We start from the raw sequence: 72,089 nt of genomic DNA on the forward strand, positions 1-72,089 counted from the left end.
AAACGTCGGTAATTCTTTTCTAAGTAAAGTGTAAATTTACTCTCTACGTTAGTATATTGTTCATACCTATCTTCCGTTATATTATCGGGTTATATTTATTCTTATCATTAATTAAATTTTTTAAAAATACCCTCCACCTAACGGAAAGTCACCAGATTAAAAATAGACTTATTTTTTTGAACCCCTTAATAAATCCTTTTATTTAATGCACTTTTTCCTCACAGATTAGTCATCTCCTTCGTAGTCACTTATTGAACTCTAGAAGTGAAACATAAAAATCATAGACAATTATATATTCATTTCTATATTGAGTTCCAATTCTTTTAATATCCTTATTGTATGTTTATTATATTCTACTTTTTTCAAATTCTTTTTTCTTCTGGCTTCTCTCTTTGTTTCTTTCCACCATGTCGAACTGTACGAGTATTCACCAAAATTTTCTTTCTACCATGACTTGAATGTTTATAGCATCTTAATAGGTTGACAGCTCTGGAGTCTTAAGGCAGCTACCAAGGTATTTCTTCCTCCAACAGTGAGTCTTTGTTGATGAGTATTCACGCACCATGATTTTCTTATTCTGCTTTAAGCACTTGGGTAACGAGTAATTACCGTCAAATCACGCCTTAAGAACCAAAGTTAGATTCCAAGCTATGGGATGAGATACTCATAACTCTTAGTAACAACTAAATTTATAATGAACAAAATTTTAAAAAAATAATTAGAGGAGATTCAATTTAATATCAAGCTATAGTCTAAGTAGTTCATCAAAAATGAAAGAAAGTACACGAACAAGCTGGAAAGTAACTTAACAAAATAAGTACACTAACTTCATGTATTAACCAAATACAAGTATTGTTAAAGTACATATCAGTTGTTACTAATATACAAATAACTATCAAGTGTGCAATATATTAGACAAAGGGATGTCAAATTATAACCAAAAATAATATAACCGAAAGTGATAACATGACATCCTAATGCCACCATGAACAACTAAGAACCAAAAATATAAGTTCCTATTAATCTTACTGCCACCATCATTCTTGATCTCTCTCTAAATGAATAAAATGTGTTAAAACGTCTCAGAAATATAGGTTCCTCATTTTTATATGATGGGTTAAATGGATTATGGGTAATGAATTTTTTTAAAATGATTGTTTTTTTAATCTGGTGTTAGGTGGCTTTCTGTTAGGTGGAGAGTATTTTTAAAAAAATTTGTTATTAATAAGGGTAAATATGACCTGATAATATAACAGATGGTAGATATGGACAATATACGAAAGTAGAGGGTATATTTGACCCTTTTTCCTTCTTTTCTATGTTACTTTTGTTACCTTTCTTTTGTGTCCCAAATGAATTGTTTTGGTTTTTTTAACCATTGTTAACTTTCTTTCTCTTTTTTCTTAGTGCTACAAAGAAAAGTAGTAGAATTTTGTACCGACGTAATTGTTGTGCTTCTTTTCTCTCTCTTTTTATTTATTTATTTATTTCTGCACTTAGGCTTGTTGACAAACTTTTTGTCACGAAGAAGAAAATATCAAGCATAAATTGGACCAAATCCAAAGCTTTTCCGGTGACTCCTCATGTACCTTTATAAACCAAAAAAAAGAAAAAGAAAAAAAAGAGAAAATAAAAATCATAACTAGTCTTTAAATGGATTTTATACACTACATGGATATTTTCCTAGTTTTTGATACATGCATCAATGATTCTACACTTCTCTAGTACAACTATAAGATATCTATCGCAAATAATTATTTTTAACCAGAGGTTTAGGGTTCGAGTCCTGGATATAAAATGTTACACAATTGTAGGAGTTCAATGAACTTGAGGATCGCAGAGTTGATTCAGGAAGAAGCTTCGAGAATTCAACTGCATATGAGAATGTCAGAGAGATGAAGGAAGAAGAAGAGAGGAAGAGTAGGATAGAAGATTGTATTATTATTCATGATTGTAATTGTGTATCCATAGCTCTGTTATGTCATTTATGACTTGTGTGCAAAATTTGAGGTCAATCGGACTTGATTTGATAGATTTCAGCGTCGAATATAGAAGTTGAAATTTTTTAGTTTCACTAAGCTTGAATTGGGATATGATTCGTAGTTTTAGCATTGTTTGATGTGATTTGAGGTTTCGACTTAGTTCGTATGATGTGCTAGGACTTGTTGGTATATTTAGTTGGGGTCCCGGGGGTCTCGGGTGCGTTTCGGATCATTTTGGGCTACTTTGGATGCTGATTTTCTGATATCTGGTATTGTTCTTCGCGTTCGCGAGGAGCCTCTCGCGTTCACGAAGAAGGATTTGGCTTTTGGGATTTTGTTCTTCGTGTTCGCGAAGAAGGAATCTCTGCTGCACATGGCTGACTTTGAAATCTTATATCTCGCAATCTATAAGGAATTGGAAGATGAGTAACAAATGAAAGTTATAGCTCTTGGTGTCTAGTTTTCAGAAAGTTAAACCATTTGTTATTTGGATCTGTGTACAAAATGTTATGACTATTATACTACATACTGTCTGGGAAGAGTTTGGAAATCATGGTTGAGGAATTTGTTCATCGCGAATGCGAGGCGTGGGTCGCGAACGTGAAGAACAAACCCCTCGGCAGCAGAATAAAGTCCAAATTTGTCCCATTCTTCTATTTTGGACCAAGGAAGCTCGGGTGAGGCGATTTTTCAAAAGGTTTTCAAGAAAAATATTGGTGATAAGAATTCCTAACTCGATTTTGGTTAAAATACATGAATCTATTATTGTTTTTATCATGAAATTAGTGAATTGGGTTGAAAATGGTAGAAATTTTCTATTCCTTAAATTGAAGATTTGGAGGTCGATTCGTTCTCGGAATTTGGTAAAATTGGTATGGTTAGACTCGTGGTTGAATGAGCTTTCGGATTTTGTTGGAAAATTAGCATTTTCATATGGAATTAATTTCCATAATTTGTATTGACTGAATCAAATTAATGGTGGCTAGATACGAGGCTTTCGGAGACCAATTCGCGAGTCAAAGGTATAGCGGAGTAAAGAATTACACGGTTTGAGGTAACACTTCTATACTTGGTTCTGAGGGTATGAATCTCTGAAGTATGTGTTGTATGAATTGTTTGGAGATGACGCACATGCTAGGTGACGGCGTGCATCATAGGAATTGTGAGTTAATTGATTCTGTGGAGTTGCATAATTAAATAAATGTCATTATCCACATATCCTTCACGTGTTAGATAAATTGAGCTATATCAATTACATTGAATGAAGAATTACATTTCTCTGATAGATTCCCTTACTAACAGAAATTAGTTAGTTTTAACTAACTCCAACTAACTCTAACTACTTTTTGAATTCTCAACTAACTGTACCAACTAATTGTTTGCTTCCTTCACTAATATCTCGACTTCCTTCTTTAGTAATCGTGTATCATAAAATCCTCTTTGCTTGGGAGTGATTAACCCCTTATGTGAAATTTGTTGTACCAACCCCTCAATGATATCTTTTTTAACTAAAGAATACCTATAAGGTCGTTTATTCACAGGTTCAGTACAATCTTGCAACACAATCCTGTGATCAGACACACCTCTAGAAGGTGGTAATTCAGTAGGCTCTTCAAACAAATTGGAGTACTCAAACAACAGTTGCACTAATCTAGCATCTGTTTTTGGTTCTTCCTTAGCCTTTAATGCATGCCATTGTTCTTGAGTATTCCCCATTGGTACTACTTGAATCATACATAGTTGGGAAATGTTACCTGTGTACTTGGCCAATTTGTCAGCTTCTTGAACCTTAATCTGGCTGCCAACACATCTAAGAAGGTGTTTCCTTCCCCGGTACCAAAATTCCATAGTCAACTTCCTGAAGTTCATCTCGATGTCTCCAAGTGTTAGCAACTATTGTACTCCCAGAACTACTCCACAAGAGCATAATGGCAGTAGCAAGAACTCTGCTAAAAACTCAGCACCTTATAGCAACTAAGTGATAGTACACATTTTGTCTACAATCATGTTTTCATTACCAGCAACTACCATTTGAGGGTGGGTAGACCTAATCTTACATCCCAGGTGTTTGACCAAGTCAGGATCTATGAAATTGTGTGAACTACCAATGTCAATCAGTATATTCAGGGCTTTCTTAGCATGATAACCAGTTGCTTTCAGAGTTCTATACCCCAAAGAGCCATTCAAAGTATGAATGGAAATCTCCATCTGTTCTACAAGTTGGGATGACTCTAGTGGACTGAAACTATCATCTTGCAACAGTAGTTCTTGTTCTTCACATGTATCTTGTATTACCTCTGTCTCCTCCAATTCTAATATGTATATCTGCTTGGAATTTTTACACTCATGCCCAGGTACATACTTCTCATTGTAGAAGTAACATAATCCATTTGCCTTTTTCTCATTCATCTCATCTGAACTCAATGTTCTCCTATTGACGCCTTTAGTATAAGATGAACTACTGAAGTTAGGAGTAGGCAACAAAGGTTTACCAGTAGTTCCTGGCCCAACATATCTCTTGATTAAGAGACCTGGTGCATAAGAAGATTGTTTGATTGCAGCTAGGTAAACCTCCTGCATTCTGGCTGTTCTATACACCTGTGACAATGTAGTTGGATAGGTGAACTTGACTGCAATGTTAAGTTGTGTTTTAACCCTCCAATAAAGCAGCTGATTGCATTTTCTATAGATAACTGTCACGTCCCAAACTACCCCCTGGACGTGACTAGCACCCAACTAACACCACCCGCCAGGCAAACAATACTTTCTTACCTTAGTCATTAATTTATAGTATTTGATTAATCACAAGAGTATCCCAATAATCTGACAACTAAATTACGAATAATTAATATCCCAAAATATTATACTGAAATTTCAGCCCAAATCCCACACTAGACTATGGAGCATCTAAGAGAATTGCAACAGACATCATATGAATAAATAATAAAGGCAGCCTCCACGAACAATGCAGCGGCTCACCTCAATAACTGAATCAACTCTAGCGAACTCGTCAGCTACTAGCTTCGTTTTCACCAATAGTATCTACATAGATATGCAGGTAAGGAATGAGTTATACGTAGATCCTTGACCCGCCACTCTGAATACCTCTGGAACAAGTGTTAGAAAATACAAACACACAACGACCATAGAAATAATATGCCAGAAATTCTTTCACCATATAATTACTTTATAAGGTCCAAATAATTATTCAACAATAATACTATATATATATCTCAACACAATCTACACTAAGGACTTGTCATTAACGGCAGTGCAAAAAATTAACCAAACACCCCAACGAGTCTACGACAGCATACACAATGCCCCAAATCTACCACGGCAGCATATACAATACCCCAAATTCACCAAGGTGGCATACACAATGCCCCAAATATATCATGACAGCGAAGAAATAATTTTTAACACCCTAACGCCATAGCACGAGGCTATGCCACACCACACCACAAATCACTTATTAAATAATTTCAACTTTTTACAAAATAATATATATTTATGGCTGGTCAAAGACCACCGATTCTGCCAAGCGCACGCTCGTCCCAACACATAGATCAGGCAGACAAAATATACTTTAAAAATAAATTTTGGAAAAGCAAGCATCAAAGCTTAAAGTCTCATTTTGTTGGAAAGCTAATTCAAAGTTGTAGTAGAAAATCTTAATCGTTCAGGATTTAACATTTTTTAGTTTATTTAATTTATGTCGAAATAGGATTTGTAGTCATAATTAATGTAGGAATATGCTTTCCTGTTTCTATTTGAAATAGGTTTCGTACTATTATAAATAGAGATATTAGTAGCTTATTTTAATGTGTGGAGATTTGTGAAGAGAATTATAGAGAGCTTTCAAAGAGTTATAATAAATTATTTTCCCATCATATTGGTGTCAAAACTTCTACGATCTTGGGAGAGAATCAAATAGTTTCCGCTGCCAGGGGGCGGCGCTAGCCAATATGTGCCGCCCGTCGGTGACAGGTGCATCAACAATTGGATATTGGTGACAGTGCATCAATGGGAGTTGAAGACAGTTGCTTCAACAAAATTGGTTGTTGGTGACAAAGTGCATCGACGGGAGTTGAAGACAGGTGCTTCAACAAAATTGAGTGTTGGTGACAAAGTGCATCAACGGAAGTTGAAGACAGGTGCTTCAACAAAATTTGATGTTGGTGATAAAGTGCATCAACGGGAGTTAAAGACACGTGTTTCAACAAAATTGAGTGTTGGTGACAAAGTGCATCAACGGGTTGAAGACAGGTACTTCAACAAAATTGTACGAAAAAATGTTAGAAAGCTAATTCAAAGTTGGGCAGCGTTACTGTGCGGTATCAACGTAGTAAAAATTGTGTTGCGTTTCTTTCTTCCAAAAATTGCCAAAAGATGGTTTCAAATTCAATTCATAAAGAATCAAGTAGAACCTCGTATGCCTCATTCGTATATACCACGGTAATGGTGGATTTAGCCTCCAATTATATATATTTTAATCTATTTTGTTTTGCAGCAAGCAAGGCCAAGAAACCAACTCTTCAATCTGTTATACGTACAACCTAAACAACAACATAATTTAGTTGACAAAACCATTTTTAATAGTATGCTGCCTAGAAGATCGTTTCTTTGTCCCTCTATTGAAATGCTGGAAAAACCTATTAATTGAGCCAAAATTGCATTTAATGTGATCAGATGTGACAAATTGAGAATGCAATGCATGGAAGACAACTAGTGTTGGCATGTAAGTCTTCTTTGAATAACATCTGTAAAAGGGTCTACGTAAAAGTGAATTTTTTAATATAAATATAGGATCTACGCAAAAGTTGTTGGGTTCCCGGGAACCCATAGCCAATGCTCTAGGTCCGCGGGACTGCCTGGTTTCTTAGGATTTTCACCCTGAAATGAGTTAAGATGTGAGGCTCTGAAAGACTGATGGACGTAGAAATTATACTCAGCAATTAGTAAGGAAGAAGACGAGCTTGTTATTAGAAAAATCAGAAAATTAGGTTAAAAGAATGATTACAGCACTTTTCCTATTTTCACAATGCCCAAACCACAAACAGGGCCAAAAGTTAATAGTACCAATTAACAAAACATCTTACTATGCAGGAGCTGACATACAATAATCATTTACAGCATGACAGGGCAAAGACCGGATGTAACACAGTACAATTTTTGGGCTGACTTCTATCTATTGGGATGTCAAAAGGGAAAAGTAGCAAAAATGACAACAAAGTTTGGTATTTTATTATTGTTTATATTTTATTCATGCTTCGCCAAGATATTGGTATTTTATTATTGTTTCTAAACCCAAATTCTGCTTATTTATTTTATTACTTGATTTAAAAAGAGTTATGAATTATCGATTGTTATGTTAATTTCCTTTGGCTTGCTTGACGGCAACGTTCGGCGACATCACAATCTATGATGAGAATTGAGATTTTTTGTATTATTAAACCGTAATTTTCCCTACAAATAAACAATCTATAAGGGCGTATATAAGAAATTGTTTACCCTAATACTTACAAATTATTTGCGAAATTCAAGTGCGATTATCTACTGATATTTCCTAGGGGAGAAGGACGTATTATCATTGGAATTAATCTTCAACTTGGCTAATTAAGAGAATTTTTCATCTTTAATCCACTTGGAAAACTAGGTTCAAAATCGGCGGTCTTTGATCGGCTAGGGCCTTTCAAGAAGAAAACAAAGTGTCAACGGAATAATAGAAGGATTGAAATGCTTCCTACTAACTCAATATATGTTGCAAAATGACGACATATTCAACTAACAAACAAAAGTCAAATGCGATTGAAATTGAATCTCAATTTCAAAATTATTGATGAATCTCAATTTGCTCCATTCAACATGTTTGTCCTTTTACTATATCTCTGGGGTTGACCATATTATTATAATGGAAATTTTGATGTCGTCAAAATTACCTTTTAGATAACTAGTCAACAAAATTACCAACTTTTAGGATTGCCGAATATGATCCTAATTCCTACCTCAATATCTTCCATCTTAACTTTAATAATTAATACTATTATATAACTCGAAGAACCATTAAGTTGAGAATTTAATTTTGTAAAAGGTCTACACCGAAATGAAATTAGATATCATCAATTGAATTTAAGACTAAATTTTTTAGAATTGTCTGGAAATCATATAATGTTGCTAAAAAGGAACATAATGATGTATTGAAGACTTTATTGAAGAAGATACTGCAGATTTTGCCACCAAAGCTAAATCAAGAAGCGCCACACAATTTTAGTTTTTATGTCAAGCACTTTTTCCAAAAGCACATCCATCCAGAGGGTAAAACAAGCTGAAACATGTGGTGCAGCTTAGTCCCTCTCCAAAAGATTAAAAACCAGGTATTTGCAGAAATAAGCACAATAGAGCAGCTGTGAAATGCCTATCAGAGAGACATTTGCAAAGAAATACAGAAGACTGACTGCCCCAAGGTACCAACAGTTATTATTTCATTTTCCTTGCAGCATTGAATACTTTTTATGTCTACTAGCAGTACAACAATGTGTCATCCAAAGTTCACTTGACAACAATCAACAATCATAAACAAATGCAAGGATTGACGTTTCTTGATCAGTAGACTTCAACATGCCATTGCTTGTTCTTTTTGAGTTGTGAAAGCTTCTGTTCCCAGCTCTCACCTCGCCTCTCAGCAACCCTCTTCAGCGTATCTTGGATTCCGGGCATCATCCCCTTCAACCCACAGAAATAGATGTGGGCCCCTTCATCCAGAAGTTTGAAGATCTCATCGCTGTATTCCTCTATTTTATCCTGAACATACATCTTCCCCCCTTTATTGTTCTTTTGTTCACGGCTAAGAGCACGGTCATATCTGAAATTGCCTGGGTAGTCATTGAGATACTTGGTGAACTCATCGTCATATAGAAGGCTGTCAGTGTTTGCAACCCCAAGGAAAAGCCAAGCAAGGCCATTAAACTTAGTTGGAACCGATTCCATGAACATACGGCGAAGGTAGCCTCGGAAGGGAGCCACACCAGTTCCAGTTCCAATCATGATGTGTGTGGCATTTGGATTCTCTTCTGGTAGAAGCATTATCTTACCAGAAGGACCTGGGAACATACAAAGGGCGGTCAATGACGGACAAAACTGAATATCAAGTATTTCACCATATATATGCAACCCACCAACAAATTATAAGAATCCAAGAGCCAAATGACAGACTATTAAGATGTGAAGTATCAACAGGAGTTTTAATTCTCAGCAGGGTATCTTATTTAGAAGCACATGGTTAGAGCGAAAGGTGACAGCGTAGGAACACCATTGAGTTAAGAAATTCTTTATAGGGAAGTTTGTAATTGTAAAAGGGTTAGTTATGCCAAAGCTAAATCAAGAAGCGCCACACAACAGACTTAAGGGAAGGGTCCTTTAATAATAGCTAGGAAATCACTAGTACAAAATAGGCATTTACGGATTCGTCATATGATCAGATAATCAAGTAAAAAATTCACGAGAGAGTGCCAGACAAAGCTGTGATGCATATTCGTAGGAGTCGTTTGGTTACCTGGATAAGGATACTAATTCCAAGATAGAATATGAGATTGTATTTATCTCATGTTTGGTTATGGGCATTAGTTAATGGTAGGATAAATTTTATACCAAAATGGTGGGATTATCTTATCCCATATAGAAGGTAGGATAGCTAATCCCATGGGATATCCTTGTCTATCCCACAATTGAACCAAACGACCCTTGGGAGAAAAAATATGCATAGCAGCTGGAATTTACAAGTACACAAGGAAAAGGCAGATATCTTCAATCTGTTATACGTACAACCTAAACAGTCTACTGAACAAAATAATTAGTTGACAAGACCATTTTTAATAGTATGCTGCCCAGAAGATCATTTCTTTGTCCCTCTTTTGAGATGTTGGAAAAACCTATTAATTGAGCCAAAATTGCACTTAATGTGATCAGATGTGACAAGTTGAGAATGCAATGCATGGAAGACGACTAGTGTTGGCATGTAAGTCTTCTTTGAATAACATCTGTAAAAGGACTATTTGGATTTAACCTGTGATCTTCACTTTGTCACCAGGCTTTGAGTCGCACAGGAAGTTGCTGCAAACACCATTTTTGGAAGGGTCTTCCTTTCCTGTCTCAGGATCATAGTAGACAGCTCGTCTGACACACAAGCTGGCCGTCTTCCCATCAAAAGAGTCCCCATATCTGGTGGATGCAATTGAATATAGACGAACATTGTGGGGATTGCCTGGTTTCTTAGGATTTTCACCCTGAAATGAGTTAAGATGTGAGGCTCTGAAAGACTGATGGACGTAGAAATTATACTCAGCTATTAGCAAGGAAGAAGACGAGTTTGTTATTAGAAAAATCAGAAAATTAGGTTAAAAGAATGATTACAGCACATTTCCTATTTTCACAATGCGAATGAAAAGCCCAAACCACAAACAGGTTCAGTTCTAATATTAACATGCATAAGCTTCATTTCACGTAGGCCAGAAGTTAATAGTACCAATTAACAAAGTATCTTACTATGCAGGAGCTGGCATACAATAATCATTTACAGCATGACAGGGCAAAGACTGGATGTAACACAGTACAATTTTTGGGCTGACTTCTATCTATTGGGATGTCAAAAGGGAAAAGTAGCAAAAATGACAACAAATTAATTGATGGAGTAGGAAATCTTTGAGACATGCCTGCAACTGTCTTTTTATTGCCATCAAACAAGAAATAAGCACTCATTCGAATAGACAATCAAGCAAATGAAAGAACATTACAGCCAACATATTAATGACAAATCACAAATGTATTGCTAGTAATGCATGTGGTTGTCCTTCAAAATGGAGTCCAACTAATGGAGATGTGTGTAAAGCAAGCAGGAAGAGAAGACATGGATTTCATTCAAAAAGTTATATGACTGATCATATATAGATTCAATCACGGCAAAACGAGAAAGCTTTTCAAAAGAATAATGGAAATATGCAGCCAGAACTTACAGGAGGAATGACACCATAACTTTGTCCTTCCCAGTAAGGAAGGTTTCCATCATGATCAATGACAATATGACAAGTCTCCCCAGGAGCTTTTGGGCCCACAAGCCTCTCAACAGAGACAATTGTCGCTGTGTATGGTTCCTTGGGCTTGTAAATATTCAATGGTGGTTCTTTTGCATCTTCAAGTGATAAAGGTGAAACTGAAACCTTGGCTTTGCTAGCTTGTTGCACCGACATGCAAACAATGTGTTGGTTTCTCGATGGTGCTGCTTTTAGATCGATAGGCGGCATAGAGATCCATGATGATCTATCACTAAATGTTATGCTTGTAGCCTGTAACAATGAAATGCATAATTGTACTCTTTAGTTAAGTCAAATCATTTTCAAACTGTTAGTGAACATATAAAACATGTGATTAAATAGATCAGGAAACACATACAAAACTAAATATGTGGATATCAACTGATGGAAGCAGCAACAGGAAGTGTATATGCGTTCCTACTTCATTTTTCTTTCCTCTTATGCCATAGGTAGGTCTTTCGACTCACATGATTTTTGTTCTTTATTCATTTTCTGGTTTAGTTTATCTCTTCTGTTTTTGTTCCTGTTCTTGTAGTACTTTGCAGCCCATGTACTTCTATGATTCACCTTGGTGCATGTTGCATTCTCCGTCAAATAATTATTTTACTGATAAAGAAGGAATACATGTTCTTGGATGCAGAAAGATATATGCACCAGAATTATGCAAGGAGAATCCAAACACTGTGTGGTCACCAATATAGGATACAATCATACTGATACATACACCAATACATATTTTCGCAACAAAAAGACCCAAAAATGAAGAGCAAATGTGCTCAATCGGAGGCGTCTAATTGACTTATGACCACAAAGCACCCAATGATGCATGAGTTACTTATAAAAAAGATATTTTAGGATACTTGCCTGTTTAGCAAACTTACAAATTAGGCTATGCAAACAAGTAGGCTTTAGCACATATATGTTGACCAAAGAAAGAGCATGCCGGATATAGAGAGAAAACAAGCTCCTCTCTCTACATTTTCTCAGCTGATTCTTGACTGAATAGCTTAGCGACAGGCTAAAAGTTATGTAACACATGACATCTGCATTTTTTCAGGAAAAAGGATATACAGAAGCCGATATCCATGAAATAATTGAGTGAATATGCAGGAATCGAGTTACTCCCTTCGAAATTGCCGATCATAATATTCTTCATACTAATGACTTAGACTCAAGAGGAATAAGTAAAAGGAACACTCAGATACAAAAGGAATTAGTCATGAAATTCTCGATTATTGGTTACGGGATGGAAAAGGTTAAAGGAAGCAAATCAATTGGGACTAATTAAGATTTTTAGCATACAACAACAACAAACCCAGTGTAATCCCACAAGTGGGGTTTGGGGAGGGTAGTGTGTACGCAGAACTTTAGCATGATAGAACCATTAAAGTTTTGTCTTCTGATCTAGATGAGCATGAAGATGGAGCAACATTAGTTGAGAGAAGATTGAGCAAGCCCCACTGTACAAGACACACATGTTGATGTAAAATATCATTTCATCAAATCTTCCAAAACTTAGCACATTGTTGAAAAGCCTATTTTAATGAAGATCAATTTCAGTTTGCATTGCAAGGAGGGAGGTAGATGGGAGAGGAATAAAAGATAAAACGGGAAAAAAGGGGAGGAAAAGGCACATTGACTGTCACATCCAACAATTGGACTACTCAACATGTAATTGAACCCATGTTACACATTCAGACACCTTAGCCCTACACCATACGATTGTCCATCAAACTTCTGATGTAAACAGTTTTCAACATCTCGAATTTAAATAACTCAAGCTAAGACAGCTGCTCCCTCTGTCTCATTTGATGAAGCACACTCTGCTTTTTAGGTTGTTCCAAAAAAGAATTTGACACTTTTTTTTGTATTTAGCTTCTCACTTTAGCTTAATAAAATGATTTACAGTCACACAAATGTCTATGATTTGACTCAGATCACAAGTTTGAAAAATCTTTCTTTTTTCATTAAATTCCATGTCTAGTCAATCACATAAATTGAGATGGAGGGAGTACTTTTTTGCTTCGTAAAAAGTAGTAAACGAAATTTTATTTTTATGAAAAAACAAATCAAACATATATCAAGCAAATCCAATTATTTGTAAAGTCAACGTACAGTTCCATCAAGTTTATATGTTAGGACATGGAAATAAATAACAATAAGTAGAGATTTTCAAGAACCTTAAAAGTAGATCTTCTAAAAGATGAATCCGTTTGCAGAGGAACAGCAACTGACACCTGCATGCATAAACGCAAAATCTAGTCAAAATCCAAAGTACCCTCTAAAAACCAATACAAAAACTAACAACTGACATAGGATGGATCCAGAATTTTAAGTCAAAAAATGTAGAGTGCCATTAACAGTGGGTACCAACTTAATAAAAATCGAATCTTTTTAAAAGAAAATGACCTGAGAGAGAGCTGAATGAGCCATTATGGGATCAAAAATGATTCTCTCCTTGTGGGTGTGATTCTATGTTTGTGGCTATGGAGAAAAACTCTGAAATGAGAAAGATGGAGAAGGGTTTATATAAATAGAGGGGTTTTTTTCTAGGAAGAAGAAAAGGGGGAAGTTGGCAAGCTACTAGGGGCTATATTAGCGAGGGATTGTAGTGATCCTTTGGAGTTTGGGAAAGGACAAGACTGTTTGGCTCTTCAGTGTTTGATATCAATTTTGTGAGCTTTTCTGCTGTTAGAACTTGGGATTATTAAATAACAATTGTATATTTTTAACTATATAAATAATAAGCAAAGGTTCTTGGGTACGACAAAGGGCATTATGGTAAATGTAATCCACTTTATGGGTAAATTGGTATTCCCTCTCTTCTTCCTCAACAGTCCTATCAATCAGCAATTTCTATATTCATATCTCTCTCCCACTCCTCTATATTTCTTTTTCCTCTATCTGATAATTGCTCATCGCTTCTGGGTATCATCCATTTTCGGTTTCTAATTTTCTAGCTTTTATTTCATTCGCTACTTCTGGTAAGTTTTTCCCTTTTTTTTTTCCCTTTCTTGCAGTAATTTCTGCCCATCACCGAAAGATTGTAGTAATTCAAAGTAATTTTTCCTTTGAAGGATTGTCTATTTTTGCTTCATTTTTAGTTTTCTTTCTCTTTCGCATAATTTCTAGCTAGATATTTTACATACATGTCAGTAAGTCTATCTGATCTGCACATGCATGTTTGAGATTGTACCTGGTGCATATAATTTATATTATTTTGGCTTACTCATTCGTCTTTTGGCACTAATTACTAACTGTAAATCGAAATGTCGATACAAAAATCTATTGTATTATGCTTTTTGTTGGAAGATTGGGTCTGTGCTACAGTACCAGAAATTTAATTGGTGATAGTATCGGTTTATTTGTAAACGTACTTTCATTGTGTTCTATATCTGTAAATCTTAATATATTTTATAGTTAGTAATACTTTCCATCTGAATGTTTTTAATTTTTTACTCTTCTTTTACTTTATTCTTTCGGTTATTTTTCAATTTTTATTCAAGATGATGAGATTTTAAACTCTGCAAACTGATGGACCCAAGGTGTTCGGCGCGATATGCCTGAAACAGCACAAAACTATTTGGTAAGAATTTCTTTTGTTTCTCTTTTGTATTATCGAGTAAATTATGACTACCTTCAACTATGCAAAGTTTTACATTCCTGTGAATTGGGAAACTTTTTCATAAAATTTATACAAATGTAGAAATACTTATAGAAGGCTAAAAGCAATAGTAGCTTTTTGCATTTTACTTGTTATTTCAGTTAGATGTGTCGCTATTTGGTAATTGGCCATGGTATTAAAGTTGAGATGGTCAAAAAGCTGTCATTGCTGATTCTTTTTTTGTCTACCTAATTTTTTCTTGGCCAAGTATAGGTGTACAAGTTATAATGTGAAAATAAATTTTATTTAAAGGACTTCTCTATGCAAGTAAAAGGTTACAGAAAGATAAAACTAAATCGCTGGACTTCTAGCTTCAGGCGACGATGAATTTTTTGAAGCTCTGGCAATGATGTTGATGTTGGTGACAAACAGATTGGAAAAAATGCCGGTGAATACTGCGTTGTATTTAAACCTTTCAATAGTCAGATCTTGGATGCAGTAGTTGCCATAATTCACAAAGTAAGTGTTGTATTTAAGATATGTACAATATTATTTTTTATTTTTCACTATCTATAGATATTTCATTCCCGCACAACTGGTGGACTATGTTATTTTCTGCTTATGCTTGTCTACTTCTGAATATTTTGTGTCAATTTGGTAGCAAAAACTGGCACTAAAAGGAACTCAATGAAAATAAAGAAAGGCTATACAACAACAACGATGACCAGTAAAATCCCGCAAATGGGGTCTGGGCAGGGTAGTGAGTACGCAGACCTTACCTCTACCCCGATGGGGCAGAGAGCCTGTTTTCGATAGACCCTCAGCTCAGGAAGGTGTAAAGTAAACGAGAATTTCTTTGAGTACACACAAACAGAATTGTGTGACATACCAATTTAAAATAAAGAAAGGCTATATGAACGAAATCCTGAAAGGTCAGTAATGCATGCATTTATGTTCTTTCAATAATTTCGGTTGCCTTTATCTTGCTTATTTTCAACATTGGTAGTAAAATAGCTCAAAACGTGCGAGGTACGAGAGTGTGGTTCAATAATAAGGGCCTTACTGTTAACCTGAAATCTAGGGAATAATCAATTTTCTTTTACCACAATGAGGCATTGTTGCTTCTTTCAAGGCATATCCCCACGTTGTGTTCTTGTTTCCTAAGAAAGATTCAGTTAGTGTTGTCTGCAATGTTGTTGGCGTGGACTAAGATAAGTAGATCTTGTTTGAAAAAGAATATGTATATGATGTTATTTAGACTGATTTTTGGCTTTACTGGGTTGAAGTTTATGGAAAGAGAGCTTGAAACCTTAGTAGCTTTTGGCTGAGTTTGAAGCGGTTCACCAAGATGAAAAGAAGTTCAACGATCATGCGTTTGAAGAATTCCTGAAATTTACTTAGGTAACTTTGCTAAATGTCACAGTTATGAGGTTAGACTTTTTTGCCACACATTTTGATTGGTTAAGGTGTATTATTAAATTGAATTTAGTTATATCCTCCTTAAACTTATTGTAGGATCTGCTGAATAAAATGATGTTGGGGGAGTGGTTCTCAGTTTTATATACATCTTTCTTTCTTTGAAGGTTGTATTAATTTAATTTGGATGTTTGTCAAGAAATATTCATTGTTAGATCAAATTAACTTGAATGTGCTTGTGTCACTTATAATACGAAAGGGTACTTAACTACCCAAGACAAATAATATATAACAAAGAAAAAGGGAAAAAATATACTTGACTAATGAAAGTAATGTGACATCAACATGACTAGTTACTTTAATGTAATTGGTATAGCAGTTGAATTATCTTTATAATAATCTCTAAATAATAAAGCATCTCATTTAAACTTTTTCTTTAGTGCAATTAATGGGAATATAACGTCGCAGGGGAATGGAAAAGGCGAGATAAAATCATATTAACCGATTGATACTGGCACTTACTCAATGGTAATAAATTGAGTAGTGAGCAGTAAAGTGCTTTGCTCCTGTGCTCCTGCTTACCTTCTGGCTTTGGGGAGTAAATGCTTAAGTTTCTAGCTAAATGATAGTTCACATATCCTTCTGAAGCTTGAAATTGAGGTTTTAAGAGGTGCCTCTTCTACTTTAATTGGATACTGATAAGGAATGAAGTAACACATTTCTATTTTGATGGTCAATTATGCTTTGTATTAGGAGTGGCAAACGGGCGGGTCGGGTTGGATATGGTTCGGGTCGAAAACGGGTAATGAAAAAGCGGATAAATTATCCGACCCGACCCATTTTTAATACGGATAAAAAACGGGTTAGCCGACGGATAATATATAGGTAACCATATTATCCATGACTTCTTGAATATGAACACTTTTGGGAGAATTCCTAGTCCCAAACTTGAGGAACCCCCAATTTGAGGCTTTACAAATGTAAAAATTAAACACATTAGTTATCCATTGGTTACCCATTGGTTATCCATTTTCTAAATGGATAATATGGTTCTTATCCACATTTGACCCATTTTTAAAAAGTTCATTATCCAACCCATTTTTTAGTGGATAATATGGGTGGTTAACTGTGTTCTTTTAACCATTTTGTCACCCCTACTTTGTATTATGTAAATTTATAGAGATGCAAAATTATAGAGATGCAAAAGCGCGAATGCTTGCTGTCAAAGCACTTGCATCAGTGTGTGAAATCTTATCCGTGCCAGAAAATCATTAAAAATACATATCTTAGTTTCTTTTCATTGACAATGAGGTTATGCAGACATCTTTTTAAGATTAGGATGGTTATTGGGAAAATAACTGAGATTCTCTGTTGGTTCTTGGGTTCGTGAAACAGTCATCGATGGTCTGAGCATGGGCGGATCCAGCCTATTACATGTGGGTTCCCGGGAACCCAGTAGCTTTTGTATATACCCTGTATATATATTACAAAATCTATTAAATATCCATAAATATTTGATTGTGAACTCATTTACTTATTGTATATTTATTTAAGGTCGCTATAGGAACCCATAAACTCTAAATTCTGGATCCGCCTCTGGGTCTGAGAGGCACACCTATATTCTATGCATGAGAGGACTCATGGGCTTTTCAAGGAAGTTGGAACAAATGGAACTTGCATCTATTTGAAAGTTTTCACTATTATTAAATAAGAAACAAGATAGTAATCAAGGTGTTCATCAAGCTGCAAATAGCTACACATTTCATTATCTAGAGTCATAGCTATTTTATCTGGAAGCAAAGATTTTCTTATCAATTATCTAGAAGCAAAGGATTTCTGTCTTCTATATCTTTTTGTTTTTGTTTTCTAAGAGTCCATTTCTACATCAATCATAGCTCACACTTGTGTTGTGTTACCTATAATTGCAGAATAGATATCTGAGTTTGAGAAGATGTCAGCCACGATGTCAATTAATAAGCACTATGTAACCTTGATGCTAAACTGCATAGTTTAGCTTCAGAACCTATACGTCATCTCTTATCCCCAATCCTGATTATTCTGGGATAAACTTGAAAGATTGCTCATCCTCTCGAATATGTTCGTTGGTTGATATATGTGCCATCACTTGTGAGGTGCTTGTGTGAGAGTTTACTTTAAAGTTACCGCATAATTTAGCTTGCTTATATAAAAGTCATGCCTTATGTATGCGTTCAAACAATTTAGTGAATGCTATTTTAAGCCATGTTAAATTTTTACACTGTTATAGAAAGTGAACAAGCAATTGTTAACTATATAGTTTAGTGAATTAGGGTTGAAGTTATTTATTTTTGCAGCTAAACCCCTCCATTAGCGGAAAAGAAGTGACTTGAAGGTGCTAAAAGAAGCTCTTGACATAAATTGGGTAAGATTTTCATTTCTTTTTCTCCCAGCCGTGTGTCTGCAAAACTTTCACGCCTCTTCGAGAGAGTGAAATCATCAGTGTGCGCAACAACATTATGAAAAGCACCCCCAGAATCTCGATTTATCTTACTGATGGCATTTTCTTCTAGATTCAGAAATTATATTGCATTTGGTTTAGTTATTACTTGAATCCATTAATGTTCTGTGTTCATACATACTTTAGAATGATGTCACTACAGCTAGATAGCTATTAAATTAATGTAAAATTTGGTAGTTAAATGTCGATACAAAGAGCTATTTAGATGATAAACATACACAAACACGCATATATATAGTTTGAGCTGATGATGAACTTTATTCTCAGTTATGGCTCAGCTACCTAATCAGATGCACTTTTACATTTCATTGGTTGGCTAGATATTTTTGTAAAAGATGCAGTAAATGTTCAAGGGGAAAACATAAGAACTTTTGTTGCCATATGCTTGCGGAGTGGAAGCCCGGCCCCCTCTTTCTCTCTAATTTAATTGCATTTATAACTGTTATGGTGCAATGAAGATTTAGTAAAACCTAAATTTGTTTTTCGATCATTAATTTTTATCTGTGGAACCTGTTTGATATGGAGCAAATTTCAATTTTCAAAAAAACAGGTTGATTCGAATAGGTCGTGTACAGTGCACTGTGAAACTAAATCTCCATTTTAATAGTACGTATAACTTGTAGTTCACTCTAATGATGGAATAAAGCTGGGCTAAATTGACTTGACATGGTTGAAAGTGATAAACTTGCTATATATAATAGCCTCCGACTTGTGCCATACAATTTAGATTGAAAATGTGCAAATATGTTGCAGCTTTTCGTGTGTTAATACATTTCATTAGACAAAATGCATTCAGAGCATGAAGATCAACAATTGAGACCAAATTACTTCTCAACTAAGGCGGTATGGTGTAACCTATTTCACTGAAACTTGTACCAGTAGAAGTTCCACCAGATCATCCCTTAAGGTCAGTAGGTATTTTGTTGTTGAAAATTTCAGAAGTTATTTGCTACTGTTTTTTGTGTCTTATGAATGGTGTGGATACATGCTGTCAAACACGTGAGAGCTTAAAGGAAGACACTGGGGTACTGCCGGTTCGTTGTGGTATACCAAAGGGGATGCTAACACTTTATGCACTCTCCAATAAGAAGTATGTGTCAATAGATTCGCCTATCCAAAAAATTAGAAACGATGTTCCAGAGCTGATCTATTTCATTTGTGCACAATTTATGAGCATTCCCCCGCAAAATTGTTGAAGAAAGTTGACATTGTCTATGCCTTAATTGAATAATTACTTGATTAAAACATATTATGTGACGCATGAAGCCATTAGTTGTAACTACTTAAATAACCTAAGTATTGATGGAATTTGTGGTCGGTAGTAGCTTCATATAAAAGAACAAGAACATTTTATCTAAATATTAAACATGACCTTTAGGGAGGCTTTGTCTAATAGAGACAAGTCTGATAGAACTTCAGGTAGAGTTTGTCTAATAGACAAAGGAAAATTTAGGACTGATGAATGATATTCTAGGATAGGATCTCAACTTTATAGGTAATACCAGTTGCGAAAAGAGAAGCGGGACAAGTTTCCACTGATGCAAAATGCCCGTTGACCCGCATTCCAGAGAAAAGTTCTTCCCATACTCTGTTAGTAATGATTCCTATAATTTTATCTTCCCAGCAAAGTTTCAATTGTTGCTTTTTTTTTATTTGGGGGAGGGGGTTCCTGCATTATTTTTTTCTGTTTTCTACACTATTTTCAGTTTCTACTCCATATTTGTGCAGTATGCACTTGCTTTTCAGTTTCTGCACCATATTCTTCTATATTTTGTATATTTTCCTGCATTTTGCACTTATTTTTGCGCTCTGCGTTTTCATTCGTGCATTCTGCACTTGCTTTACATGTTTTGCTCTTTTTGGGGTGCATTTACCTGCAATTTGCACATGCCTTTTTGCAGTTCGACTAATATTTTTTGCATCTGGGATAGAGTTCACTCAAATTTGTATATTCAACTTTTAGCAAAATACTAAAGGTATGGTCACCCGCTCTACACGTAGGTTTAACATCTTTTTCTCTTCTTTTCTCCCGGGGAATCTAAAATCTTGGAATTAGACATGCGGCTGGTTCTAATACTTTCATCAAATACTATTGCAAAAAGAAGGCTTATAGCAATCAAGGTCTATTGTATAACATAGTTACTGAAATGAATGTACATCGTATGGAGCTATTATGTAAATATCTATTCAGCATGATCATATGTTTCCTCTATATGTAAATGGTTATTATGCTAAACAATTGAAATAAGCAGGAACCTTTTTGGTACAACAATGCCGAGGTACAATAATGTCGGGCTTATGCCCGTGCACAGCACGGGCACGGGCCATCTAGTAGTTTAATACTCAAAAGTATCGACACTATCTATATGCCTTATCCTACACCTTGTAGGATTACAACGTACAACAAATTTTTATACCAACCAACACTTAAAAATGGTCCTAAAAGTGACTTTACAAGTGATTGGTAGCATCAGAAGCCCATAAATCAAAAAGGGCAGAAGCAGTTCATATTCAACAACAAACCCATATGACATAGATGGTAATCAGACTAATTAGACCAACCAGAATATCAAGAATATACAAAACTCAGATAATCTCCAAGAATCAACAAATCCTAAATACAAAGATATAATCTTCATAAAAGAATGTTACTATAAAATACCCGGATCATCAAATAATGATTGCATTGAAATAAACATTAAGAAGAGGGAAAATAACTGATATATTCAGCTGAAAAAAATAAAACATCACCTAATTTGAGGTAATTATAATATTGATTGATCTTACTTTGGAATCTGAGATTATGCTTCAACGGGGAGAGATTGATATGCCGAAGAGAAATGCGAAGTTTTACATCTCATAAAGGGCAGTTAAGTTAGTAGTTAGTACTATATTAAAACGTAACGATTAGACATTAAAAGTTCATTACTCTGATGATCACTCAACTATCAAAGTCATTTTTCTTTCGTTTGTAACAACAAAGTCACTTAACTATACTTATAGCACTCAGAAGGTCACTCAACTAGATTTCTCAAACTTTTTGATCGCCAAATACCTATTTTACCCTCTAAATTATTAACTTTTATTTTCTTTTTCTTTTTCTTTTTCTTATTTTTTTAATATATTATATACTTACCTTAGAATAAATAAATTTTATTTATAAATTAAAAAATAAAAAAGGTATTTAAGCTAATGTTGGAATAACAAAATATTGAGCATAGTAGAAAGTTAATTAGAACAATTTGTTCGTAATAATAATTTTGATAATAACAACAAAAACTCAAAAATTTATTTACACAATTGAGATAAAAGAAAATAAAAGTGTTAAAATATATATTCCATGTACGTATTATAGAATATAATTATTTAAAATAAAGATATTTTTATAATATACATTATATATTCTTAAAAATTATGCTCAATTATGTTATTATTCCAACATTATATATGCTAGAAAAATAACTTTTTATTTTTAAATAAAATTTATTTTTTCTATAGGTAAGTCCATAATGTTGATTAAAAAAAGAAAAAATATAATATTTAAAAAGTTTTAAAAAAAAGAGAGAAAGATAAAAGTTGATAATTTAGAGGGTAAAATAGGTATTCGACAATCAAAAGTTTGAGAAATCTGGTTGAGTGACTTTCTGAGTATTATAGGTATAGTTAAATGACTTTTCTGTTACAAACGAAAGAAAGATGACTTTACAAGATAATTTTGAATAGTTGAGTGACTATTTAAGTAATTGACTCATTACATTAACTATAACAGTCTGAAATGTTTAATTTATCCAACAAATTAACGATTCCCAAGTTCCACACTTTGTTTTGGTGACTTCATAGTTTCCTCATTGTTATCTTGTAAAGTAGATGTACTCATGTCCTACAAAAAGTACATAGCTAAATGTCACGACCCCAAATTCCCTCTGTAGGATGTCGTGATGGCACCTAGTCTCTAGACTAGGTAAGCCTATCAATGAGGAATAACAATAGAAATATGAAATAAATAAGTGTGCAATTCAGATAATTACAACTCCCAAAATCCAGTAGAAATAAGTCACAAGCTTCTAAGAATTTATCCTCAATGTCTCTATATATGTCAGAGTATAAAAAAAAATAAGGAAGCAACATAATAAGGGTAGAAAGGGACTCCGGAGTCTGCGGACGCTGACAGATATACCTCGAAGTCTCCGTACACAGGTAGCTCACTGATGTCTGGACTGGTAGGATGTACCTGGATCTGCACAAAAAGATGTGCAGAAGCGTAGTATGAGTACACCACAGTGGTACCCAGTAAGTGTCAAGCCTAACCCCGGTAGAGTAGTGACGAGGTCAGGTCAGGCCCTACTGGAATAATAAAAGACAGGTGAAATGTATAACAATATAATAAAAATAAAATGACAATGAAAATGAATCAAGTAAATAGTATGTCGCCATTTAACACAGAATAAGGGCAAATAATACCTCGCGAAAACAAAACAAAAAATTTTCAACTTTAAGAGAATCACAACAATAATCAAAGGCAACTGCGGCCACAAATAAATATCAACATGGGCACTCCCGAGGTACCGCCTCGTAGTCCCAAATCATAAATAAATTCAAAATATTTCATTTCTTTATATCACCGCGGGAGCCTTCACATTAAATTTTAAAGAAAATATTTTTTTCCTGAAATAGCATCCCCCGTTTTAGTCACCCTTATCACACCGCATGACTTCTAGTAGTTCCCCTACTAGCCATGTGTATCAAGCCACCCTTCTCTCACCGCATGCGTTTCAATACCCAGACCTTATACCACCGCATGCGTATCAATAACACAATATATTACAGTTTGCACCTCAAGTGCCCAAATATTTTAACTTGCCAAAATAAATCAACAACAATATTTTTCATAATAAAGAGCTCACGGCACCATCACAATGAGTACGAAAATCTCACAAAATATTCAGCAAAAATAATATTTTACAAATTTAACACCTTGTCAAAATATCAAATTTTTAAATGTAAAATACTTCATTTTTAATAATATTTAAATTAAGAAATTCATCCTTCAAGTAATGCACAGAATAAAAGAAAATAAAGTTTCAACTAAACAGGTAAAATAATTAGTAGAAAAAATGTCATGCAAATTTAAAATATAAAAATAGATCAATGATGATGAATATAATCGGATAAAATAATTTAATTAATGTGTAATAGAGATCTACACAATTTAAAATCAGAGTTTTTCGCATTCAGCCCGTGTACATACTCGTCACCTCGCATACACTTCTTTTCACACATCACAATTGTCATATCAATATCAATCCTAATGGAAATTTCCCCCACACAAGGTTAGACAAGTCACTTACCTCAAACCTCGCTCAATTAGTTAAGTAGTATGTCTTTTCCTCAATTTTTCGACTTCGATCGGCTCGAATCTAATCATAATTAATTCGATACAATCAACAAAAATTATAGAATCAATTCCATAAGAAAATACTATATTTTTCAATAAAAATTCGAAATTAACTCAAAAATTGCCCGTGGGGCCCACATCTCGGAATCCGGCGAAAGTTATGAAATATGAACGCCCATTCAACCACGAGTCTAACCATACCAAAATGAGTAAATTCCGATAACAATTCGCCCCTCAAATCCTTAAATCTATCCAAGAGAGTGTGTCAAAAATTTTCAACTTAAATCAAGTCCTAATACATCTTCGCGACACCTGGATGAATGGAGTACCGCGAACTGTGAGCCTCCTGGAGAATCAACTCACGCAAACCATCTACATTAGGCACACATAGTCTGCCCTGCATTCGTAATACATCGTCATCTCCAATAGTGACCTCCTTGACGTCACCGTGCTGAACTGTGTCCTTAAGGACAAGCAGATGGGGGTCATCATATTGATGCTCTCTGATACGATCATGAGAGAAGACTGAGAAACCACACAAGCTAAAACCCGGCTCGGCTCGGAAACATCCAGTCTAACAAACTGGTTGGCCAAGCCCTGAACATCCAAGGCTAAAGGCCTTTTTGCTACCGGTAAATATGCTAAGCTACCCAAACTCTCCGCCTTACGACTCAAGGCATCGACCACTACATTGACCTTCACGAGATGATAGAGAATGGTTATATCATAATCCTTAAGCAACTCCAACCATCTCCGCTGCTGCAAATTAAGATCTTTCTGTTTAAACAGATGTTGTAGACTCCGGTGATGGGTGTAGACCTCACAATGGACACCGTACAGATAATGCCTCCAAATCTTCAAGGCATAAACAATAGCTGCTAACTCAAGGTCGTGGACCGGATAATTCTTCTCATGTACCTTGAACTGTCTGGATGCATAGGCAATCACCCTACCGTCTTGCATTAACACAGCACCGAGACCAATACGCGATGCATCACAATACACAGTATAAGACCCTGAACCTGTAGGCAATACCAATACTGGGATTGTAGTTAAAGCTATCTTGAGCTTTTGGAAGCTCTCCTCACATTCCTCGGTCCATCTGAACGGAGCACCCTTCTGGGTCAATTTGGTCATAGGCTGAGGACGGTCTGGACCAACTCTGCACTTCTTCAATCTTCTTCGGATCTATCTTGATCCCCTCGCACGAAACTATATGACCCAAAAATCTTACTGAATCAAGTCAGAATTCATACTTTGAAAATTTTGCATATAACTTCTTTTCTCTCAAAGTGTGAAGCACAGTCCTCAAGTGATGCTCGTGATCTTCCCGACTCGAGGAATACACTAGAATGTCGTCAATAAATACAATGACTAAAGAATCAAGATGGGGCTGAAATACACTATTCATTAAGTGCATAAATGTTGATGGGGCGTTGGTTAGCCCAAATGACATTACAAGGAATTCGTAATGACCATACCGAATCCTGAAAGCAATCTTCGGGATATCTGGCTCCCAAATCTTTAGCTGATGATAGCCTGAACGCAAATCGATCTTAGAGAACACTTTGGCACCCTGAAGCTGATCAAATAGGTCATCAATACATGGCAATGGATACATGTTCTTCACTGTAACCTTGTTCAGCTGGCGGTAATCAATACACATCTGCATAGACCCATTCTTCTTCTTCACAAATAAGACAGGAGCACCCTAAGGCGATACACCGGGCCGAATAAAGCCCTTATCAAGCAACTTCTGTAACTGGTCTTTTAATTCTTTCAACTCTGTTAGGGCCATACGATTTGGTGGAATAGAAATGGGCTGAGTGCCCGGTAATAAATTAATGCCAAAGTTAATATCCCTGTCGGGTGGCATACCTAGTAGATTCACTAGAAATACATCAGGAAAATTCCTTACTACAGGAACTGACTCCACGGTAGGAGTGTCAACACTAATATCTCTCACATAGGCCAGATACATTTCACACCCCTTCTCAATCATTCGTTGAGTTTTAAGAAATGAAACAACCCTGCTAGGAATATGATCCAAGGTGCCTCTCCACTCTAGCCGCGGTAGACCTGGCATAGCCAACGTCACCGCGAAAAAATTTAATTAAAAAATAATTTCAAATATGCCGATCGATTTCGGTTGGTATATTTGAAAATTTTTAATTAAATATTATTTTAGTAGATAATATGCAAGTATGACCAGGTCTTGGTCAAAGATTGACCAATTTCATACCGAAATCGGTCGAAAATTTTATATTTTTATTGTGGGACCATTATTTCCATTGTGAGAAATATTTTCTTTGACTTTTGCGACCAATTTACTTATTTTTCGACCGATTGAGGTCAGTTTATTTTTCGATTGATTTCGGTCGGTATTCTTTGGACGGGTTTTGCCTGTTTTCTAGTAGTGGATGAACGTTTTGGACTCATGGACTTTAGCCGAGATCCTTCTAAGTTCAAAATAATCCCAACGGCCAAGTCATTTTAACTAAACCCCACACTTTATTTCAACCTCAGTTAGCAGACACAAATCCACTTCTCTTTAACAAATTTCAGTTTACTTTATTTCAATTTTAACAAAGGAAATAGCCCTTCCTACTTCTACACATCACTTTCAAACTCATAAAAAACTAAAAATATACATCTAACCTATGAAAATTCTTAGATAGATACGTGATTTAGACATACTAGTAATCAAGTTTTAGCAAGAATATCATGTAACTTTCATTAGGCAAATAAAACTGTAGCAAATATCATGGAACTCATAATTAAGCATGTTAAAGAAGAAAAAGGGGACCTTATATTAGCAGAAAACTCCAAGTCAACGTACAGAAAATCATGTCGATTATCCAAAAGCAGAAAAGAGTAAAACTCGACTCGAAGCCAAAAAGAACCTCGCCAATGACGAAACCTCGCCTAGGAACCAACGGAAGACTCAATGTCACACCTCTTTTTTCCCACGGGAGATATGAGATAGGAGAGTTTTTTCAATTAAAGTGAAAATATTCTAAATGGGATTATTTATTTGATCAGAGTCGTCACTTGAAATAAGTTATGATGTCCCAAGTCACCGGTTTATTTTAAATCCCAAATCGAGAAAATTTGACTCTATTTATGGTCTACGAACACAGAAGACCGGATAAAGAATTCTGTTAACCCGGGAAAAGATGTGAGGCACTCCCGAATTCCATTGTTTAGCACGGTCGCTCAACTGTTAATAATTGGTTCAATTATCTGAATTATTACAAGTTTAAAACCTATTATGCTTTTTCTTTAAAACTTTTTAACCGCTTTTAATATTTATGGAATTTGTTTGAACAAGTCGCAATGTCGCGCGCTCTTTTATTTTTGTACACATTGCGAATCGCGTTACGTGGAAATGCACCCGCGATTTACAACATGCTTATTTTAATTATTATTCGATGTTATGGTCGGGTCACATGAAATGCACACCCGAATTTGAATTTATATATCATGACCATGCCACGGGAACCATACCCATAATCACGATAATTTATTATTAATCGCGCCTAAAGCAAGCTACGATGTTCATGATTATTGAAATTATTTTCCTGATCTTTAAGATTATTGTGAGGCCAAATTTATGGAATTATTGTGGAGAAAGAGTAATACTTTAGCTAATAAGACTTGAATCAGTTATGTACAAATCAATATGCAAGTTAGATGTGTATTAGTATCCTCAGCTTCTTCAATGTACTTTCCTTTGACCAAAACTTGTGGCAAAGTCACACACTTTTCGCCCAAAACATTCTGCAATTCTTTCTTTATAAGCACTGTCCATTCGAAATATTCCTTTCGTCGATCTTAACCCTATAACTCTTAAAGAATCATCCTCACAATATAACAAACTTCGAACGTTCTAATTAAAAATAAAATTGGTGGCAGATTTGCTAATTGAATTCATCTAACAATTAAAAGCATTTATTCAAGAACCAAGACTACACATATCACAATCGAAATAAAAACTAATTAAAACAACTTAAATGAAAACTAAGACATGCTACTCAAACAACGGAGAATCACAAATTAACCAACACGCTCACCAAGCTATCGTAACAAAATGAAATAAGAATGAAAATTGAGAAATGGACCTTTTATTGATGAACAAAACTGAAAATTTACAACTCAATCGAAATAACAAAGCAACAATCATTGGGACTGAAATGTCGAAATTTCGAACCGAAACATCGAATCGGCACCAAAAAACTCGAAACCCAAACGCGGCCTCAATCAAACTCCATGAGCCGAGATCAAATAGGGGCAAATATTTTTGTGTATTTCGTTTGAAGTAATATCAACTGGAATGAACCCCTTTTTTATTTTTTCTTTACTGTGCGTGACTTCCCCTCTTAGCTATCCTGATTCCCCAATTCCCAGACTCCTCCATTCCTTTCTAGCTTTTCCTTCGTTCCTATTTTTCTGTTTTTTTTCTATCTCTGTTTTGTGTGTGTGTATCTGGTGGCTGAAGGTGAGATCTTAGCTTAAGGAATTGGGTGGTGGCTCTTCAGGAGGTGCGTGGCTGAGAAAGTGAGGGAGGGTGGTCAATTTATTTTGGTGGAGTTGGAGATGGAGAAGGAAGGGAGCAGCTAGGTTCTTAGAATTAGGTTCGTTCCTCCTTTATTTGTTTTTTCATTATGTTTTTATATTGTGGATAGATAGGATATGGGCCATTGGATGAGAGTAGATCGATGGTTATGATTAATAGGGTTTGATAGGTGAGAAAAGGATTTGGGCTAAAAGATATTGTAAAGAATAGGCATTTGTCTTACTGGGCCACTAAAATTCGAAAATGAGCTCCCAATTGGCCCAAATTCAATTGTTTCTCATTGAATAAAAATAAAAATACTATCAAAATATACTAATTAATCTTAGTTAATAAAAATAAACTATTTTTATATTTTTAAACTTATGTTTTAAAATAAAAATTAAAAGTTGATGGAAAATCCTATAAAAATAAGTAAATATTTTTGAAATACTACTTTTAAAAGTTGCACGGGTCAAAAATTACGTGCTTACACTCAACTGACCGGAAAATTTGACGACGACAACCTCGAACAAGGAAGTCTCGAACTTAAACTCAAACGGATTGTTTTGTGGCTATTTAGTGGCTGGTTTTGGGTGGTTGTTTTGCTAGAGATCTAGTTGTGTTTGAGGCTGTTTTTCAACTGGAGTTTGGGGCTGGACAGTGATGGTCAGCTCTATGGAGTTTCATGGTGGGAATTGGTGTTTTCATGGAAGATAGATGCTGGAGTTATGGGAGGTTTTTACTAGTTTTCATGGCCACTCTAAGTTGGAGAAGAAAGGAGTATCTTGGCTGCTACTGACAATATTTACTCATAATGCGCTCCCTTTCTCTCTCGTTTTCTCTCCTCCCCATGTAATGAACTGGGTGTGTGCTTATATATTGGTAACGGAGAGGAAAATGAGTAGGAAGGATCTCCTGGTGTGTGTCAGATGTGTATGTGTGTATATGGATAAGAATGTCCCCCAAAAATCTTGGAGAGCAAGATACATGTGTTATGTATTTGCAGCACCCTTCACTTCCAATCAAGAGGTTGTGAGTTCCAATCACTCAAAAGCAAGACGGGGAGTTCTTGAAGGGAGGAGCCGAGAGTCTATCGGAAACAGCTTCTCTACCTTAAGGTGTGGGTAAGGTCTGCATACAAACTATAGTATCCTCCTCAGACCCCACTAATAAGATTATACTGGGTTGTTGTTGTTGTTTCCAGTGAGTGAGCTGTGATTGTGGGGTGAGAATGAATCTTATGCAAAATGTTAAAAAAAAAAAATGCAAATCAGAAATTAGTGCACATGTGTAAAATTTTATGGAATAAAACGTGAATGAGAGAAGTGGCCAATTGTGATTTTTTTTTTGTAGTACTTTCTTTCTTGATAATAAATAAGCAAAATAATTTACTCCTATTAAATAAGTACATAAAGCAAGTAAAATTACTACACTCAAACCTCTAACTTAAAAATTGTATTAAACTAGATTAAACTATATTTTTGGAAAACTTTTCTTTCTTTGTTAATGAAAATAAAACTAATACTCTAAAAAATGTAACTCTTTTTGTAGTTTTTAATTTTATCAAATAAATCTACTAAAAAGTGAAATAAAGGCTAAAAATCAAGATTAAACTTAGCAAATATTTACATACTAAAAAGTGATAAAAAATTCAAATATAATCAAAAATTATATGCTCACAATATTTTATAAACGAATTTTAATAGACCAATAACTATCATATTATTCAAATCTTGCCCTCACTAGGATTAGTTATAAGGGAAGATTTGTCCCCCTTATTTGTACTTCTTTTGTTAAGGTTTAAGAAGGGCAACAAGGTGCACAAGGTATCCCGTATTTACGTAGGGTTCGAGGTAGGACCGTACCTCAAGGGGGGTGTAACGTAGACAGTTTACCCTAATACAAGCATTAGAGTCTGCTTCGAACCGAAAAGACACTACATATTGGTATATTAACTTTAAAAATATCAATATATAGTAGCAGGGGCGGAGCAACGGTGTTAGTTGCGGGTTCGACCGAACTCAGTAGCTTTTGTTCAAACTCTATATTTGTATTAAGGAATTCAATAAATATGCATAAACTATTAATTTAGAACCCAATAAGTTCAAATGATTATAATCCCGAACCCATAAAGTTTAAATATTTGCCCCGCCTCAATATAGTAGGTGCATTCAACCACATCTAGTGTCAAAAAGGTAGATCTGCCCTGTATATATGCACCAATTTGAATGGTGCAGCAGCAATACAAACTTTTGTGGCATTTATATTCATTAGCCAATGGAGGAAGGAAGTCGAGGTCTTAAATCACATCAAATCATGAATTCAAACTTATGAACTTTCAATTCTTCCAACTTCTAAAACTCACGTCGAAACCTATCAAATCAATCCGGAATGACGTCAAATTTTGTAGGCAAGTCCCAAATAACATAACGGAGTTGTTCCAACTCTCGGAATCGCATTCCGACCCCGATATCAAAAAGTTCACTTCCGGTCAAAATCTCCGAAAATTCGACTTTCGCCATTTCAAACCTAAATCAGCTATAGATCTCAAATTCACCGTCCGGACTCAATCCTAAGTCCAAAATCACCAAACGGAGCTAACGGAACCGCCGGAACTCCATTCCGGAGGCGTCTTCACACAGTTTCATCTACAGTCAAAATCCTAAGGCTTAAGCTTCCGTTTTAGGGACTAAGTGTCCCAATTCATTCACTCTGAATCACCCGTTAACTGAATTCAACCACGCACACAAATCAATACACATAATACGAAGCTGCTCAGGGCCTTATGCCGCCGAACGGAACTTAAATTCTCAAAACGACCGGCCGGGTCGTTACATTATGAGTTCACTGGGACTTAGTAATTTTAGTTCAAACTTTATATATGTGTTTAAAATCCACTAAATAAATACAAGTAATAAATTACAAATCCAGTAAATCAATAAAAAAAGTAATAAAATATTAAACTTGAACTGATAAAGTTAAAATCCTAAATTCGTTATATTCAAGAATTTTGCACTATTTAGATACTTTTAATTTAATTCCAATTAGTAAAGGGTGGCACGTTGCATAAGGTATTTCATACGTAGATAGCTTACCATAATGAAAATATTAGTAGTTGATTAGATCACACATTGATAAATTTACCGTTGGTGCAATTAATAATAGAAAATGGAGAAACCGTACACACGTGCCGCGTCACATACACGTATGCCTCCAAACGCACTGATTAAAATAGGAAGTTGAAGGCGCCCTTTCGTATCATTATGTAACGGTTTTTGCACTTTTGCACTACAGATTACTACAGAAAACGAAACATATAGACATTATCAGCAACATTTTTCACTCCAAAATTGTAAATCATACCTTTTCTTCTCTCCCTTTTTTCCTCATTTCTTTTCTGGGGTTTTTCTTCTTTTTCAGTTCTCGCAATCTATATAACTCTTAGTATTACAAATAAAGACTTCATTTTAGAATACATTGTTTATCGGAAAAATCGGATAACGTTAGATTTGTGGATGGTTCTAAGGATATGCGATACAATTTGATATAAATCGCGTAGATAAATAGAAATATGTGTATTGTTGACTGTAAGAACGAAAATAATAAGCAAAAAGAATGAATCAGTAAAACAAGCACAAGGGGATTACTATCAATATAAGAAGTGATCTTTTTTATGTTCAGCCCCGTCTAGCTTACAAGGATTCCCCCTTTTATAGAAGAGAGTCATTACCAAAAAACAATAAAATAAAATATGTAGTGGAAGACCCATGATGACTTGTCTCTTCCTTGATTCCCGCCAAGATTTTCTTCTTGGTGTGGTTGCAACGGCTCTTGTCTGTGAGCTCGATACTAGCTCGAACTCGTTACTGGGTCGGGCCCTTCGGTCTTGGATCGAGTTCGACCTTCGAGATGGGCGTCGCACATTTTCGACCTCGAAGCAGTGCCTTGCGGATTGATTCGGTCACGGGCTCGATAGGATTATCGAGCCGCCTCCTCGAGCGACCTTCGGGCTCGAGGTTCGTTAGTACCGACCTCAAAGCTCACTCCCAAAATCTCATTCCGATTTCTTAACACTCAAACTCGATCGAACGTAGGAAGGCCGACATCGATTTCGACCGTATACAGATAGTCCCCTCGTTTTTCGGAAAAGGATGTGGCGAGAAACGATATGATTTTCCAGCAGCGCGATCAGATATACACTGATATTTTTATCAATCCCGACCATGACGTACGTAATGCTCGATCATCTTATGTGTCTTTATAGTCCCCGACTTTATCGAGGATACCCGAATTTTTTCTTCCCCGGTGGGAATTGCCAGTTACCTTCGGTCTTTGGTGACCGGAGAAGATCAATTAATGATGAATGCGGAGGGGCTTCCTGTCTTTTCAACGAGGCCCAACATGCTTTGAATCGGATAACTTCTGATGGCGTTTTCGCCACTTTTGAAGAGAAATGGCCTTTCAAACTAAATAGACAGTTTGAATTTAAATCTCTGTTGCTTTCGGGCCTTGTGGGTTGTCCCCTTTGCTTTATCGGGCTCGAGCGTACTTCAGCTTAAATAGTCAAGTGTTTGTTTTAATTCGAAGAAATGAGTAGTTTTGCTCGAAATAATATAGCCCGTAGGCATAATAGTCGAGCGAGTGATGGCTCGAACTCAAAATAAAGGTAGCCCGTAGGCTTAGCGGTCGAGTGAATGATTCGAACTTGATGTAATGTAGCCCGCAGGCGTAATAGTCAAAGTAGCCCGTAGGCTTAATGGTCGAGTGAGTGATTGCTCGAACTCGAAATAAAGGTAGCCTGTAGGCTTGGCAGTCGAGCGAATGATTCGAACTCGATGCAATGTAGCCCGTAGGCATAATAGTCAAAGTAGCCCGTAGGCTTAATGGTCGAGTGAGTGATTGCTCGAACTCGAAATAAAGGTGGCTCGTAGGCTTGGCAATCGAGCGAATGATTCGAACTCGATGCAATGTAGCCCGTAGGCGTAATAGTCAAAGTAGCCCGTAGGCTTAATGGTCGAGTGAGTGATTGCTCAAACTCGAAATAAAGGTGGCCCGTAGGCTTGGCAATCGAGCGAATGATTCGAACTCGATGCAATGTATACCGTAGGCATAATAGTCAAAGTAGCCCGTAGACTTAATGGTCGAGTGAGTGATTGCTCGAACTCGAAATAAAGGTGGCCCGTAGGCTTGGCAATCGAGCAAATGATTCGAACTCGATGCAATGTAGCCCGTAGGCATAATAGTCAAAGTAACCCGTAGGCTTAATGGTCGAGTGAGTGATTGCTCGAACTCGAAATAAAGGTGGCCCGTAGGCTTGGCAATCGAGCAAATGATTCGAACTCGATGCAATGTAGCCCGTAGGCATAATAGTCAAAGTAGCCCGTAGGCTTAATGGTCGAGGGAGTGATTGCTCGAACTCGAAATAAAGGTGGCCCGTAGGCTTGGCAATCGAGCAAATGATTTGAACTCGATGCAATGTAGCCCGTAGGCGTAATAGTCAAAGTAGCCCGTAGGTTTATTGGTCAAGTGAGTGATTGCTCGAACTCGAAATAAAGGTGGCCCGTAGGCTTGGCAATCGAGCAAATGATTCGAACTCGATGCAATGTATCCCGTAGGCGTAATAGTCAAAGTAGCCCGTAGGCTTAATGATCGAGGGAGTGATTGCTCGAACTCGAAATAAAGGTGGCCCGTAGGCTTGGCAATCGAGCAAATGATTCGAACTCGATGCAATGTAGCCCGTAGGCGTAATAGTCAAAGTATCCCGTAGGCTTAATAGTCGAGTGAGTGATTGCTCGAACTCAAAATAAAGGTGGCTCGTAGGCTTGGCAATCGAGCAAATGATTAGAACTCGATGCAATATAGCCCGTAGGTGTAATAGTCAAAGTAGCCCGTAGGCTTAATGGTTGAGTGAGTGATTGCTCGAACTCGAAATAAAGGTGTCCCGTAGGCTTGGCAATCGAGCAAATGATTCGAACTCGATGCAATGTAGCCCATAGGCGTAATAGTCAAAGTAGCCCGTAGGCTTAATGGTCGAGTGAGTGATTGCTCGAACTCGAAATAAAGGTGGCCCGTAGGCTTGGCAATTGAGTGAATAATTCGAACTCGATGCAATGTAGCCCGTAGGCGTAATAGTCAAAGTAGCCCGTAGGCTTAATGGTCGAGTGAGTGATTGCTCGAACTCGAAATAAAGGTGGCCCGTAGGCTTGGCAATCAAGTGAATGATTCGAACTCGATCCTGTTTGCATAATAAATCTTGAACATAGAATATCGGTAAGGAGGAGAGCTTTCTTTGCAGGTCATTATACATGGGTTCATGTTTTGCGTCAGGGCTCGGGCCAACTATATAAGCATGGTTTGTTTTGACCGTTTGGCCCTTACAACATTTCCCGTTGAGACACTGTTTGTCATGAAATAACGAAGTAACTTCCTTTGCACCGAACTTGATAATCATCACAGATGCGTTCAATGATAAAGCCCCCTTGTGTACGAGGTTGATTTTAAAGAGGCCTCAGATACTCAGCAGTAGTATCGTTTCCGCTATATGGCTGGTATCGATCTCTGGTCGATTTTTACTTTTTCGTAATGGTCCTAGAAGTCAACTGGTCATCTTCGACTCTTATTTTGGATTGATATCGATTTTGCACATCGGTCCAAGTAATAGCTGGGTACTCGATCAGATTTTGCTTCAGCCGCCGCGAAGCCCTCGAGCTCCGCTCATTTAGACCTTGAGTTTAAGCTTGAACAACCCAATCGTCTGTGACTGGTGGCAGATCCATTCGTTTCATTTGAAAACGAGCTACGAACTCCCTTAGCATCTCGTTATCCTTTTGCATTACCTTGAACATGTCTGACTTTCTGATTTCGACCTTTATGGCTCCGGTATGAGCTTTTACGAAGCAATCTGCAAGCATAGCGAAAGAATCAATGGAGTTAGATGGTAAATTATGATACCATATCATTGCCCATTTTGACAGAGTTTCACCGAATTTTTTTAATAATACAGATTCGATCTCATCATCTTCCAAATCATTGCCCTTGATGGCACACGTGTAAGAAGTGATGTGATCGTTGGGGTCGTTCGTTCCGTTATATTTGGGTATTCCGGGCATACAAAATTTTTTGGGGATTGATTTTGGGGATGCACTCGAGGGAAAAGGCTTTTGAATGAATTTTTTCGAATCTAGCCCTTTTATCATTGGTGGAGCCCCCGGGATCTGGTCGACCCTGAAATTATATGCTTCTACTTTTTTATCGTTGGCTTCGACTTGTTTTGTGAGTTCCTCGAGCAATTTAGTAATTTCGGGAGTAGTCCCCGATTCTTGCTCATTTGGCTTTCCTATGGCTGGTTCTGTTCTGTGGGTGACTTCTCGAAGCGGATTGGGCTCCGGCCTGCTTTGTACCTGAGTTTGGCTCTGCAACTGAGCTATCGCTATTTGCTGGGCTTGCAACATCTCGAAGATCATCCGTAAGCTGACTCCGATCTCCTCCACGTTATGGGTGTCTCGAGCTACGGATCGAGTACCACCTTGAATGCTCATTTTCGGTTCGGAACGCTGATTTGCCTCTAGAGCTATTTGTGAATTGACATCCAATGATACTTCGGCTCGAATTTTGGGTGCTTCGATTCGAGCCTCAGCGCCTTCATCGAGTGGCCTTCCGGCCCCGGGTTCCACGTTATTGGTTTCATCTTGAAGGCCGACTTCGTGGTCGATAAGTGAAGCCATTGCTGATTTGAAGTTGCAAACTGGCGTGTACTTTAGGTTCATATCAAACGATCACTGTTACCCTTAGCCCCACGGTGAGCGCCAAACTGTTTACCGAAAAAATCGGATAACGTTAGATTTGTGGATGGTTCTAAGGATATGCGATACAATTTGATATAAATCGCGTAGATAAATGGAAATATGTGTATTGTTGACTGTAAGAACGAAAATAATAAGCAAAAATAATGAATCAGTAAAACAAACACAAGGGGATTACTATCAATATAAGAAGTGGTCTTTTTTATGTTCAGCCCCGTCTAGTTTACAAGGATTCCCCCTTTTATAGAAGAGGGTCATTACCAAAAAACAATAAAATAAAACATGTAGTGGAAGACCCATGATGACTTGTCTCTTCCTTGATTCCCGCCAAGATTCTCTTCTTGGTGTGGTTGCAACGGCTCTTGTCTGTGAGCTCGATACTAGCTCGAACTCGTTACTGGGTCGGGCCCTTCGGTCTTGGATCGAGTTCGACCTTCGAGATGGGCGTCACACATTTCTGACCTCGAAGCAGTGCCTTGCAGATCGATTCGGTCACGGGCTCGATAGGATTATCGAGCCGCCTTCTCGAGCGACCTTCGGGCTCGAGGTTCGTTAGTACCGACCTCAGAGCTCACTCCCAAAATCTCATTCCGATTTCTTAACACTCGAACTCGATCGAACGTAGGAAGGCTGACAGTTATTTCGACCGTATACATACATATTTTTTCCCATTGAAAAAGTATGGTGGTTATGGTTTCACGTACTGGCCGGCATTTGCAGCGTTATAACAAGGGTCGTCGCCAAGTTGTTGGGTATGCTATTTCCTATTTCTATATTTAATTAATTTAACTTTAAGCTTCTTATTTTACCGTTAATTGAGATGAACACAAATGGCTATTGATTGGTTTTAGACTATGAATTCTTCTATTTTGCTTCAAATATTTGTGGTTTAGTTCAAATTTGGATGAGTATTAATGTAAATCATGCAAGATGTGCATTTAGAGCAACTGAGATTAGCAATATGTGTTTCTATAGATGAATTTTGGAAGACTCTTTAAAAAGCTCGAATTTTGGAACTAGCCTCTCTAATGAGGTGTTAAGGCCGTCTACATTCGTCTTCCCCCGAGCCCTTTAGGCCGAGAGCCTTCTGGCACTCAGGGGTGGATGTAGACTTATCATCCGAACTAAGTAACTTTGGCTCAGATTCATATATTTGGTAAACATTCACGAAATAAGTATAAATAGAAGAGTTTGAATCTAATAAATTAGATGAGTTGGGGTAGAATTCCAAACTCGAATCCATAATATTCAAATCTAGATTCACCTCTGCTACCACTAAGTTCGTATTTATTAATATATTTTTTTTCGACATCTTTATTAATGTAGACCATGGATTTCTTTTTACCTAAAATTTTGATTTGAGAGGTGGGAGGAAAGAGGGTGTAATGATTAATGAAGAGTTGACTTCTAGGATGAACAAAATGATAGAGACTTAATGGTCCATTTCACTTTGCAATTACTAGAACTTCTTCAAATTTCAGCCGTCGGTTCTGTAAGTGGGATGTTCTTTTATTTGTTTGCAAAATGGATTGATTTACAAATTAGAGTTTTTGAAATAATTACTTGTTTGCTGCTTCTCAATTTACTGGCGTCTGAAAATTAAGTTTTGTATTTTTGGAATAGATCCCTTGTGGTCCGGCCTACCATGTGCATAGTAGGAGCTTAGTGCACTGCGCTTAAACTACATGCTAAAACTACATGCTTTACAATATTTCTTCAGATCAGAATGAGTTTAGAATTTGGTAACTTCATCTTTACGCTTATGTTGTCCTGAGATGAGTTTGATGTCTTCTGCAGGTGTATACCGTACAGATATAAAGATATTATTGACCTATCTATGGCGGATGAAAATGCGTTTGAAGTTCTTCTCATAAGTCCTCAGAGAAAAGGAAAAGGATTGTTGTTTCCAAAGGTAGCAAACAGATCTATGGTTTTCTAACTTAATGATGTTTTATTCTCTAAGCTTTATTAGATTGATTTGTTTGTTTTGTTTACAAATGCGTTGCTCTTGTTATGCCAGGGAGGTTGGGAAAAGGATGAAACAATTGAAGATGCAGCAAGACGCGAGACAATAGAGGAAGCTGGTGTTTGCGGCGACATTGAGGTTAGTTTTTAACGACGACTGAGGCGGATTCAGGATTTAGATTCAGTGGGTTCAACTTTTAAGGTTTTTAGCATTGAACCCATATTATGGGTTCATACCTACTATTTGTTGTAATTTTAATAAATTTTTATACATAAATTTATATTCCGCGGCGAAAGTACTGGGTTCAGATGAACCCGCAGCCATACTCTACATCCGCCCCTGAACGGCGATCCCTTTTAGTTAAGTGCTTACAAGCAAAATGGTATTTGGTTATATGGTTTGTGACAAGATATGAAAAGAGTATTGGCTTTGGTTAAAGAGTTGATTGCTATGGACCTTTCAAATGGCTAATATACAACAATAACAAACAAATCGGGGTTTGAGATATGTCAATAAGAATTAGATTACGAAGCAGAAAGCCTTTTGAAAGTTCTTTCATTTACAACTTTTTAGATTAGATTATTTCTTTCCTTACAAGGGTTGACCTCGGCGCTGCTTTTTTTCTTGTTGGCCTTGGTCTTGATAAAGCGTTAATGTCTACATTTAGGTCTTTATATGTAGTCCTAACGAGTTTCCTTGCTAACAGAGGAAAAATCAGTAACCTCCTCTCCACCTGTTAGAAGATCAATATCAACAGATAGAGGTGCTCACATCAGAAGCAGAATGAAGCCCGAAACACTTGAAAATCAACTGCCCTTTCCTGCTAGAGTTCCTGTCGTCTGTTACCAAAAGTAAACTTGTCTTGAACACGTATGTCCGACTTTTTAAAGACACGCAATTCTTGATCTTTTTGTCTTGAAGCAGAAGTGGGTTGCTCTAGTGGTGAGCATCCTCCACTTCCAACCAAGAGGTTGTGAGTTCGAATCACTCCAAAAGCAAGGTGGCTAGTTCTTGGATGGAAGGAGCCGGGGGTCTATCGGAAACAGCCTCTCTACCCCAGGTTAGGGGTAAGGTCTGCGTACACACTATCCTCCCTATACCCCAATAGTGAAATTATACTGAGTTATTGTTATTGTTGTTGTTGTTGTTTCATGTCCACCCATAAACATAAACAAAAGTAATTAGCAACAAATCTCTTGTATATGTTTTGAGGACAATGAACCTGAATGTTGTCCTTTGTAAAGAAATTAATACAGAATATTAGCATTATATATGATCATATCTTGTTCTCATTTTGCTGAAATTGGAACCTTGTATTTCACTTGCGTTTTTCACATGTATTCAGCCTTATTTTGGACGACTATGTGAAGGAATCCATATAAACAACCAAAACTAAAACAGAAAATATGCATCTCACTAAGCAGTAGAATGAGTTAAAGTGTTAAACCCTTCCCTATTGTTATTAATAATAAGATTAGCACTGTTATTTTACACCATTGCCAAATCACAGGCAATGACCTCAGCTTTGCTGAGTACAATACAAATGGAAACCAGGAAAACAGCAGAATATAACTAGATAGCTAACTGTATAAGGACATTGTGAGGAAAGGGTTGTTCCGAAATTCAATTCTTTCTCCAAATATTGCACCCAAGAATTAATACTCATCGAATTCTGAAAAGACGACTACACACTCAAGGCTCGTATAAGATAGTGGTCTCAGCAATCATGGAAGTCACGACGTATGGATCCATATTCGAAGCAGGCCTCCTATCCTCGAAGTATCCCTTCCCTTCTCTCTCCGTGTCTCTTCCCACACGAATAGATGCACCACGGTTCGCAACTCCCTGAACAATCCACATGCATCAACATAAATGAGATACACGACATTTAACTTATATATACTGACAGTATAAAGAATTTTTACTGACAGTATAAAAGACTACAGTATCACGTACCCATTTGAATGTGTTGATGTCAGCTGTTTCGTGTCTTCCAGTGAGACGACGCTCGTTGCCTTCACCATATGCTGCAATATGCTCCTTGTGCCTCAATCCAAGTTTCTCAATTGCCTTCTTAATGACTTCATACCCTCCTTCATTCCTCATAGACTTTGTGCTGAAAAAATACATTCCAAATTTTCAATCACTTAGAAATTGAGAAAAATATTAATTATGAGTTGAATATGAAATGTTATTATTTATTGCTCTACCTGTAGTTTGTATGAGCTCCAGCACCATTCCAGTCACCCTAGAAGGGCAAAAAAAAAAAAAGTATTTGAAGTTAGGATTTAGGCAATTGGACATGATTTGGTCGAAATTTGAAGGGGAAATTAAAAACACAAGTATTTGAAGTTGAAGTTGAAAAGGATGTTTGTTCTTTGGGTTACAGGTTCGAGCCGTGGAAATAGTCTCTTGAGAAATGTAGGGTAAGGCTGCGTACAATAGACTCTTGTGGTCCAGCCCTTCCCCGAACCCTACGCATAGCGTGAGCTTCGTGCACCATGCTGCCCTTATTTGATCTCTACGAATACAAAATAGTGAGCTTACCGGAATAGGTTTGGGGTCAAATGAGACCACAACTCCAGCAATCTCAGTAATCCTCTGTTTAAACAACAAAAATCAATAAGTGAATATAAGTTAAAATCCACATAGTAAGAGAAATGAATTTGAAATTGAGGCTAAAATTATCAACAACTTAGCTACATTACCTCAAGAATGTAACGAGCTGCCCACAATTCATCAGCTGCTGAAATGCCAACTGAAGGTCCAACTTGAAATTCCCACTGCATCACATCATGTCGAAACAAAGCAAACTAGGGTTCAGACGAATCTAAGGAAGGTTCTGTAAGTTCAATTGAACTAGTTGCTTTCGCTTGAATTATATAATACATATAATAATATCATACTCGTTCTAAGCCCACTGACTCTATATTCTGGATTCGCCTAAGCTAATAAAGATGCAAAAGGAATAGGCTGTATACCTGTCCGGGCATCACTTCTCCATTGATACCACTGATGTTAATCCCAGCATAGAGACATGCCTTATAATGGGAGTCAACGATATCGCGTCCAAAAGCCTTTCCAGCTCCAATTCCGCAATAGTATGGTCCCTAAATTCAATCATAAAATTAGTCAGATAACATTAATCAGCCGTTAGAGAAGGAAAATTTCATAATCATAAATAATCATGTGATTTTCTAGTCTTAGGAAGTTGCTTGAAACAAGGGGGAATTATTCACTTTTTTTTTAAGTCATTTTTTTTTTTTAAACCCCTCCCAAATTAGGAGGATCTATAGTATTTCCACACTTCCCCTCCACTGTAAATATTAGCATAGACATAGACATCACTGCAGAAATAAGAGGGGAGGATATAAAAGCAAGAAAAAGGTATTGGTTAAAGAACTAAAAATGTTACACCTTTTTTCCCGATTATTCTCTTTTTCCATGTGAACATAACTCTGATTAGGTACTAAGAAACCAAACAAAGAACAAATGTCTGTAAGCTATATTGATCGGATCCTCCAAAAATGTTGTTGCATTCGTGTTGGAGGATCTGATAAGGGTGCGGCCCCAATTTTGAAGGATCCGAGCAACATAGTCTGAACTATTAAAAAATAAAAATAAAACTGCAATCTTAAATGGGAAAAAGGAGTTAACAAATTTACCTGTGGTCCAGGAAAACCACCAAGAGGCCATCCAAGAGGCCAATTGATATCTTTTTGCAACAAGGTGTATTCTTGCTCAAGACCATACCTAATTTACACAATTTATCAAACAGTTAGAAAATTTCCAAAATTATATAGGGAAATTTTTTGGAGGGGAGCCTTGGCGTAACGTAAAGTTGTTGCTATGTGATCAGGAGGTTACGGGTTCTAGCGGTGGAAACAGTCTCTTGCAAAAATGCAAGGTAAGACTGCGTACAATAGACTCTTGTAGTCCAGTCCTTCTCCGGACCACGCGCATAACGGGAGTTTAGTGTACCGGGCTGTCCTTTTATATAGGAAAAATTTTCTACTATGAAAACTAAATAGGATATATGTCAATATACCATGGTTCCTCAACAACAACATCAGGGTGGCTGAAAATCTTGGCAGCACTGTGCCTTTTGTTTGTTGGAATGGGTTCACCAGTTGGGGTGTAACAATCACAAATGACCTAAAATAAACAGAGGGGAAAAAAAGACAAAAAAAAGGTCAAACATATGATTACATAGTCCAAATAATAGTACTGAACTAAAGAACAATGGAAGAGAATGCCAGATTTAATGACATGTATCAAGTAAAGGATTTTACTATACACATTGACTGTGCAAAGAATTTCTATACTATCAGTGTAGTTTAACACGTTGTAATAGATAATCTACCTTATTTTTTAAGTACCAATTACACTTTCTCTTGACGGTTACATATAATTATTTTTTATATTGTCAGTATATAACAATTAAAATCAAAAGTAAATGTGCAACTCACCAAGATATTGTTGCCCCTTCTGAATGGATCCTTGAAAATTGCTTGAGGACTGTATCAAAATTACAATAAGTGACATTCAGATAATTGTTCCTTGTAAAGGACATAAAAATCACTCCATCTGTTTCAATTTATGCGTCTTAGTTTGATTGGGCACAGAGTTTAAGAAAGTAAGGAAGACTTTTAAATCTTGTAGTCTTAAATTAAACATGTGTATATTATACCAAAATGTCTTTAAACTGTGATCTTAAATATGTCATGTGAAAAGTTGGAGTTAAAAAATTACTAAATATAGAAGAGACTTTCTTTTTTTAAATAGACTAAAAAGGAAATTAAGACACATAAAATGAAGACTACAGAAAACTTACTATAGGATCACTTCACTGTCTTCTCCAGGAGCTTGTCCTGTGCTAGAACCATCATAATTCCATTTGGGAAGCTTTGAAGGATCATCAACAGGTCCAGAAAGTGTCTTTATATAAAAACATATAGCAGTAATTTAGCAATCTTATGTATTAAAAAGAAAAAAGGATTATGTTATCTAAAATAAATAAAAACAAACAGAAGATTTTATACTCTGGCTTTGCTCCTGACGTCCATTCCTGATCCACCAATCCTGATTATAAACAAAGAAGATATACCAAGAACTAGATTAACATCAAAATTTACATTATAGTAATTGAAAAACAACATATTACCATAGAAGCAAAGGATTCCATTATACATATAAGTTCTTGATTACCATGTAGTATTATAGTACTGAAAATTTAGTTCAATAACAACAATAGCAACATACCCAGTGTGATCCAACAAGTGAAGTCTTGGGAGCAGAGGCGGAGTCAGAATTTTAAGCTTTTGGGTTCAAGCAGTGGCAGAGCCACCTTATAGAAAGGGGTGTCAAATGACACCTCTTCACGGAAAAAATACATTGTGTAGCTAGGTAAAAAAATAAATTATATATATATATATACTATGTATTGACTCCCCTTAATTTTTTGGTATGTTTACTTTTATATATTTTGACCCTTAACAAAAATTTTGGCTCCCCCACTGGGTTCAAGATTCTAATAGTTTTAAGTTATTGGATTCTAACTTAATAATTTATACAAATTCAATGAATTTTTTAAGACAAATGCATGGTTTGAACCAAATCTATTGGGTTCGCCCGAACCCGCTCCCAGCACTCTAGCTCCGCCCCTGCTTGGGAGAGTGGGGTGTACGAAAAACTTACCTCTGCCTTGCGTAAGATAGAGAGGCTATTTTCGATACATCTTCGGCTCAAGAAAAACTTTTAAGTCAATGGGTGCAAAATACTAATGTACATATTACTTCTCTGTGACAATGAGTGTGAATTTTGAAAAATATAAATATTTTTAATATTTATTCAAAGTGAAGTTGAACATGGCACTGTGGACATTGGCCATTGCCAATGGCTACTAAGAACAAACAAAGGAAAACTAATGTACACTTCCTATCTTAGGAGAGAAAAATGGAAGCAAATAAAAGCACAACAAAAATAATGAAATAAGATATCTTGGATAAGCAAAACTACAAAAAAACAGTAAAGATCAAGAAAAATGGATGTAATGAATTAACGTATGTATTACAGAACTAACCATATGGATTAAAATTGGTTATGTCTACTGCGAAAAGTATTACAGAACTAACCATATGTATTCAGCAATAATTTTCTGAGTGGAGTCAGAGAGATTGAGATTAACGAGATCTGAAAGATGAGCCATATTGGAAAATAAGAGTTCTGAAATTGGCTGAGTTCGTATATGAGAGAATAAAAATGTGTATAAGCAAAGGTGAAGATGTAGAGAAGCAGTTTGCTCTGTTTTTATAGGCAGCTTTGAGAGTGTTGGTTGTATAAAACTATTCATATTATTACTTACTCCTATTCAACTTCTAATTAATATGTGAAAAATAAAACTTCTAATTAATAAAAAATCTGCCCGTCCCAATTTTTTTTAAAAAAATTAAGTTCAGAATATGAGAGGCTACTTTTTGGTCAACTTGTTTTCTCAATTGAAATCAGATAGCAGGCTCGTTAAATAGGGAGTAGTACAACAGACGGAACCAGAAACTTTTATAAGAGAATTCAAAATTTTAAGTATATTGCACTTAAAATTAGAATTTGCAGCCTAAAATCATTTTTAAACCGCCTTTATTACTACAATGAAAGCTTCTCAAGAGGATTTTAAAAACTTATATATGTACAAGTAAAATTATTTTTATTCTATTTATATAGTGCATTTTTTCGATAAAAGAAATTCAACTATAACATTTCAAGGCTCCACAAAGGGAATAATAATGTCATTTGACAAAAAGAAATAAAAGAAGAAAGATCAAAAGTCATTGTTTGATTTCTTAAGTTTCTTTAAACATTACATCGAAAAATAAATAGACTTAATTGATCTAGTTCTTCCTAAACGCAGAATATAATAAAAGATTCATGCACCAATATGTTCTTCCATAAAAAGTGAGGGCCGTTTGGTTCAAAATCAGAATATATATTCCAGGATTATAATCTAGGACTGAAATCAGGATTATAACCCGGATAATATGTACCACTTTTTATATGAGGTAAGTTATACTAATATTTTGGCATAAAAAATAGTAATTTATTGATTTTAGCTAATACCTTGAGATACAAAATAAATTTAATCTCAAATATTATTCCCAGATAATCCGTCCAATCCATGTGTAGCCTATATGTTATGGGTTCAAGCCGTATAATCAATCATTAATTAATGCTTGTGTTAGAGTAGACTGCCTACATCACATCCATTATGGTGCGACCCTTTTCGGGACCTTACATGAATGCAAAATATTTCGCGCATCGAGCTATTCAATCTGTTTAATCCCTTGAAAAGGCTCTAAAGAAGTAAATAAATTGGAAAAATTGATTATTTTTTTTCCCAAGAGTAGGTAACTAGCCCAAAACAAGTAAAAGAGAGTTGCCTTAGTAGGTACTAACTATTAATGCGTAAAGAGAAGCACATTGAGGATTCTCATGTTTATAAGCGAGTAATTGAAGTGCCCCTTTCTCAATCATCTTTGTCCATTTTACCAGAATTGCTTACTGATAATGCCAAAATGCAAACGTCCAACATGTGTACTGTTGCAGGAATCAATCTTTTTATTTTTGTTCACGTAATTCAAAGATATTTTAAGATATTTACACATCATCAATTAGTATGAGTTTACTCACATTGTCGGTCCCAAATTTCTTTAGTATTAAAACGTAATTGTTTTGTTACATCAACCGTAAAGACATTCTACCATGCCGCAATAGCTAAATCCAAACAAAATTCTAGCAAAGAATATAATGTCTTAGTTCAATCTCAAAGACAAAATTATTTTTTAAAATGGCCTAATGTGTAATAGTTTGGTTGAATTTACTCATTCGGTATTCGGTACCCGCATTGAAATTTGATTATATCAATTCACGGCGCGTAAGACCATTTAAGGGGGAGACGCTCCCTAACAAAAAAATTTCTATAGGTAGAGCTCGAACTCGAAACTTTTAATTAAGGGCGGAGGGATTATATCGATCCCACCACAACCCAACTCAAATTCTATTTTATATGTTTCAGAGACCTTCTCATTTTAATTTATATTTCACCTCGAATGTTATGAAGGATTATGAATCTTGGTTCAGCCAATTAATAACAAGCTGTGGGTTGTACGATAGATTATCACCCGTGAGAAAAGCATAGATTTTACCGTCGCATTCGAAAATTCCAATGATTCAACTCAGAATATTAGAATTAGAAAGAAATAAAGAAAAACTCATAACTCAGTCCTCAGAGCATGAGCTTTGGACATTCGAGTCTCGAAAATGTGGGTCTCGGCACCTAATAAACAAAACAGTTGTCATATATTTTCCTCTCTATTTCAATTTATGCGACATAAATATACAAAGTTTGTCAAAATAATTAGTAATTAATATTAAATTGACAAATATTTTGCTGCACACAGTACAAAACCAAGAGAGGTAATCGTAGTGAATGCGCCACTAGAATAATATATGGAACTTAAAAGTCACCTGCCGTCTTTAAGCGATTCAATACTGATTGCTAAACACACAGGGGCGAAGCTATGTTAGCCTAATGGTGGTTAACTGACCATCATTCGTCAAAAAATTACTACGTATAATGTAAGATATTATTTGTAATTGATTAAAAATAGACTTTGAACACCCTTGCATAGTCCATTGGCAAATTGAACACCATTATTAAATTTTCTGATTTCGCCAATAACTAGACATGAGAGAGTTATCTAGAGATAAACATTTTTCACTTACAATCCTAAAGTTACGAGTTGGAGTCTCAAGAGATGCAAAATAGGAAGCTTAAAAAAAACTCGATATTACGTGGCAACATATTAGCCGCATGAACATCTACGGCAAATTGAACGGTAAGGATTTCTCGTCGTGCCGGAAATCGACTTTCGTTTACCTTTATGGCTTGTCATAAACAGTAACCATTTTGAACACTTTATTTTTGTTTTAAACATTTAGGATGCAAAATTTATTGGTTTGACTAAATTAAATTCGTATTGAATAAACTCAATGGAAAATGCTCATTATCGAGACAATCTCTCAAGTATCATAATTTATAGCTCAAACTCAGAATATCCGCAAATTGCCAATTCTTCTTTTTTTATTCCCTTTAGAAGTTTCCTGCAATTACACCTCTGACTTCGACATTCATAAGATCTATGTTTTATATGGTTTAGTTTAATAAATACCTATATATGTATTAATACAACTACAAGAATCTTGAATATTTATTCTGATAATAACCGTTAATTAAGTCAACTGAGGGGAATATTAATTTGTTTAAGTCACTTTCATGGTTACGAATTGGCTGCATCTTGTATGCTCCTACCTACCTAATACTATTATATATATATATATATATATATATATATATATATATATATATATATATATATATATATATTAGCATTAGGTAGGTGGTGGAGTATATTCAAAAGCAAAAACGAAGTTGAAATTTTCTGACTATTTTATCAAATCTAGCTATTCATCTTAAAAATATAATTCACTTATAGAAGCTATTCATTTTATTAAGTGATTGTTGTAAATGATTTCATATATTTCCCTTAACAAAAGATACCGTTGTTATGGCTAATTAACGACATATGGTTAAGAGATTATCGTTCAAAATTCTAATGCAAATAGCAAAAGACGATCAAATCCAAGCTTGCAACCCATATATATTTGCATAAGATCCAAAAGGCCAATTCCAAGTTAGATAATCAACCATGCACAAGAGAGACTTTTCATTTATTCTACTCCGTATTACATAGTTAGGGACATGGGCGGAGCAAGAGTATTAGTTATGGGTTCTGATAAATTCAGTAGCTTTTGCTCAAATAATATATTTGTATTAGAAAATTTATTAAATATGTTTAAATATTTAATTACAAATCCAATAACTAAGCGGATTATGAATCCGGAAACAAGTTTTGAAGCCATAAACATCAAATTCTTGATTCGTCCATGCTGGGAAGCCAAAGTTCAAAAACAATATCACTGACATCAAAATAAAACAGCTTAGCAATTATAAAACTGTAAGCAGTATCACGGACCACATAGAACCTTGTTTATAAAATTAATTTTATATATATATATATATATATATATATATATATATATATATATAATATGTTTCAGAAACCAGAAAGGCCACCAAAAAGGTTAAAGCCAACATGAAAGGTCGTGGACTCATGCTAGAAAATGACATTTTAATATATCAATTCTTAGACAACTACTAGAGTTGAATTTTAACAGAATTAAATAATTAATACTCAATAATCAGTCTTGTAATCATCGTAATTATGTCTTGATTCAAAGATTAATCGTTGACAATTTGCAACTCCTAGTCCTCGCATCACATTCTCATGTGGATGATGATTGTGATGATGATATTTATGTTGTGTTTGGCAAGTTAGAGAAAAGGCAAAATAAAAAAGAATAAGAACATCTATATATTGTATACTCAATTCGAAAGAGACTTAAATGAATGGTCAAAAAATTCGTACATGATGGCCACTTCCTTACCATTAAAAACATTAACGTTATGCAAATTAAGTTTAAAAGTTAGTGGAAAAAAGTTTATAAAAGAAATAAGTAATGTTTTTGTGTACGGTCAAAACCGATTGACTCAGTCGTACGGACTGGTTGAGACAATGATGTTTCGATCAAAGGGTATCTGCATGGCAAGCTCGGTCGAGGTCCGAAGTAAGGGCGTCGAGTTTCGAGCTATAGGACCGATCATTGACAAGCGCGGTCGAGGTCCGAAGTAAGGGCGTCGAGCTTCGAGTTATAGGACCGATCATTGACAAGCTCGGTATCATTATCGAGCTCATATTCAAATTGAACTACGAGGCAAGGCGTAGATTGTCGAAGGTGCCTAGACCAACCAACAATCACCCCGAATATCGATACCCCAAGGCAGAATCGAGCTCGAACCAAGACCGGGGGCTCGATCCAATACCGAGCTCGAGCCAGTATCGAGCTCGGAGACAAGAGCCGTTGCAACCAAACTATGGGAGAGAAACTTGGTAGAAATCAAGAAAGAGATAAATCATCATGTGTCCTCCTTTAAATGTATTATTTTATTATTTTATTATAAATAAAGTAATGACCCTCTATTATAAAAGGAAGGATCCTTGTAAGCTACGGAGGGGCGAGAAGACTGCAATAAACGGGGCTTCTCTCAAATAAAAAGAGATTCCTTTGTGCTTGTTTTATTTCATCTTATTCAATTTCCATGTTCATCATTTTCTATCCTCGTAGTCAAAATACATGTATTGTTATTTTTGTATCAAAGGATATTACGTATTCTTAGAACCATACATAAATTTAACGTTATCCGATTTTTCGGGTAAACAGTTTGGCGCCCACCGTGGGGCTAAGGATAACAGTGATTGTTTTATATAAATCTACAGTACACACCAGTTTGCAACTTAAAATCAGCAATAGCTTTACCTGTCGACCACGAAGCCGGCCTTCAAGATGAAACCAACAACTTGGCACCCGGGGCCGGAAGGCAAATTAACGATGCCACCGAAGCTCGAGTCGAAGTACCGCTAGATGTCAATTCACAAGTGGCTCTTGGGGAGAACCAACGTTCCGAACCGGAAAAAAGCATTCAGGGCGGTACTCGATCCGTAGCTCGAGACACCCATAATGTGGAGGAGTTCGGAGTCAGCTTACGGATGATCTTCGAGATGTTACAAGCCCAGCAAGTAGCGATAGCTCAGTTGCAGAGCCAAACTCAAGCACAAAGCAGACCGGAGCCCAATCCGCTTCGAGAAATTACCCACAGAACGGAACCAGCCATAGTGAAGTCAAATGAGCAAGAATCGGGGACTGCTCCCAAAATTACTAAAATGCTCGAGGAACTCACAAAACGGGTCGAAACCAACGACAAAAAAGTAGAAACGTATAATTCCAGGGTCGATCAGATCCCAGGAGCTCCATCAATGATAAAAGGTCTAGATTCAAAAAAATTCATTCAAAAGCCTTTTCCCTCGAATGCAGCCCCAAAACCAATCCTCAAAAAATTCTGTATGCCCGAAATATCCAAATATAACGGAACAACCGACCCCAACGAGCACATCACTTCTTACACGTGTGCCATCAAGGGCAATAATTTGGAAGATGATGAGATCGAATCTGTATTATTGAAAAAATTCGGTGAAACCCTGTCAAAGGGGGCAATAGTATGGTATCATAATTTACCGTCTAACTCTATTGATTCTTTGGCTATGCTTGTAGATTGCTTCGTAAAAGCACATGCCGGAGCCATTAAGGTCGAAACTAGAAAGTCGAACTTGTTCAAGGTAATACAAAAAATAACGAGATGTTATGGGAGTTCGTAGCTCGTTTTCAAATGAAACGAATGGATCTGGAAACAGTCACAAACGATTGTGCTATTCAAGATTTCACTTAAGGTCTAAACAAGCGGAGCTCGATGGCTTCACGGCGGCTGAAGCAAAATATGACCGAATACCCAGCTATTACTTTGAGCACAATCGATATCAATCCAAAATAAGAGTTGAAGATGACCAGTTGATTTCTAAGTCCGTTACGAAAAGAACTACCAAGCAAAAATCAACCAGAGATCGATACCAGCCATATAGCGGAAACGATACCACTGATGAGTATCCGAGGCCTCTTTAAAGTCAACTTCGTATACTGGGGGGCTTTATCATTGAACGCATCTGTAATGATTATCAAGTTTTATTTCATGACAAACAATGTCTCAACATGAAACGTTGCAAGAGCCAAATGATCAAAACAAACCATGCTTAGATAGTTGGCCCGAGCCCTGACGCAAAACAGGAACACATGTGTAATGACTTGCAAAGACAATCTTTTTTACCGATATTCTATGTTCAAGATTTACTATGCAAACAGGATCGAGTTCGAGCAACCACTCACTCGACCATTAAGCCTACGGGCTACTTTTATTTCGAATTCGAGCAAGCACTCACTCGACCATTAAGCCTACGGGCTGCTTCGAACATTACACCTACGGGCGACATCGCATCGAGTTCGAATCATTCACTCGACTGATTAAGCCCACGGGCTACTTTTATTTCGAGTTCGAGAAAGCACTCACTCGACCATTAAGCATACGGGCTACCTTTATTTCGAGTTCGAGCAAGCTCTCACTCGACTATTAAGCCTACGGGCTACTTCGAACATTACGCCTACGGGCGACATCGCATCGAGTTTGAATCATTCACTCGACTGTTAAGCCCACGGGCTACCTTTATTTCGAGTTTGAGCAAGCTCTCACTCGACCATTAAGCCTATAGGCTACTTCGAACATTACGCCTACGGGTGACAGCGCATCGAGTTCGAATCATTCACTCGACTGTTAAGCCTACGGACTACTTTTATTTCGAGTTCGAGCAAGCACTCACTCGACCATTAAGCCTACGGGCTACCTTTATTTCAAGTTCGAGCAAGCTCTCACTCGACCATTAAACCTACGGTCTACTTTGACTATTACGCCTACGGGCTACATTGCATCGAGTTCGAATCATTCACTCGACTGCTAAGCCTACGGGCTACTTTTACATCGAGTTCGAATCATTCACTCGACTGCTAAGCCTACGGGCTACTTTTACATCGAGTACGAATCATTCACTCGACTACTAAGCCCACGGGCTACTTTTATTTCGAGTTCGAGCAAGCACTCACTCGACCATTAAGCTTACGGGCTACTTCGAACATTACGCCTACGGGCGACATCGCATCGAGTTCGAATCATTCACTCGACTGATTAAGCCCACTGGCTACTTTTATTTCGAGTTCGAGCAAGCACTCACTCGACCATTAAGCCTACGGGATACCTTTATTTCGAGTTCGAGCAAGCTCTCACTCGACCATTAAGCCTACGGGCTACTTCGAACATTACGCCTACGGGCGACATTGCATCGAGTTCGAATCATTCACTCGACTGTTAAGCCCACGGGCTACTTTTATTTCGAGTTCGAGCAAGCACTCACTCGACCATTAAGCCTACGGGCTACCTTTATTTCGAGTTCGAGCAAGCTCTCACTCGACCATTAAGCCTACGGGCTACTTCGAACATTATGCCTACGGGCGACATCGCATTGAGTTCGAATCATTCACTCGACTGTTAAGCCCACGGGCTACTTTTATTTCGAGTTCGAGCAAGCACTCACTCGACTATTAAGCCTACGGGCTACCTTTATTTCGAGTTCGAGCAAGCTCTCACTCGACCATTAAGCCTACGGGCTACTTTGACTATTACGCCTACGGGCTACATTGCATCGAGTTCGAATCATTCACTCCACTGCTAAGCCCACGAGCTACTTTTACATCGAGTTCGAATCATTCACTCGACTGCTAAGCCTACGGGCTACTTTTACATCGAGTTCGAATCATTCACTTGACTACTAAGCCCACAAGCTACTTTTATTTCGAGTTCGAGCAAATACTCAATCGGCCATTACGCCTACGGACTACTTTACTTCGAGTAAAATTACTTATTTCTTCGAATCCAAATGAACACTTGACTATTTAAGGCTGAAGGATGTTCGATTCCAATAAAGCAAAGGGGACTACCCACAAGGCCCGAAGGCAACGAAAATTAAAATTCAAACTATCTATTTAGCTTGAAAGGCTATTTTGCTTCAAAAGGAAGAAGGATTTATATTTACAAATTTTTGTACAGAGGCAGCTACTCTGCCAAAAGGAAACTCTTTATACAAAAACCGAAAGCAGTATCAGAAGAACGTAGCAAACGACCTAAGGCCCTAAAGTATCAGAGGCTGTATTCTCAGCATCGTCCTCATCTTCAGACTCCCCCAAGTCATTGGAGTCCTCCTCAGGAAAGGCCAACCTCCGAGCTTTGTTCTCTTCCGCCCTAGCGACTTCAATCTCGACCCCAATATCGAAGCCCTAAGCTCTGACCTCCTCGAGAGCTTCTCTCAGAGCTTGCCATTTTGCATGTTCGACCATGCTCTCAGCTTTGGCTTGTTAACCTCGATATCGATCCTGAACTGAGCCACTTTGGCATCAACACTTTTATTTGCCTCGATCACCTCAGATCTGACCACTTCAAGTTCTTTGGCCGAATATGCTTTCTCTGAAGTAGCCAGATCCAACCGATGCTGAATCTCTTTTATCTTTTCAATCAGCCCCAAAGCATTTTCTTTCGCAGACCGAAGTTGGGCATCAGACAGCTCCAACTGAGCTTCGACGGCTTCTTTTATCGAGGCAAGGATATCCATATATCTTTTAAATTCTTCTGCCTCGGCCAGTAGAGCATCTACCTGTGAGTTAAGCCGTTCAATCTGCTCGATCCTCTGCCGAACCTGCAGAATCGGATCATTAGTGGTTATCTCTTTTTCATCTTCACTATCATGGAACATTCGGAATACCTGCTCAGCCATCTCCTCATGCTCTTCCCGAGCCGCTGTCAAATCTGCTCAAAGATTTTCACTAAGGAGCTTGTACGAGTCACTCTTCTCAGTAAGGCTCCGAACCTCGGCATCATGCTCCTCCCGGATTCGAAGAAAGGCCTTGTGATGCAACACTGAAGCCCGCAAACAAAAGAAGAAACATTAGAATTACCTATAGCTCTATGTGTAAAAGAAACGGCGAAAACACCATCAGATTTACCCGATTCAAAGCATGTTGAGCCTCGTTGAATAGACAGGTGGCCCCCATCGCATTCATCACTGATTGATCCTCTTCGGTTACCAAAGACCGAAGGTAACTGCAATCCCCACAGGGGAAGAAACAATTCGGGTATCCGCAGGAATAGAGAGCACTATCTTCCGCCTTCGGTCGGGATCGATACTTTGGGCCGGAAATCGGTCAACCAGTTTATGAATCGATGAAGGTTCAGCAGAACCAGACCACGACATTTTTTTAGGTATCGACACTCCACCAAAACCGGTAACCTTCTCCGAGGCACCGGACTCAAGCCCCTACAGAAAACCGTGAATATCGGCCGACTCCTGAATGCCCTTATAGGACCGATCCTCCACCATGACGGCCTCTCGAATCATGGCATCCAAAATCTGAGAGGATCCGCCAATGTCAACTATCCCGAACTCGTCCGTTGAAATATCTTCTACTGCCCGAGAAGATCCACCCTCGGTATCCCTTTCTATCATCTTAACTCGAGGAGGGATAATCTCGGCTTCTTTTTGTTCTGGGATTATGGCCAAGGTTCCCTGATTTGCTTCCACCGAATTAAAAGACTGTTGAATCATAACATTAGCCCGTACACAGGCTAAATTCTCCTCTCCTTCTTTGGGCTCGTCCCTTAAATGGCGGACCACTTCCGAAGACATAACACTGGATCCCCCCTTCGGCTTTCGAGATCTTTTAGCCGGTTTCTTCTTTTCCGAGCTCGGGGAGCCCGATACGTCTTTTCTCTTCCTTTCTTTTACCTGCTTCAGGACAGGAACTTCTTCGCCACTAGATGGGGGCCTCATGAATACATCTTTCCCAAGTCCTATAAAAGGGAAGAGGGAGATTTACCATACAAACCAATGAAAAAGCAAGTCAACAAAAAATATTTACCGTGACTACGGGCCTCCCATCGACCCTTTGATAGTTCGACCCAAGCGTGCTCGGAGTACGGTCTCTGCAACACCAGACTTTCGACGCATTGGCTAAGATCCGGGATCGGTTTCGGTATTCGCGCTACGGCTGTGATTAGGAAAGAAAAATGGATCAACAAAATAGAAGACAATCACAAAATCAAAACGGGCAAAGAGAAATGTTTACTCACGGCTCATATTCCATTTCTCGAGAAATGGCAAGTCATCGGCAGGGATCAGGTACGAGGTTCTGATTCGAACAAAGCGGCCCATTCAACCCCGATCCCAAGTCTCATCTATGCTCGATAACGGCGCTTTGATTGCTCGGCGAGCAAGCTTGATCAACCCTCCTTGATAAAGTCGGGGACTGTAAAGGCGCATAAGGTGATCGAGGGTGAAGATACGCCCCTTGGCCTTGCTCGAGAAAAATCGAAGAAGAATCACTATCCTCCAAAAGGAAGGGTGGATTTGGCCGAGGGTCACATCGTACCTCTTACAAAAGGCAACGATGACAGGGTCTAGGGGCCCCAACGTGAAAGGATAAGTATAAACACTTAAGAACCCTTCGACGTGGGTAGTAATTGATTTATCGGGCGATGGGATTACTACAAGTTTATTATCCCAATTACATTCCTAGATAACTTTATCGAGAACCTTTTCGGTAATTGAACATTGGTACCTCGACATCAGCTCACACCGACCCGGTATCGGAGAAGGCTTTTCAATTTTAAAATCACCTACAGTTGAACACCCAACCGGAACGAATTCCTCAGGGCGGGGCTCTTCCACATCCTCGCCACCAGCAGGTCGAGATGAAGAAGCGGTCTCTTTTTGCGGAACAGTTTTAGATGTTTTTGCCATTTAAAATTTCGTAGACAAAGAATGGAAGTATTTGGCGTTCTAAGGAAGAGTTTGTGGTAAAACTCACAGATTTGCAGGCAGAAAACTCAGAAAAGACGAGAAGGAACTTAGAAAATTTGGAGAATTAAAGACGTAAAAGTGATGAATGGTGGAAGGAAAGGCTATTTATAGGTTGAAGCAATGACGGTTCAATATCAGCGATGGCCGACCACCATCTGACATACATTAAATACCTCGGTAAAATCGAGCCGATGGGATAGCTATCACATACGTCGTGGTCGGGATCGAGGTAAACATCAGCATATATCTGATCGAGCTGTTGGAAAACCATATCGTTTCTCGTCACATCCTTTTCCAAGAAACGAGGGGACTATCTGTGTACGGTCAAAACTGATTGACTCAATCGTATGGACTGGTCGAGACAATGATGTTTCGATCAAAGGGTATCTACATGGCAAGCTCGGTCGAGGTCTGAAGTAAGGGCATCGAGCTTCGAAGTATAGGACCGATCATTGACAAGCTCGGTATCATTATCGATCTCATATTCAAATCGAACTACGAGAAAAGGCGTAGATTATCGAAGGTGCCTAGACCAACCAACAATCACCCCGAATATTGATATCCCAAGGCAGAATCGAGCTCGAACTAAGACCGGGGGCTCGATCCAATACCGAACTCGAGCTAGTATCGAGCTCGGAGACAAGAGCCGTTGCAACCACACTATATGGGGGAGAATCTTGGCAGAAATCAAGGAAGAGACAAATCATCATGGGTCCTCCTTTAAATGCATTATTTAATTATTTTGTTATAGATAAAGTAATGACCCTCTATTATAAAAGAGAAGATCCTTGTAAGCTACGGAGGGGCGAGAAGACTGCAATAAACGAGGCTTCTCTCAAATAAAAAGAGATCCCTTTGTGTTTGTTTTATTTCATCATATTCAATTTCTCTATTCATCATTTTCTATCCTCGTAGTCAAAATACATGTATTTTTATTTTTGTATCAAAAAATATTACGTATCCTTAGAATCATACATAAATTTAACATTATCCGATTTTTCGGGTAAACGGTTTTATAATTAGGATTAACTTATAAATACTGACAAGTGATGATAACATAAACAATTTTTATACCGTTAGTTTATTCTGATATATCAAAGTAATTATAGTGTCAGTTCACAAAAGCTAAACTCTTAAGATTATAATTTTTACTACATTGTTTTTGTAATATGTGTAGTTTAATTTATGACCAGCTGGATTCTCTTGTAAGTTGCTCAGCGATCTAGAACAAGGACATATACTATTATTGAAAAAATAACAACTTTACTACATCATTAATGTTGGTATCATCAAACATCACACTTATATGTTTTTACCATTAAAAAGATTGTGGTAGAGTGACAAGTATGTCTTCATTCTTAATTAAAGGTCACTTGTTCAAATTTTGAGCATGAAATCGCCTTTATTAGGAAGTACTTTACTCCTCAACGTGAGACTTTTTTGCGTGAATCAAATTTAGTTGAGCTCCAATACAATACCGGATACCGGGTGAAAACCTACAAATATATGCATACATACAAAAAGTTCGCGGCTAACCGAAGTGGTTCCAAAAACACAAAAGTTAAAGAAGATTCTTAGTATTAAAAACAAGACTAATTAATCAAAATTGATAAGAAAGCCAGTATTTTATTGTATAGCAAATCGTTGCTTTTTAAATACAACTTCTTGATGTTATTTGGATGTCAATATCTTGGAAAATTTGGCCAGACAGCAGAAAAGCAATATTGTTTGAAATGAACCACGCATTGTCAAATTGCCACATCGCTTTGTAGATTAAAGAAGAAAAGTTGAGAAGAAAATGACATATAGAATCTTTCAACGTTAAGGTTTGGAAAAAACTGATATAGACTCTTTCAAAGGTTATCTGACTTTAGCAATGGAATTATTACCCATTTGTGAATATGGGTCGTTTAACTTTGTATTGTAAGCCTTTATTTGAATGGACCATAAGTGAAAATTTCCTGAGCATTGTATGTTATAGGGGTATTATCACTATTTATATTCGGTAACCAAAAAAATATATATAATTTGTATAATTTTGTATATAACATATAAAATGTATATATATACAATATATATATATATATATATATATATATATATATATATATATATATATATATATATTCGGCTATTATCTTAAGTGTTGTATATCATTTTTCCTATTTATTATTATAGCAAATCCAGATAAGTTCTAACATAAGATTATAGGACCGGTTGAAGCAGATGATTTTCACAGAGTATATAAACGTAAAAGAATACTTTTGTCGATAGTGTCTGTTCCCTTTCAAAAACTGCTTTCTCTACCTTATATTTATTAAACGAATTAATTTTAATAGACCAATAACTAATGCATATTACTCAAATCTTTCCCTCACTCGGATTAGTTATAAGGTAAGATTTATCCCCCCTCACTCAAATCTGTTTTAAAAAAGGCAAGGTGTACAAGATATTTCGCGTTAATGCGGAGTTCTCGGGGACAGTGGCGGAGGCAGGATCTCCGTGAAGGGGGTTCAAGAAAAAAAAGATCATAGCTAGTGGGAATTGAACCTATGACCTTTCAAAGATTTTGAACCTCTTTGACCACTAAGCTACACTTTTGAGTTGTATCAAGGGGTTCAAAACTTAATATATAGAGGTAAAAACAGATTTTGCTTTATATATGCAGTGTCATTTTTCGGCAAAGGGGGTTCGTCCCTAAATCCGCCCCTGTTCGGGAAAGAGCCGCACCAGGGTGTGTAATAATCTAGGATTTTGATAAGATTGGTCAAAATATAAAGAAATAAACTCATCAAGAAGTCAAGAGGTGTCAATACATAATATATATATACATAGTGTCAATACATTATATATATATATATATATATATATATATATATATATATATATATATACACACACACACACACACACATACATATTTTATAAAAAAAAATTACCTAACTTACAAAGTAATTTTCCGACAAAGGGGTGTCGATTGACACCCCTTAAGTGCATGTGGCTCCGCCACTGTATGTAACGTAGACAATCTACCATAAATCCCTAATACAAACATTAATGACTGGTTCCATGACTAAAACCGAAAACATACTACCTAGTGGTATGTTAACTTTAAAAAAAAGTCAAAATATGTAGCATTTCAACCACATCTACTGTCAAAAAGGTAGATCTTCTCTTGTATATATGGACCAATTTGAATGGTGCAGTAGCAATACAAATTTTGTGCTCTTTATCTTCTGCAGTTGAAGGCATCTGATGCCAAAAATTTTACAGGATTTTGTTGGGGTTATATTGAATCTTAGGAGGATGATAAATTGGTGATGATAATAACAAGACAAGAAATCATTGGTTGTCTTGCTCTGAACAATGTTGAGCACATATTCTCTTTTCTCTTATGCCTTTCCTTACTCGTTTGGCTAGCTTCTTGCTTTAACCTTTAGGTAGTACCCTAAAGTCTTAGTCAAATCTTATCTATAATCTTTCCATTTCATTTAATTTTTTTTATTTTTTTAAAAACCGTGGTATTTCCGACAGTTTGTAATGCACTTTGACTAATTCTTTGGGTTACCTATTATCTCCGTCAGGTACCGAATAATTTTGTTCATCAAAACTTGAACAGATAAAAAAACACCGTCTTTTAACCTGAAGTCTCGTAGTTATCAATTAAACATCCTTTTTCCATTTACATTTAAATTAAATGATAAGACTATAAGTTTGTTCCGATTAAACATAATGAACAAGTCAACTACTACCAATCAAGAATTAAAAGAAAAATAAAATTGAAAGGTGTACTGCGAAAAAATTAAGCACAAATAGCTGTGATTATTTAGGTATTGTGCAAGTAAACTAATACTCCGTCCGTTTCAATTTATATAATGGTATTTGATAGCACGCGGAGTATAAGAAATTAAGGAAGATTTTTGACATGTATATCAAATATATATAACGTAACAGAAGTATTCTTTTATACGCATGGTAGTAAGAGTTATAACAAATCCTCTCATGAGAGATAAAATGAGAATGCTAAGACTATTAAAAAAAAATTGACCTTATATAAATATTATCATTTTCCAGCAAAGGAAATTCGAATGAACCCCTTTCGCTTACCTAGCTCGTTCGATACCACTTGATTAACAGGTTTATCTAATATTTCTCTTAGACTGAGCTAGCATGGATTTCCACATTTATCAAACCAGCTTTTTTATGTAAAAAAAAAAAAGATGGTACTAAGAAAAGAAAAGCAGCACCTGAAGAAGCAAAAAAAGTACATAGCTAGACAATGGAATTGGTGTCATTTGTGAAATCAGTGGTTGATAATTAAAGTGAGAATTCCAGTGAGAATTCCTTGAGTATCGACTCAGATTTGTGTTCAATTTAGGGATGGCAAATTCATGGACCATGTAACAAAAGAGTTTCATACCAATGAATGTCTCAAAAGGTAAAATTGTGACTCGTCCTTGAAACGAGATTGATATTGTACGTCAATAAGGAACAAATAAAATTTCTTACAATATTATTATAATCTGACCTAACTGACGAGCGATCTTATTTTAAAATAATTATTATAATCTGACCTAACTGACGAGCGATCTTATTTTAAAATAAGGTACAAAGTGAGGACTTTTTGTTCTCTTTTTATTCAACAAACACAATACATGCATTGTTCCTTATGGCGTTCTTCTCATACGCTCCCAATTTTTTTTTATAGCTTTTTCTGTTAAATATTTGACTACAACTTATATAATATATAATTTAATCATACAAACTTGGTATACTATTAGGTGCATATGTTCTTCTGTTTAGATAATTAAATTGATTTTTACATTTCTTGCTTCTATTTTATACACTTTTTAAAAATATTTTATTTAGGTTTAATTCTTTGTCTATTTTAAATTTCATTTTCATTTCAATAATATTCAAAAAACAAAATCATGAGGCTTATGTCTTGTGCCTCTTAATTGATGAAGTGAAAATTACAGATTCTTGAACAAAAACAGAGCAAAAACGGCAGGGGAAATGCAAAGAAATAAATGGGCTTTATTTTGATAATAGGCCTCAGATTGGGCTACAAAATAAAAGTTTTAGAACAAATATTTGGGCCTTTCTAGATAAGGAATAGTTATTTTACGGCCCAAATAAATTTTCCAGCTCTCGGTTCAAGATCATTTCAGGAAAATCATGGCCGAACGGATCCTATGAGAACAAATAACATAAATTTCTCAACAAAACATGAAATTACAAACAAGAGATGTGATGGAGTGGTTAGTACTCCTTCATCTTTAACTAGAGGTCTCGAGTTTAAGTCTTAGGTATAAAGTCTTTTTTATTAGGAGCACTTCACCCCCTCCCCCCCCGCCCCCAATATGAGATTTCGCACCGTAAATTCAAATTTAATTGGACATCAATATGAATATCGAACAACAGGTGAAAAATTAAAACATAGAAAACCATATCAATTGATCTCAAACTTGATGGTTAACTAAAACTTTATTGTAGTAATGATATATAAGAGAGCAATGCATTGACCAATTTGACAATCATTTAATTAATGTTAGTTGAATTTGCTAAATTTCTGGATGTTACTAAATTAATTGAAAGAGATTTTGGTGAGGTTCTCGACTATAGTTGTTATAAGTGCCCGTCAAAACTCTTTCTTTTGCGCACACAAACATTGTATATACAGTGGCGGAACCAGAATTTTCGTTAAGGGGTGTCAAAATATATAAAAGTAAACATATCAGAAAATTAAGGGGAGTCAATACATAGTATATTTACATATAATTTTATTTTGTCATTTGACACCCCTTCGTATAAGGTGGCTCCGCCACTACCGATATATATATATATATATATATATATATATCGGCGTTCACACTTCATTTGGTAAGATAATACCAGAAAATGAGGTACTAGATCAAGTATTATGATGCTAGAAAGACGTTAGTACCTTAATTTCTTTAATTAGTGCTTCTATTTTATGAATTTTAACAATGATGATTATACGTTCTTTTGAAATGGTAGCTTTATTTTTAAAAGACTTCATGTAGAGTTTCTTTGAACCCATTAACGTGATTCCATTTAATCAGAAAACAATCTTTTTCACTAGGAGATAGGTATGTATACCGGTGAAATCGAGCTCATGGTGCATTCCGGCCTCCGACAAGATAAGTCAGGCTCGAGATATAGTGGCAAGGGACCGAAATCGAGTCAAACGTCCCACCGAGCTAGAATCCAGGGGCATGACGCCTGCCCTCGAGAAGGCCGAGGTCATGGTTCCGGAATGGGTCCTAGCCTCGAACGACTTCGAAGAATATTGTCAGACAATCAAGCATAACCAACAGAAGGCCGAAATATCTGTGACCAGTCGAATATCACGACGTGGATCTCGGCACGTATCGATAGGGAACCGACAATTAGTAAATCGGAAGATTTTTTACCTTTTATAGTATTGTACCTAAAATAGGACTCCCCTGCTATATAAAGGGGGTATGATAATTCATGAAATATATTGTAACATACACTCAAAAGCAATATATTATTATTTTCTTTGTCACTAGCTCTTGCTCCTTTTCATTAGTGCCGGTCGTGGTAAGCCTGGATCGAGGGTAACTATTTCACTAAGGCTAGAACTATCCAACTCATGTGGTATGAATTTATCTTAGTTTTTGTTCAATAGTAACTTAATTTACCGTTTTGTATCAGGTTAATTCGCAGATCCTTAAAAATCACTTACAAATTTAATTGTTATCCGATTTTGAGGGTAAACAAGTTACCCAACTTTTTAGCAAGTATTTTGTGAAAAGTAAAAGCAAAGACTTTAAGCATTTATCATTTAAGACGAGGAGTAATAAAAATGTGCAATTATGTTTCTTTAAAGCGTTCCCTAAATAAGAAAGGAGATTAATATTTCTATATATGTCAAACCGACCATACATATTACTTCTTCACTCTCAAATTGTTTGGCGTGATTTTTAAATATAGTTGTCTCAAATTATTTGTCATTTTATAAGTTCATGAGAAACTTAATTATTTTTTTCTATTTTATCATTTGAAGACTACTGTCTACAAACACTTCAATTATGGGGTAATATTATAATTGTTCAAATACCAATAAGACATAAATAAAGATAAAATCCTAAAAATACCTCCTAAGTATTATATTCTTAAGGTGCGTGTAAAACAAAAACACAACAGATAATTTAAGATGAATGGAGTAATTACTATCGCATATGAAAACCTTTAAAATTTCTTATTTAATCTATTTAACTTCTATAAGTTGCATTGTGACTTGCGTCGAATTTTTATACTATCAAGCTATTTCAAAATCAATTACAGATAATCGTTTATAGTATGTTGTTAATGACTTAGGACATATATAAGGCAAATAACATGTTATAAAATACTAAATTACATTAATATTATAAAAATATTTAAAATTGTCAGTTTATATAAATTAAAATCTATTCAATTTTTTTTTCCAATGTAAACTATTTATAGTAAGAAGGGACATGGCTCATAACTCTAGAAATTAAGTCGATGGCCAAGGTGAAATGCACAATTGCCCCTTTTAGAACCGCTATTTAAAACATAATCAAATTTTGTGAAGTATTAAAATTTAGCCCTCTCAAAATTAAACTTTAGACCTAAGTTTCAAACATTGGATTTGAAATGTTTGAAGTTTGATTTTAGTAGTTCAAACTTTAAACTTTCGAATTTGAACTTAAGTTCTAGCAGTTCAAAACTTCAAATCCGACGTCTAAAGAAGGAGGGATCTAAATACTTTTAAATCTGACTAAACTTCTTATAATTTTTAAAAACTGAATATATTTTAGATGATACCCTTAAAATTTGCTACCTGGTTCCATTTCTAGATGGCTCATCGTTGATAAGTTGGCCTTAAAGAAAATTCTTGAAAAGATAAACTAATAAAACAGATCTTATCTCTAGAAGATAAGAGAGCCATAGCCCCTTTTTTGGCACACATTAAAGAAAGGCACTTGAAAATTTGGCCTTTTTTCTGTTTTTGTTTTTGTTTCTAGCTCAAGTTGTGGGCGGAAATAATTTGGACCATTTCAACAAGGGGCTAATTCAATGATATGATAGAAGTATGACATTTTCTACATTTTTCGCATGTAGTTTTTGATTTATTAATTAATTTTTGAGTGTAAGGGAACCTTGACGTAATTGGTAAAGTTGTTGTCATGTGACCAAAGAGTTCGAGCCGTGAAAACAGTCTCTTGCAGAAATACAGGGTAAGATTGTGCACAATAAACTCTTGTGATCAGGCTTTCCCCGGATCCGCACAAGTTTAGTGGACCAGGCTGCAATTTTAATTAATTTCTGAGTGGCAGAGGGAGTTTGTCCAAAGAAGGAAGACTTTGGCAAGTCAATTGTGGTTCATTTTCATTCTAAGGGTAATGTAAAGTCATGTCCAACAAAGCTTGAGCTTTTTCTAGGGGACATAAACAGACATTGGGCAAGTTTCATCAGGACATCTTGTTTTATATTGATGGCAAAGTAAGCTCGATGCACAAAGTGTTCCACATTCATGCAAGATTTGGGGAAGAGCCGTATTCTAAATGTATAAAATAGGTGCCCAGAGGCGGAGTTAGGATTTTGAATTAATGAGTTCTGAATTTCAGAAAAGATTATTTATTTGGTTCTTGATAAATTATTTTTACATATGAAATGAATATTTTAACAAAAGATACATGGACTGAGCCAAAACTACTGGGTTCTGCCGAATCTATACATAGGCTTGTGCAGAGGCGGATCCAGGATTCGAAAGTTGCGGGGTGCCACCATATTATGCATACAGTATACATGTCAGTAGCTACAAAGACAGATTAGGAATAATGGGTCGGTTCTGTTAGTTTCTGGTTAATTTGAATAGGTCTTTCATTCACAAAGCAAATAAATTCGATTTTAGTTCAAATTTTTAACGTTTAATTTAAACACATTCTAAATAAAAATACAAAAGAAAAATAACATTTCATGAAAGAGCGTCTCCAATATAAATATTTGCTTAAAGGGTACTTTAACTACACTATATTCTTTGTTTGACTAGATTAATTTACTTGTATTGTTCTTTGTTTATTTTTTCATCTTAATTGTTGAGTTATATGACAATTATTTTCAAAGAAAAACCTTCAACATTCAATCTATGATATTCAACTCAAAATGACTATCAATCAAGCCATTTAATTCTTTTTCAAAACTCAATAGAAGATATTGCTCAAACTATATTCCAATATATAAATTAATATCGTTTCATTAAAAATAAAGAAATTATATTCTAATTAAAATTACTATAGAAAATAATTGTTTATAAAGTAAGGTGTAATGATAGAAACAAAATGAGGACTGGAAGTTAAAAAAATAAAGAAGAGAGACTTAACAAGTAATAAAAGGAGGGAAAGAACCGAAAAAGAAGGAAAAGATATGAGGCCCTAGGATTCAACTAAAAATAAAAGAAATCTTAATAAGTAGAAAAAAGGAAAAATCAAAGGAGCTGCTCCAACAAGGAATCGAACTTGCATTCTTGAGGCCAAGAAAAGCCTTCAAAGGGAAGGTTAAACCAATGGCACCTACTTCCGCTTTGTGACTTTTGGGTGTCATTCTATCCATTTATATGTTTTTTCACAGAGATGTTATGTACATGGTAGAAATTTTAGCGAAGCGAGCGGGTGTCGTGGTACCCCTAACTTGCAACGTAGATCCGCCCCTGGGCTTGTGGCTCCGCCCCTGAGCCTGCCCTGACACAAGCATTAGAGACTGATTTCACAACTCTAATCCTTGACCTATAGGTCTTACAGAGACAATTTTCCAGTTCCTCTGACGCTCCCTTCAACTTTATACTGATGCTATACGTTGTTTTTTCTTTTCAACTTAATTAATCGATATTCGAAATGTGCTGATCATCATTAATATTAGTTTGTGTTTAGTAGGCGCCTTAATCTCTATTGGGTTTGGATCCCACTTTATTTGGAAAACGTTTTCCTATAAGAATGGATCTTTAATCTTGTCCTTTACTAAGAAGAAAAGATGCTCCTGTACGTTAATCTTAATTTGTCTGTTAGGAGCAATACTTTTCTTTAATGTAATATTTTTCCTAAACTTCTGAATCTTCTCCCAAATAATACAGTTGGCTAATATAATCTTATCTTTTTTAAAAAGACATGTTTTGAAATTCACATAATTATTAGGGATTAATGAGCTTTTTCTTCTGAGAACTTAATTTTTTGTTTCATATCCAGTGTCTGTAACTATATTGGGATCCGACTAAATCTGAATTCGCACAGAAAAGTCTCACCTAACAAAGACGGTTTCATATCTAGAACTCGAACCTGAAACCTCTGGTTAAAAATGAAGGAATACTTATGATTCTATTACATCCCTTATTAATTTTTGGGATATTATCACTCTTAGCCCGCGCCATAAACTATTTACTCTGGTAGCCAAAAAAGTATATAAAATTTATATACAAAAAATATACATTTTTCGGTTATTATTTTAAGAGCGGCTATACAGTGTCATTTTTTCTTACTTTTTGAGCCATTTATGCGTAAAAATTGCACGGGGCGCCCTATTTGGTCGCCCCCATTTAGCTTATACTAATATTTTTAAAATTATTTAACCTATACTCTAATTTTGACAAATTCAGATGCCTCTGCCTCCTCTTCTTCCTCCTGACCTATGCGCCCCTTTCTTCCTCCTCTTTTTTTCTGATGAGGCTGAGAGCAGTTCAGTTTAGGATTTGACCAAACCCATTATTTTTTTTCCTTTTCAAAGAGGTTGTGCTTTTGAAATAAACAGTGTAAAAGGATGCCAGTGATTTTGAGCTGACCGTTTTTTCTTGACCAACCAAAAGTAAAGATTGCAGTTGTGCAGTTTCATCACTGAAAATTATGCACAGAATTGTTCTTCAACTGCTGCCAAAATCTCAAAATATCACTGATGTGGAAATTTGCACTATAAATTGTCTGAAGTTTGTACTATCTGAAGTTCAAATATAACAAGCTGATTTTGTCCTGAAGTTTGTACTACAAATTGAAGAAATTCAGACTAATTTGTCTAAAGTTTGCACTATGAAGTGAAGTTTTCCCGAATACCTTTGCAAGTTAGGCTAAACTTCAGGTAAAAATATTTTGAAATTTTGCTTTAATAAGGCCACACTTCATGCAAAAAAAAAATCTCAAGTTCAAACTTCAGATATACACAATTGAACTGAAGTTTGCCCTTGCTATGAACTGAAGTTTGCCTAATTGCCTTTGTAAGTGAGACCAAACTTCAGGCAAAAATATCTGAAGTTTTGCTTTGATAAGGCTACACTTCAGGCAAAAAATTATGAAGTTCAAACTTCAGACATACACAATTGAACTGAAGTTTGCCCTTGCACTATGAACTGAAGTTTGCGTGATTGTCTTTGCAAATCAGGCCAAACTTCAGGCAAAAATATCTGAAGTTTTGCTTTGATAAGGCTGCACTTCAGGCAAAAATTTTTGAAGTTCAAACTTCAGACATAAATTTTTGCTATTTCAGGCCCGTATATCTGAAGTTACCCGAAAAATGGGTACACTTGCAATTTTTTGTGCAAAACGGATATAAGTTAAATGGTAACCCAAAATCTATAAATGCAAATGCCCCTATTTCTGCTCTCTTATTGAAAAGTCGTTCTGAAAGTAGTTAATGGTATTTGAGTAGCAAAGTTGGCACTTGGCACATTACATCTTAAAGGTGGAATGTCTAATTTTCACCAGTCTCTTATTTTAATATATTTTGTTTTCCCCTTTCCGAGCCTCAAATACATGTAAAAGAATTAAAAATTTATATTTCTAGAATAAAAGAGAGTAGATGAAATTAAACTACTAAATATGAACAAATAGAATATTACAATTTACATGATTGAAGAGAATTCACAGATGTCAAGTGGTTCAGTAGGAAAAATGAATCACATTAATGAAAATCCATATACTTAATTCCTGTTCACATTTGTTATTTTTAATTTAATTATACTAGTAGGTATTGACTACAGCCTCTCTCAATGTATAAAACTCTTCTGAACTTTCACATTTAATTATTATTATTAAGTTAAACATTTTCTAAATAAAGTTAGGTTTGATTGTTGTCTATCCTGAAATTGATGCCAAAATAGTACGTATCTTTTTTTTTTTCATTTTGTTTATTTTTATTTATTTTTTTAAAAAGCTAGCAACTCCTTTTGTCCTACTTTAATTTAATTAATGAATTTTTTTGACTTTCTATACTTTCTAGTTCTCTAGAGGGCGAGACAAGTATCAAATTTTTAATAAGTTTCTATGGATTTCTCAAGTGTTCTACTTGGATAAAGATGCGCAATGAAATGATCTCATACACTTGACATAAGTAATTTTATACGCATTTGTTTTGTTGTGTTCCCTTCTTTCCAATTTTTTTCACTTGTTTTGTTTTTGTCCATTCCTGTTTACTTAATTTCCTTCCACAAGTCAATTTTTTTTATATTAAAATTCCTATACGTTTGTTCTACTATTTATTGTATACTATTTTTGCTAGTGAAATACATGGTGCCAGTATCTTTCATATTATATGGGGTAGAATTAAATTGGTGAGCGACAGCTAGACAAATGACGAGATGACACGTGGAACTGAAGACAGGTAAGACGTGAGTCAGCAAATAGTTGGCACCTAATACAAGCATTGACGAGCGCAAAACACACACTTAAATTGTGCTCGCTAGTCAAAGATAGTATAATATAATATCGTGTCCATAGGGATTGGATTTAAATAGTATTCTCGTAGTTTCTAACTTGATTGTTATCCAGGAGGATCAACAGTTGATATTTATATGATTAATAATAAAATTTAACTAAGAATCTAAAATCTACAGCTATTGACTAGTGACTATCGAAACAAGGAATAAGCAATTAAGGTTATCAGTGGAAGAGGATAGGGTTTTGACAGTATAAGTGCAAGATAATTGTTCGGGATCTAACTCTAGATAATTTACTTCCAATGTTCAAGTGAGTCTCGAATTTACTCTATTATTAGTTCAAAGCATTCAGCAAAAATTCCTCTCTCGATTAAGTCTTAACCTTACGAGATGAACCAATTTAAGCACTGTGAAGATATGCAAGAATGCGTAGTGGATCGGTCTTTAGGAAAAGCTCTTTCAATTATTCTCCTAACTAGATTTAATCAATGATTCAACTAGCTTCTTTCGATTACTTAGAAGAATCTATGAACTCAACCAACAATATAATGCAAAGATATCACAAGTTGTGCCTCTTTCGTTTACAAGAACAAGTGAATATAGATGCAACAATTAAATATTTCAAAAATGATTCAAATACATAAAAATAGAGTTATAATCCACAAACAATCATCAATACACCAAATCCATCAAAACCCAAAAGATCTACTCCATAGACATGGAGAAGTTCTTCACAAATGTAACTAAAGTATAAGAAAACATAAATTCAATCTAACCCGGATCTTGAGTGAGGAAGGAATGATGAAATCCTTGTGTTCTTCCAACTCCTCATTAGCCTCCTTGGCCTCCTTTGGTCGAAAATCTATAAAAAGTCCATCTAAAATGGTGTTTTGGTGTATTTAAGTCACCCCCAATGTAAATCCCGGACGAAACTACCTTTTTTAGTTGAAATGGGAAGTCACTCTAACATTTTTAGGCTACCGCGTCGCGCGTCGCGCCGCATGCATAAAGGAAATTCCAGAAATTTTGAAAAACTCATTTCTGGCCACTTTTTGCACTAGCGCCCCGCGGGGCGGTAGTGCAAATTTCTCAGAGTGAATTCCTCTTCTCATTTTTTACATCTAGACTTGGTTTTTGACCCCCGAACGTGATCCCGGCTTAATTTCTTGGGCTTCTACTCAGACTTCAAAGCTCCAAATAGCTCGAATTAGCTCCACAATATCTACATAACTCGGCATCACTCATACAAGGCATAAAACACACAATAAGTACAAAAATACTACCAATTAAAGCTCAACACAAGTAAAGTGCAGTGAATTAGAGTGCAATAAACGACTAAAATATGGGATTATAGCCTTTCATCAATACCCCACACTTAAACCATTGCTCGTCCTCGAGCAATCAAACTACACTTCACATAGACACGACCTTTTTTAAAAACTCTCCTAACTCACCACACCAAGAATAATCAAACAGATTAAGCACAATATCGTAACCTCCTCGCCTCAAGAGTTGACTCAACAGTACCACGCATTTTTCACAACCCGCTCACTTGATCTAACACAGAGGTTAACGACATTACCTTTCCTTCGTGAATCAAGTGCCCTCACACAATAATAGAGAGTAGTTCCACACATAATAAAGTTTAAGAACAATTAGGAACTCAAGCTAGAAAGAATTCTCTTACTCTCAGTAGTGACATTCATGTACCACAAAAGACGTATCATAAGATTGCCCGTAATGTACTACTCTACTAATTGAGCTCATCCAGTCAAGGATCAAGTAGGACTTTATTTAGATGTAATGTAAGATGCGAGATGGGTAGGATATATTTGGATATAAGCGTGACTATACCTCCCTGAGCACTTTAATACATAAAATTTAACCATTTAAAACTCCATACTTATGTCAAACCATAACTCCACCCTCACATTAGTATACGCCAACTCCCAACTTCTTTAAGCACAAATACATTAAGAGTTACCACTATCAATGAATTTTTTTATTTTTTTTCAATTCAAGTGGCTCTTATTTTTTTTTTTCAAAACAGTGCACCTTTATCCTTATTCCAATAGTTCTACTCAAAAGCCAAACCAACACCCTATACTTTAATTTTTACAAAGTTAATAACAATTTCAAGTGCTCGTGAGAGGTAAGAAGGTTCAAATAGATGGTCAATTCAAATAATTGGGTAAGGCTTGTAATGTGGTTGCCAAAGAAATAGGATTACGGGCTCAAATGAGTCAACTAGGATACATAATAATTAGGTGGGTAACAACATATAACTGGCTCAACAAGGAAACACATATATCACTTCCAAGACTGAATAAACTACTATTTTGCTTTGCAAATACACAGAACATGTTCTAGACATCAAATGCAATGCACAGAATACCCAAAACCTCACACACACATGGCACATAACTCACTCAGGATCGGACTCATCAAGATACTCTAGTCAAAATAGTTAAGCAAAGTTAAGATCATACAATTAAAGGTACTTATACAAGAGTCAAAAACTGAGCATAAGCGTCATAACTAAAGCACTTACTATTCTCAAGGCATAATAAAGTCAAGAGATATTGCTTTCATTTAAACTCACAACACAAAATTTTCTACTCCAAAAAGAAATAAAACTAACTACATCCGGTTCAAACAAAATCCTTGGAAAAGAACCGCGACACGAAGACAAACCAAGGGGGATTTTCTTCAACTTTAATCCCTCAAGAAGACAACCGAGGAAATCATCATCGGGAAAAGTCAAAATTGTCAAAATTTCCAATCAATTGAATTACAAAAACACACATATACATTTATACATTCCATACATATATACATCCCACCCCACACTTTAAATTGTGGCATGTCCCTACGACACACATATAAAAAGCAAGAGGTAAGAAAAACTTCCCTGAACATCTAGTCGGGGTTTAAGTCGAAGTTGGGCTCCATCCCTCGCGCCTGAACTAGTGTACACATCCATGCAGATAGCTTCTTCTCAGCCTTCTTGGGGTACACCCCACACTTATATTTTTTACTCACTGCAGTCTTCTCTTTCACGCCCTTCACTTTTCATACAACACTAGCAACTAGCTTCTCCCTTTTCACCCCTGTTTCTACATTCATCTCAAAAGTCACAGTCTCCTCACCCACTCTAAGCATGAGTTTTCTCTCATGTATATCTAATATTGCTCTACCCCTTGATAGTAATGGTCTTCCTAGGATGAGGGGGACCTCCTTGTTCTCCTCCATCTTTACCACTATAAAATCTACAGGTAATACAAACTTATCCACCCTAACTAAGACATATTCAACTATTCCCTCGGGTATTAGAGTCGTTTGTTCTGCCAGCTGCAAAGATATTGGTGCAGACCTTATCTCTCCAATCTCCTTCTCTAATTTCCTGTAAATAGATAGAGGCATTAGATTAATTGAGGCACCAGAATCACATAGAGACTTATCAAAATTAGTAGTGCCTAAAGAGCAAGGTATGGTAAAACTCCCTGGATCTCTGCACTTTTGTGGGAGTTTGTTTTGCAATATTGCACTGCAATG

General features: G+C 36.1%; 3 protein-coding genes and 2 long non-coding RNA genes across 8 annotated transcripts; 3 read left to right on the top strand and 2 right to left on the bottom strand.

Moving 5' to 3' along the window:
* Positions 1–8,436: 8,436 nt before the first annotated feature.
* Positions 8,437–13,751, bottom strand: LOC104107073 (ferredoxin--NADP reductase, root-type isozyme, chloroplastic). Its single transcript, XM_009615771.4, has 5 exons — positions 13,481–13,751; positions 13,252–13,308; positions 10,994–11,323; positions 10,048–10,267; positions 8,437–9,085 (listed from the first exon to the last, which is right to left on the bottom strand). The coding sequence occupies exons 1-5, from the start codon at positions 13,502–13,504 to the stop codon at positions 8,589–8,591; spliced, it is 1,128 nt and encodes a 375-aa protein (XP_009614066.1). The 5' UTR covers positions 13,505–13,751; the 3' UTR covers positions 8,437–8,588.
* LOC117279379 (uncharacterized) lies at positions 10,266–11,112 on the top strand. The gene is made up of 2 exons (XR_004509789.2): positions 10,266–10,445; positions 10,534–11,112. It is a non-coding gene; the product is annotated as an uncharacterized lncRNA (long non-coding RNA).
* Positions 13,752–13,878: 127 nt separating the features above from the next.
* On the top strand, positions 13,879–20,802 carry LOC104107072 (uncharacterized). 4 transcript variants are annotated; one of them, XR_688694.4, is made up of 7 exons: positions 13,879–14,055; positions 14,578–14,657; positions 15,047–15,194; positions 15,962–16,076; positions 18,425–18,492; positions 19,342–19,495; positions 20,490–20,802. It is a non-coding gene; the product is annotated as an uncharacterized lncRNA (long non-coding RNA). The 4 variants fall into 4 exon arrangements; XR_688696.4 differs by having other exon boundaries at positions 20,590–20,802; XR_688695.4 differs by lacking the exon at positions 20,490–20,802 and adding an exon at positions 19,602–19,845.
* A 16,191-nt stretch (positions 20,803–36,993) lies between these two features.
* On the top strand, positions 36,994–39,163 carry LOC104107071 (nudix hydrolase 18, mitochondrial-like). Its single transcript, XM_009615770.4, has 4 exons — positions 36,994–37,092; positions 38,138–38,252; positions 38,361–38,444; positions 39,013–39,163. Exons 1-4 carry the CDS (start codon positions 37,022–37,024, stop codon positions 39,025–39,027), a joined length of 285 nt encoding a protein of 94 aa, XP_009614065.1. The 5' UTR covers positions 36,994–37,021; the 3' UTR covers positions 39,028–39,163.
* A 576-nt stretch (positions 39,164–39,739) lies between these two features.
* Positions 39,740–44,614, bottom strand: LOC104107070 (glutamine synthetase cytosolic isozyme 1-1-like). The gene is made up of 12 exons (XM_009615769.3): positions 44,441–44,614; positions 43,349–43,388; positions 43,141–43,244; positions 42,776–42,824; positions 42,355–42,461; positions 41,972–42,059; positions 41,288–41,416; positions 41,015–41,089; positions 40,854–40,907; positions 40,517–40,554; positions 40,263–40,422; positions 39,740–40,151 (listed from the first exon to the last, which is right to left on the bottom strand). The coding sequence occupies exons 1-12, from the start codon at positions 44,512–44,514 to the stop codon at positions 39,999–40,001; spliced, it is 1,071 nt and encodes a 356-aa protein (XP_009614064.1). The 5' UTR covers positions 44,515–44,614; the 3' UTR covers positions 39,740–39,998.
* Between the last annotated feature and the right edge of the window lie 27,475 nt (positions 44,615–72,089).

The sequence above is a fragment of the Nicotiana tomentosiformis genome, chromosome 4 (assembly GCF_000390325.3).
Source record: "Nicotiana tomentosiformis chromosome 4, ASM39032v3, whole genome shotgun sequence".
Lineage (NCBI taxonomy): Eukaryota > Viridiplantae > Streptophyta > Magnoliopsida > Solanales > Solanaceae > Nicotiana > Nicotiana tomentosiformis.

Coding starts and splice junctions, on each gene's coding strand:
- LOC104107073 (XM_009615771.4), bottom strand. CDS start 13,504: ATGGCTCATTCAGCTCTCTCTCAG. Junction 11,324..13,251: donor TTAGAAGATCTACTTTTAAG/GTTCTTGAAAAT, acceptor TCATTGTTACAG/GCTACAAGCATAACATTTAG. Junction 10,268..10,993: donor GTTATGGTGTCATTCCTCCT/GTAAGTTCTGGC, acceptor AACTCATTTCAG/GGTGAAAATCCTAAGAAACC.
- LOC104107070 (XM_009615769.3), bottom strand. CDS start 44,514: ATGGCTCATCTTTCAGATCTCGTTAATCTCAATCTCTCTGACTCCACT. Junction 41,090..41,287: donor GAGAAGTGATGCCCGGACAG/GTATACAGCCTA, acceptor GATGTGATGCAG/TGGGAATTTCAAGTTGGACC. Junction 40,555..40,853: donor TTGACCCCAAACCTATTCCG/GTAAGCTCACTA, acceptor TTGCCCTTCTAG/GGTGACTGGAATGGTGCTGG.
- LOC104107071 (XM_009615770.4), top strand. CDS start 37,022: ATGGTGGTTATGGTTTCACGTACTGGCCGGCATTTGCAGCGTTATAAC. Junction 37,093..38,137: donor GGTCGTCGCCAAGTTGTTGG/GTATGCTATTTC, acceptor TGTCTTCTGCAG/GTGTATACCGTACAGATATA. Junction 38,253..38,360: donor AAGGATTGTTGTTTCCAAAG/GTAGCAAACAGA, acceptor TTGTTATGCCAG/GGAGGTTGGGAAAAGGATGA.